Source organism: Amaranthus tricolor, chromosome 4 (assembly GCF_026212465.1).
Source record: "Amaranthus tricolor cultivar Red isolate AtriRed21 chromosome 4, ASM2621246v1, whole genome shotgun sequence".
NCBI classification, from domain to species: domain Eukaryota; kingdom Viridiplantae; phylum Streptophyta; class Magnoliopsida; order Caryophyllales; family Amaranthaceae; genus Amaranthus; species Amaranthus tricolor.
The window spans coordinates 26,624,278-26,685,225 of NC_080050.1; the positions used below are offsets into that span (position 1 = coordinate 26,624,278).

Consider the following 60,948-nt stretch of genomic DNA (forward strand, 5'->3'; position numbering starts at 1 on the left):
CATAAAAACACAAAACATGACAATATTGGGGTATAAATACAATATTCACAAACTACAATCAACTGTCTGTGTCTATAACATATTCTGGTGCGTTAATAATCAGCTTTTAATAGAGTTGGTATCAGAAGGTCACAGGTTAGAATCTCAAGTAGCCCTCAAATTCAAGTGGAATGTTTCACATCCAAAGCACCAATTAACTTCATTCCAGTAACCAAACACAAGAAATAGAAAATCAGTAGCGAATTTCTTCGGACAAATACGATTAACATGAAATCCATAACCAATAAAGCAGAGCAAAGAAAAGAAACAAACCGTCATCGCTTCGATGACAGCAGTTGAAGAAGCTCGGACTCTGAAGGTTGGAAAAGCAAGTCGGGAAGTTCGAATTGAAGTAGAATTGAATAACTTCAGAGAATTAGGATGATATTTGTGGAGTTGACTCCTGTAAACTACTGGAGAAAATGTGTTTATGATACTCCACATTTTCTTCACCTTTTTTTTTCTTGGAGAGGTGAGAACGACGATCTAATCAGACTGAAGTTCTATAAAAAAAAATGGAATTTTTGTTGTTAAATTTATACCTTAATTATTTTACGATAAATCATATTTCCGACTGTTAGACGTGTACAAATTTCTACCTGTAATTTTTTAAAGAAACATAAATAAAATACCTATATTTTAAAAATTGTTACTATTTACAAGTTGAGAAGACTTAATTAGTCATTCTTAAATTTTCAACTTTAATTAATTTTTTGTGATGAGGGTGAAATTTGTTCGAATTCAAATTTAAATTTTTTTAATTTGTCAAATACTAAATTTAAGTTTAATTCATATTTTCAAATGAACTCATAGTTCACTTAAAAAATTAACACAATTTAGATTTTAAGTTTACGTGTTTATTTATATTAGAAATATGAACAGAAAAAGTACATCAATATAAATAAATGGAGTTTCCTAACCAATCTATTCAATCAAGAAAGGAAAACAATTTTTATCCTAAAATAAACACAAGGAATAATTTAAATTTTGTAACTCGCCCACTCAAGTTGAGTAGTTGAATAGTAGAATCTTCAATACTCAACTTGAACGAGACATCTTCAAACAATTGAGTTGCAAGTGTTTTGGTTAAAATATTAGTCAATTGATCCTTTGATCGCACAAACACAAGACGCATTATTTTTTATTTCTAAGTTGTCTTTATTGAAATGTCTATCAATCTGCATAAGCTTGATCCAATCGTCATAATTACTTTATTATCACAATACAACTCACAACTTTTCCTTATTATAAAACCAAAGTTTAGATAGCAATTTTATGAATCATAAGACATTAGTGATTCCTTTTGCACAATACCTAAACTCTGCTTCAGTTGTTAAACCAGGGTGAAACATCATGAAGTAGATCTGAAGTCTAAAAAACAACCCCTCTTCTTGGGAATTCTAATCAAGTATGTGAACTTCCAACTATGCTTTTGAAGATCGCTTCAAACCATATAAAGCCTAACTTCAGTAAACTAAAAAAAAAAAAAAAAGTAATATGTACTCTAACTGAGACAACTCGGTTATAATAGAATCCCAAGAATATTTTACGGCTGAAAATATTAACACAGTCAAAAAGGCATTAGCACATCATTTAAGTCAACTTTAAAGATCCTATTGCTACAAATTGCAACCAATAGAAGCCCAATATATTGGACTTGCTAAACATCACTTGCAATACAAGCTTACCATCTAGAAAGTCAGGAAAAGATGAACAAAAATAAGGGTCTAGATTTAAATAAACTAAATAGCCCCAACCACTTGAAAGTTGAAACACCAACGTTTTTTATAAACATTACAACCCAATTAGCAAAAAGTCTGTAGCTCTGATCATCAAGTTAAACATCTAACCAAATATGGACCAAACCTCGCGGTTTCTAGGTCAAGTTATACAAGAACCATTACGCACAACGAAGATTGATGACACATACGAATCAATAATGTGAAGATTAAAAAAAAAAAAAAAGAAGCAATGTTAGATAGATTTCCAGCACGATTAAACGAGGGCAATGCTGCTTTCGCCACCAGGAGGCTTTCTGACCCCGCTATAGTAGTCTCGGGACTCTACTTTCCCATCAGCAAATATATTATTCCCGCTTATCTCTCGCAGTTTGGCGTTACTCAAGGGTTTCTCTGTTGAATTCGGAGGTGCATCTTCTTTGAAGATGTTGTTTCCGGACAAGTGCGCAAATTTCTGGTCGGAGATTTTCTTCGCCGTTTTAACTACTGGTTCGCTGTTGGTTTCTTGGAATGCAGGCGAACGTACAGTTGCCCGAGGCTTGATTTCGGGTGGCGGGGCGAATATGTCGTGCCCGCTAAGCTCCTTGCACTTGGCATCAGAGAGTTGTTTCTTCAACTTAGCTTCGGCTGCGCTATCGAGATTTCCGCTCAACTCGCGCTGTTTTGCGACTTCTGGTAAAGTGGTTGGTTTCTTTGGAGAAACACTCTCATCAGCACCAAATGAGATTTGACTCATTCCAGTAAGAGTTTGCTGGTACACCAAACCAGCATATAATATTACAAGAATGTCAAGATGTCAATATTGTAACCAACTAAAGAAGTAGTACTATAATCAGTTCTTACTTATACTCCAAAAACTAACTATTAAGGACCAACAACATAATAAGAAACATCTGTAAGACAGGTTACCAAACACATCATGAAAATAGGGGCATTTTCCTAGAAGCAGATACACTATTGTTTTGTGGTCCTGAAAGGCACTAGCTAAATTCATTGAGAAGAATTATATAGCACGCTCATCTAGCTAAAAATCTTCCATTTTACATTATTCTTACAGCACACTTGCATTTTGGTATTTGTATATACTTGACGATCATAAACAATGCACTCAGGGAAATTTCTGGCCATGTGCAACATGTTTGATTGCATAGGGACCCATAAATTAGGAGCCTCAAACATTAGTTTACATAGTTAACAGTCGTATTACTTTTGCTTTGGTTTAATTTACAAATTTTAAGCCCCAAAATTTCATTAAAAAATGTTATATAAACAAAGTCTAAACATTTTGTAGTGTAATTTTGCCCCACCGAGTGCTCTCAGACGTATTACATTTGAAAATAGAAATAGAATTTTAATACTTAGTTATTTTCTAAATCTAATACATGATATTACCTCCGTTCCATTATACTCCATTATACTTGTTACTGATAGTGACGTTTTCTCATACATGTTACAATCAGATGCGAGTATTTCAGAATGGAGGAAGTATATTTTATGATATATTTTAGTTAATCAAGAATATATATATATATATATATATATATATATATATATATATATATATATATATATATATATATATATATATATTATATAATAACTGAAATAAAATAAAAAAAATAAAATCTTATAAGTAATAATGGAGTATTAAATGAGGAGTGAAATTATCATTTAAAACTGAAAAAACGAAAAAAAAAAAAGAAAAAAAAAGCGATTAGAAGAAATGGACAAAATCAAAAATTAAGCTTATCATCCACAATTGAATTGAATGATAAGGTTTGTTTTATATTTTTAATTGAATTTTCTTTTCTTTATTTAATAATTTGTTTGAATAAATGAATACTTAATCACTGAAAACTCATAACAATAAAACAATCAATTATGAAGATAGTTTAGTAATATACATTTAGAGACAAATGGCAAAGAAATATATTCTCAATGAGATTATAGACAATTTGAAAGTGCTAAAAAATCGTCGAACTTTACTTTGATTCAAAATTTACGTGATAATTTTTTGTTGTATCGATTGGCTATATATTAGTTGAATTCAATTTTTATGATTAACTCTGTTGCCCCTAAAACTTTATTCAAGTTTCGCCAACATACATATATATATATATATGTACATATATATATATATATATATGTACATATATATATATATTAATAAAAGAAATCTTTTTCTAAAACTTGTTTTCTATGTCTTAACAAATTATACCAGCCAATACTCAAAATTTCCTATACAAAAGCCTTATACTAGGGGATATATTTATTTTATACCTGATACATACGTACACCAGTTTTGTTGCTTGGTGTTTGGGTGGCACCTTCAGCTTCTTCGTCATTGTCTTCCTGTTCAGCTGCAAAAATCCCGCTACCAGTCATCTCTTTAAGCTTGTTTTCAGAGCATGGTTTCCTGACACAACATATAGCATAAATGAGCATCATACATGCACCAGGTATACGAACATGGCGATAAGCTGCAGTTTGATCCTTACACTTCATCCCACAACACTCACAAGTCAGATCCCATCATTAAAAAAAACACTATAATTCTAGAAATTGAACTTCGAATCATAGTGCAGATAAATGGTTTCGGTTGAGCTAACAGTAACGAAACAGATTATGCGGTCAATGAGGCCTATATTTTGGTAGCGTCAAACTAAAACCCTTTATAATATTGTCGCAATACAAAAAAGCAGCCTAGTTAGTATTATGAGGCCTATGCTTGAAACATCATTGGTATCCTTTAAGTCAACATTAACAAAACATATTCTGCGGTCAATGAAGCCTATATTTTGGTGTCAGTAAACTCAAAAACTTTTATAATACCGCCGTGATACACTAATGCGGCCTTGTTAGTACATTATGCTTGAAACACCATTGATATCCTTTAAGTCAACAACAGTGAAATATAATTCATAATTCGCTAGTTAGTTCGCCTTTTGAATTCGCGATTCGCTCAAAATGGTTCAAAAGTAGCCTAAAACCGACCATAAATCACCTTTTTCGATTCACAATTCACGAGGCGATTAGCAAATCATGTGACATCGGTCAACAATATCTATCTTTTACCAATTCGTCAAATCTACACTAAGGAAAATTAAGTGTGATTCGCTAGTTAGTTCGTATTTTGAAATCACAATTCACTCAAAATGATTCAAAATAGCTTAAAACTGACTATGATCCGCTTGTTTTCAATTCACAATGTGTGAGGCGATTAACGAATCGGAAAATCAATCAGCGTTTGTAAAGAAAGCAAAATTACAAAAAAGAGTAACATCAAAGAGTAGAATTTGAACATGACGGCCATGTTCAATTAATTATTAAATACAACACCTTTTAAAATTATAGAAATCTTATACAAAAAGATCATTAAATGGAGCAACTAAAAACAGGAAATTCCCTTAAACTGCAAACAAAACTTTTAAAAAAACTATTAACACCGACTAATTCAGTAATTTCCTTGTATACTACCGAATCAATTAAACTAACAGATCATATTGCAAATTCCCTTTTTGATTCTACAAATTGAAGTTTAATGCAACATGGGAAGATTTAAGATCCAATAGGTTCAAATTTAATCACATATTCATCATTAATGCAGGATGAAATCAATCAATTTAGAAAATATTGAGCTAAATAAAGATGAGAAAAAGAATCAGTTTGGTAAATACTGAACTGAAAATCAGATCTTACCTTTTCAACAAGCTTTCAACCTCTTCATCTGTCACTTGCCCTCCAAATACCACCTTACTGATCCCATCTGATGGCTGCTCATTTCCCAACAAAATCAAATCAAAACCCACTATTAATCACAGTCAAACAATCAATTTTTTTGAATGAATAATACCCATTTGTTAAAAATAATACCCAATTAATTCAAATTCCATTAAAACCCACAAAAATAGTTTTATTATAACAAATCAAATTTAACCCAAGAATAATCTTTTTTTTTCATCAAACAAAACCCAAATTCAAATTTCAAAAAATAAAAACCCAAAAATATATTTTCAAAAATCAGAAAAAAAAATAAATAAAAAAGAAACAAGAAAGTGGGACCTGAACATTCCGAATAGGACGATTAGAAGAGAGAGAAGCAGAATCAGCAGAAGGATTTTCCGACCAAGTAAGTAGATCTGCAGTGGAAGTGTGCGGTTTCCTCACCGGAGTTCCACGGTGGTCCATTTTCTCTCTCAACCTAACAGCTTTAAAAATGTGAATACAAACCCAAATTCACTCAAACAACAAGATATATATAGAGAGAGAAAGTGGGTACCTTTATACTATATGAGTAATTCAAGTATTTGTCAAAAATCACAAGAAATCTTCAATATTTTCACAATTAGATCGTAAAAAAAATGTACCCGCAATTCACAAATCTGATTCTTTTTGAAATTTCACTGACAATGTGTTCTTTACACTAAATTAGCAGCTAGCTATACTACTGTTCTTTGTAATAAAGAAAAGAATAAAGAGAGAGAATTTATGATTTTTATGTTTTGATTATCTCTCCCGTCTTGAAACAAATAGGAAAAAAAGGATGGGGAAGTGGATGAAAATACGAAAATACCCTTTTGTGCCGTTTAAGTTTACAACTAGTATTATACTGATGCTTTAAGCTAACATACTCTGAGCTGCACACATGACTGATGGACACAACGTATAGAAGACGTATTCTCTACTCTTAATTTGCCTTTATTTTATATTTTAAATATTAGGTTTTGTCTTAAATCTTAAATAAGTATTTCATCTGTTTTATAATATTTGCTATTGAGCGTAACATGTTGCGTGGGAACACTATCAATAGCAAGTATTATGAAACAAAGGAAGTATGTTTTTTATTCTAAAATATTTGCTATATTACTGTCATGAATATTCCTTATTCATCGTTCAAACTTATTTAAGGTTATTTTTTATATTGCGGCTAATATATAAGAAAAAATATAGTCGAACGGGATCTCATTTGCATCGTCTAATCGGATGTTTTCATAAAATTAATTTTTTACAATTTTTAGTTAGTATGATTAATATATAATGATTATAATAACACATTGAATTGTGTAAAAAGTCAAATATAACGGGTATAATTAAAAATAGAAAGCATGCACCAGTTTCTTAGTTAGTCTTTGTGTTCCATCTTTGATGCTTCCTTTTCCTGTTGTTCTAACATGTGTCATTGACATTTTAATTCTTTTTTTAAGATAGAGATGAAGCAAAAATTATAAAGGCCTTATTATTTTGCAATTTCTTACGAAATAGAGCCCTTTTTGCAACTTCTTATGAAATGAGGCCCCTTATGCCTTTAAGAATGAAGTATTAAAGAAATTCCATCAAATATAAAAATACTTAACACAAAATGTATAATCACATTCTAAAATGAAATTGTTTATGCTTGAATATTTGCTCATAAATTGCAATAAAATCTCAACATTCATCTAATAATCAAACGAATCTTTAAAAGCCAAAAAATTAAGTATGAACTGCAAAATTTATTTTATAAAAAAAATGCATTTGAAAACAATTTTGGATCCAATAATTTTTGGGGCTCTAAGCAGTTGAGCACTCAAAATATGGTTAGAAGTAAGAACTACCCATATTTGTAGAATTCGATTTGTTTAATTACTCCTTCCAATTCTTTTAAGTTGCCCCATTTAATTTTGACACACCATCCAATTGACTAATGCAATTATAAATATCTTTGATTGTGCATAATTAAAACTTACAAAAATTTGATATTAGTAAAATTTTCATTGATACGAATCAAACAAGATTCCACTTGACTATATTTTAACGTTTGATTAAAATAAAATACAAATTAAGAATGAAAGATGAATAACGTCAAGAAACTAAATGGGACAACTTAAAAGAATTAAAAGGAGTACTATTTTTGTCCTCGTATTTTGCATTCATTAGAAAGGGAAATTATTGTGTAATTAAAATGAAGATAGTTGAAGATAAAAATAAGTAATTAAAATGAAAATAAAGTATAAGTTAATGGATAAGATTAAAAGAATGATAGTTGAATAATAAAAAAAAGAAAATGATGTAAAATTGAAGAGACAAATAAAATATAAAGTGATACAAAATAAAAAAGATAAATTAATAAAAAAATAATATTTTAGGGAGATGGTGGGGAGAATAAAAAAATAGATAATCAAGTAGTGTAGAAATCTTTATTGGTGAGGATTCAATTGGTGTGTATATTTGAATTTCAGTTGGTGGAAGCTGCCTTGTTGCTGCTGCGTGTATAACGGTTACTATCGCATTCAAGATTTTAACTTTTAAAAAATGATGGTATTGATTAATAATGTATTGTAAATATATTCTTCATTTCTTAAGTTGTTTCCTTAGATTCGTTTATAAATTTTTTTAAATATAGTTATGTTATTTTATTGAATAACAAATTTTTTTTAAGAAATAAGATGAGGCTTATGTTAATTAGATAAATTAGCAAATACAACATCCGAGAACCATGAGGGATCATCATCAAGCCAGTGGGGATCCTATTTAATGGAGAAAAAGTGAGAGTATAAGTATTAAAAAATATAAAATAAAGTTTTACAGAAAAAATATGAGTACCATAACTAGTATAAAAATGTTTAAATAAATTTAAATATGTAGGGACCATAATCAATATAAAAATATTAAAATAAAGTTAGTAGAAAATATGTGGAGAATGGAGATCATAAGAATTAATAAAATATAAAAAAGAAAATTAACAAGGTTAATTATATTCAAAATTTGTAATATAAATAGAAAGATTTTTTACAAAAATAACAGATAAAATTATTCAAAATGACAAATGAAAACAACTTTAAGGAACGGAGGGAGTATAATTGTTGTTATCTAAGATTTTAAATTCAATTTTGACTACTTTTCGTTTTTAATTCATGATTATCTTGACGAGAAATAGTCCTATCAATTACTCCCTCCGATCAAAATTATTGTTCCATTTGCTTTTAAAATATTATTCACTGGTCACTTTTAATTTATGTCTAATTTTTAATCTATAACTTAAAATATAAGCAACTGAAATCTTCTTTAATTCAGCACAAATTTTATTGATACTTAAGCAAAATTATGAGACTGATGAAAACACAAAGGAACTAAATTATTTTTTGACATAAAAGAAACTTTATTGAAATTAAAATGTCCTAATCTAAGATACCACAATTAATGTAAATCATGAGATATATTGCTAATATCAATATTACACTTAGTTTTTAGTATTACACACCAAAAGACAACTTAAAAAGATTACAACTTAAGTAAGCATGCCCAACAAACAAATTACTTTTAGAAATTATACATCTATCAGATTCAAACACAAGTTTGTAGCCTAATCGATTCAACAACAAACCCGAGACAAGATTCCTACTAATGTAGGGTACAAAAGTAAACATCCCTTAGGACTTATAATTTACTTACGTAAACAAGAATTTAATTTGCCCTTTTTCGTAAACCTTGATGGATGAATTGTTTCTCATATAGAGATACTCACCAAGTCACCATTAACCACCATATGTAAGATCTTGAACATTTGCTTGTTTTTACACACATGCCTCGTTGCCCCGATATCGATCCACCTAGACAAAGGGATCATATCTACATAACATTCAAGCTAGAATCTTTGAAAGAAAAATCCTAAACAATATATTTATTCAACCTTGCAAGATCACCCTTTGCCTTCTTTTGTTTTCTTTTGTACACGTAGCAATTTTTCTAGCAATGTCAGGGAACATTCCCAACATTCATTATCAATGGTCTTTTTGGTATAGTTGGATGTCCCCATAAAGAAGTATGTTTCTTTCTCTTATCTCCGCTAGATGATGCTTTCCCTTCGTCTTCAACCATATTAATGGTTGACAGTTGACACATTAGGATTTTCATCCTTTTGTCTTTCATGTGCCCTTATACTAGCCTTAACTATAGAGTGTTGAGCAAGATGGGATAGAGAGATCTCTTCCTTCTTATGTTTAAGGGCATGTCTAACATCCCTTCATGAAGATGATAAGTTTCTATTATGCTTGACACAATGTAAATCTCATCCATTTTAATGTCATGTATTTTTTTGTTAGAGTACATCCTTTGCAATTCATGACATTGATCATTTATAGGGCGGTTGTCTACCATTTATATGCATTGAAATTAATAACGAGAAAATACTTAGAATTTTCATCCTTGGCCATATATATACTTATCCTCTGGATTATCCCACAAAAAGTTTAGCGGATTCATGAAACTGATACACATCAAATAAAGAGTCTTTCATACCATAAAGTATATATCCTCGGCATATGAAGTTGTCGTTTTCCTACTTGTTCCTCCTCCTAGTTCCTTCAAAGTTTCGTCCACCTTCTCCTATGGTTTGGTGTACTAATCACATATGCAACGTTGAGTGAAGTTAAGAGTATGAGTATCTTCTTTTTCCACCTCTGGAATCATACACCCATGAACTTGTCTAACTTGATGAAGTTTAATGTTAGATTCTTAACACTTGCCATTGGTAGTAAGAAATATAAAAGATTATTAGTAATATAATATATATATATATATATATATATATATATATATATATATATATATATATATATATATATATATATATAATTTACAAAAGAACAAATTTGTATTTCCTTTGTAAATGGCAATGAATTTTCTTGTTTGCTTGATCACAATATTGTAGTTCACTTTGAATATATGTTTGCAACAATATGTGTCACTCGAAAACTCGATACTTTGTTGTTAGCAATTTTGCACTCATTTGTGTTAATTTCATACTCCTTATGTGATGTTTTAGTGAGTTTTAGGTAGTATTGTAGGTGATATTTGACATTTTCGTTTCATATGCTCAATAATGTATTTTATGTAACTTTTGAGGCGAAATCAAAGTTTTATTAGGTCCCAGGGGTGATAAGAGGGCGAAGGCCTGGAGAAATAACTTAAGACCCCTAAAAGAAGTGCAGAGATCGAGCCAAACAAGCTTTAAGGAGAAGAAACGAGTCGTAGCTAAACCATGCCAAAAAGCCACGACTCGTCGCTCAGCATTGCAATCCAGAACAAAAGCAAAGAGTCATCGCTCTAGATGCCACGACTCATCGCACACCTACTAATCTCAGCATTATAGTCCAGTGCCAAAGCCACGACTCGTCACTCTTGATGCCACGACTCGTCGCATACATTCTGATCTGAGCATTGAAGTCTAGAGACTTAGCGACGACTCGTCGCCAACTCACTGAAGTCACATAATCCAGGCAGTAGCAAAGCGACAACTTGTCGCTCCTGATGTCACGAGTCGTCGTCGTGTGCTCGAGTAGTTATTTTTGAAGCCATTATTAATAGCAGCAGTTATTTTTATTTTAAAAGGGAGTTTTTATCAGTTTTAGTAGTAGTTTTTAGTTAATTATCTGGAGAATTAATTTTGGTTTTTAAGCTTTTGTTGCAAAACTGCGTTGTTACATTAATTCCTCTTGCAATTTACATTCTCGTTCTTCATAATTAAGAAGTTTTCTTTGTTAGTTGCTTTATTATTTATCTCTTGCATTGAAATCATTCATCGTTTTATGTTTAGTATTTCTATTAAGTCATCATTTATTATGAATTACATATTTACCATCATGTTTAGTGAGTAATCTTCTTCTTTAGGGTTAGGCAAGGAAACACGGACACGCCACTTGACACACGTGTCGCGTGTCGGACACGGACACGCGACGGACATGCGAAAATCCGTGTCCGACACGCCAAATGAAGTGTCCAATATTTTAATATTTTTCCGGACACGTGGACACGGTAAGGACACGGAAGGGATACGGCAAGGACACGTTTTTTAAAAAAAATAAAAGAAGATGAAAAAGAAGAAGTTGCATAGCGAAGTTGGAAGAAGGAAAAACGGTGTGGAGAGGAAAGAGAAAGTGAAGAAGAAGACATGGGTTTTTTTGGATTTTTTTAAATGATTAAATTAAAGTGTTTTGATGAATTGGGTGAATTAAAATTTTGACATTAATTTGATTTGATCGAAGGAAGAAGAAGATGAAGAAAATGGCCCTTGGGGAGAAGAGAGTGAAAAGGGGTTGATGGAGCTGGAAGAAAGATTACTGAATTGATTTTCTTTCCTTTCTATTCTAATCTATTCTTCCTGTAGTCAGTAGTACTTCTCTTTTGGTTCTATCTTTTTCTTTAATTTTCTTTTCTTTATTTGAATAGACTGCTGTTTATTTGGTACTGATCCTAAGGGGGGAAGAGAACTTGACGCTGACGGTGAACCCATTTACACACCTGAGCCTGATTTGTATCCTGATCGTGAATATTTTTTCATTGATGTTGTTTTTTCGAATACTGATTGTGAAGAAGAGGATTGACTTGATAAGCTTGGTCCTTTCTCAAGTGAGTTTCTGTTCGTGTTGGTGCATGTTGATATTGACTGGTGATGATTTTTTATTTAAACGTTTTTTGATGCATTTTTTACCATTGCTCTGTTATCTTTAAGTGAAAGCAATTTTTAGCCACCATAAATCGAACAAACGGGGTTTGGATTGTTTTCCAACGTCTTAAGCGCAAAGATGTTTGATTTTCCACTCAATGATTTGAAAAAAATAAACAAGTGTACCTGAGAATACTAAAAACAACCAATTTTTTTGATTATGAATATATAAATACAAATGTTTCATTGGAAACAACATAAATTTTTTAATTTGTTGTTTACATCTGAAACATCCCATGTTTAAGATCCCAAAAGTATGTCTAAAATCAAAAGGATTTACACTTGAAACATGTTGGTGTGTTGGTTACTGTTGTGTTGGTTACTGTTCTTCATGATCTGCTGGTTTCTGTGCTGTTGTTGCTTAACTTGTTCATAAAAAGAAGTTGTTGTTTTGTAGTTGATATGCTGGTTTTTGTGTTGTTGTTGGTTTTGCTTTGATGCTTTTAAAAATATGGTGTTGTTGTTCAAATTGGTTGTTGCTATGTTTGTTAATTGTACATTCCCATGTCAACATTATCGTTCACTTGCATAGTCCCCTATTCAATACCCCCTGCATAACCAATCTGTTCCACCAACTGATTCATTGTTTCTGAACTTAGCTTTGTGAATAAATGTTGAAGTGAATCAACAACCAATTGTTTTTCAACACTTAGGTAATCTGCTAAAGTGTCTTCCCTTGCTGCCTTTGTTTTGTTCATGTGAGGAATGTGATAGTCAAATCCCCTTTGTCTTTTCATGACCTCTATCATGCATGCTTGTAAAGTGATGAATACAAACCTTAAACATTGTGGACTTAGATTCTAAAATGCATTATTCACAGCCCTAACTAACTGTGCTACATTGTAAGCAACTTTTTGATATTGCAAAGCTTGAATTGATATAAAAAAACCTAGATCTAGTACATTCGTGTCAGGGAAATTTGATGGTTGTTGCACTAGTTGTATGTAAAACTCATCTTTCATTGCCATTCTCCAAAAATTCTCTGTCATTATGTGCTATATGTGGTTTGGCATTATCTTGTTGAATATAAATGTGCTTTGACAATCCTTGAAGCCATTTTGCTCTTATTGTTGATAGCAGATTAGTTATAAGCATTACTCTAATGTGCTCTTTCGTTATTGACTGTATTGGCTTTGTTTCCAACTCCCCCCTCTTCCTGTTCTTGGAGCTTCTTTTTGCTGGCTCTTGTGTAATAAATGATCATATTCCTATCTTACCATCAAAAAAGACATCACCATTAGTTGTAACTATTGGCTTTGCAACAACAAAAATGAACGTGATTTCAGAAATGAACCTCTTAGATTGACACTCTCTATGTGGTTCTACTTCACCCGGAGCTAGATAATAAGTTTGTGTCTCCCGGGTTAAATAGAAATGTTTTTCATCTATGTGAACAACATTAGTATATGGCTTTAACTTGAATGCATCATTTTATTCATCATATTCACATTTTAAAATGCAAAACTTAACCTGTGTAGCTTGTTGTTTTCATTCAAAGTGGGTTTGATTGTGTTTGTGTGCTTTCTTATGACTTTGTTTTTCTTCCACCTACACACCGTTGTTTGTGACACCTCCATCTGCTTTGCTACTGAATGCTAAGTACACTTGAGTTTATATTTGATGGCCTTAAAATTTTCTTCATCGAATTGGATTTTTTTTGGTGCTTGTCTGCCCACTCTCTTGTTGTTGATGTTAATCACTGTGTTGTTATTCCTGATCTGCTTCTTCACTTCATTCCACAAACGTGTGATTTTTTTCCTACATACTTGAAACTCAATGGCAAGTGCATTGATTGTGCCTAGCACTGGTTTGCCTTTCTTATTTAATGCAGAAAACAGCTTTTGCATGATTTGAGTTCTTTGTTGAGTACTTAGATTTTTGAATGAGCCATTTTTTTAGATGGGTATGTAATTAATGAATTGTGTTTGGAGTATTTATTGCTTCTATTTTATATGCAATGATTGATACTGTTTGTAGAGTTTACATTTCAATTTTTGGCGCCTAATTTTAATTGATGGAATTTTTTGGCACTTCCATTTTGATGTTGTTGTGTGTTTTGTTTATCATGGTACTGTATTGGCGCCAGTCTTCAATTTTGGTTTTTCATCCCTTTAGGCAGTTTCTGATTTCCTTTGTTTTGGACATATATAATTTGGGTTTCAAAATGAATTTGGGTAATATGATGAAATTTTTTAAATTGAAATTTTGGTTGTTTACAATTCGGTAGCTATTTATGAAATTATTAATGCGTCATTTTTGGTAATTTGGAAATTTGAAGTCAATGATCACGAAAAAATCCACACTCACATGATCAGTAACGACTGGAACTACACCGAAGCTGTCAAATAATTGAGAAGGCTATCTGAGATACCGTAATGGCTCTATGTAATTTTCTTTAGTAGTAGGACAAATTTATGTAATTTCAAAAAATTATTGTACTTGTAGGACTTATTTTATGTACTTTCGGAGTTAAGTAGACGATCGATGTACTTTTGGTCTTGAACTGAAAAAAAGTTCAAACTTTTGGTGCCAAAAAAAATCAGCTTTTAAATTGGGCTACAAATTGCTTGAAATTGGTGGGAATCATTAATTCCTTAATCCTTACATTAGTAACCCATAATACCACTCTCTTTCCTACCCTTAGGAGGGAGTATGTGTTTTTTTGGGATGATTACTCTAATTTCTTGTGGAATACATACCCCTACTGCTAAAAAATCTCAAGTGTTTTCCTTGTTTCAAACTTTTCACACATATGTTCAGACACAATTTGGTTGTCGTATCAAAAGTTTTCAATGTGATGAATTTACAGCTTTGATTAAAAATGATACGTTGGAGTTGGTACCCCGTCCACCTGGTGTTATTATGATGGATCTTTTGCGAGGTATAAAGCTCGTCTTGTAGGTGATAGCAGTTCTCAGTAGATTGGGATAGATTGTCTGGAGACATTTAGTTCGGTCGTAAAACCGGCTATCATCCGAGTTGTCCTTAGACTGGCCTTATCTAGATCTTGGTCAATCCACCAGTTAGATGTCAAAAATGCTTTTTTACATGGTAATTTGTAGGAAATGGTATACATGTACTAGCCTATGGGTTTTCGAGATTTGTCTCGGCCAGATTATGTGTGTCGTTTTAAGAAGTCTCTCTATGGATTGAAACAGGCCCCTCGTGCATGGTACCAATGATTTGCTGACTATGTTTGTTTCATAGGTTTTGTCAAAAGTTTGTGTGATCATTCATTGTTAATCTACCGTCGTGGCCAAGACATTGCCTTCATATTATTATATGTGGATAATATCATCTTAACTGCTTTTTCTGATTCTCTTCGTCAACATATCATGTCTTTATTAGCTTCTGAATTTGCTATGAAAGACTTGGTGCTCCTACATTACTTTTTGGGTATTGCTGTAACTCGTTCTACAGATGGTCTATTTCTATCTCAAAGTAAATATGTTGTTGATATCATTGAACAAGCTGGAATGTCCTCATGTAAGCCTTCATCCCACACTCCGGTGGATACCGCCCAGAAACTTGGTCTCTCATCCAGTTCACCAGTCTCTAATCCGACACTATACCGGAGTCTAGCCGGTGTTCTTCAATATCTGACATTTACTCGTCCAGATATATCCTATGCAGTGCAGCAGATTTGTCTTCATATGCATGATCCTCGCGAGAGTCATTTTCTTTCCTTAAAACGCATTCTTTGGTATGTTCAGGGTACTTTATCGTTGGGTCTACATCTTAATGCTGCCCGGTCGTTTTCTTTAGTTTTTTATACAGATACTGATTGGGTTGGGTGTTCAGATATTAGGCGTTCTACGTCTAGCTATTGTGTTTATTTTGGGGATACTTTGATTTCTTGGTCAGCCAAGCGTCAGTCTACGTTATCTCGCTCAAGTACAAAAGCTGAGTATCGAGCCGTCGCAAATGTAGTAGCTAAAACTTGTTGGCTACGCAACCTTCTCCTAGAGCTTCATTGCTCTATTCCTAAGGCCTCTCTGGTCTATTGTGATAATGTTAGTGCGATTTATTTATCGGGTACCCCTATACAACATCAGCGCACTAAACATATTGAGCTTGACATTCACTTTGTTCGTGAAAAAGTTGCTCGCGGCCATGTTCGGGTGTAGGGATGCAAGCGGGGCGGGGCAGGTATTGGAATTACCATCCCCATCCCCATTTGTTAATGCAATCCCCATCCCCGCGGCGGGTATAATTTTTTTCCCCGTCCCCACCCCGATGGGTTTGTATCTAAAACCATCCCCGCCCCACCACCCATCTGGGTATCCATCCCCGTGTAATACCCATTTTCCCCGCCCCACCACCCGTCAAATCCCCGCTTAATACCCATCTGTGCCACATATTTATATTCAATCCTTGTCTCAAACAAACCCATAACCAAAGTCTCAAACAAATATACATGTCTAAAACAAAAGTATTTCAACATCAACTCAAAATCATCCAAAGTAATAAATCAATTCAGTATTTGAAAATAATTTTTTTTTAAAATATAAACCGGATACCGGGTACCCGGTTTTCCAAAATTTGTACATATTTTGAGGCGGGTATCTTGAGGCGGGGCGGGGATGGGGCGGGTATCACCTAAAACCCATCCTCATCCCCATCCCCACGGTGGGTATGAATTTTATACCCGTACCCGCCCCATGACCCATCAAACCGAAACCCATCCCCTCCCCGATAGGGCGGGGATGGGGCGGGTCTCCTATTAGACCCGCCCCGCCTGCATCCCTATTCGGGTGTTACATGTACCTTCCCATTTTAATATTGCTGATAACTTCACAAAGGGTCTACCCCGAGTGTTGTTTGATGAATTTCCATACAATCTTAGTGTTCGTGAACCTCCCGCTTCGATTGAGGGGATGTAATAGTGTATGTAAATATTATTTATGATAGGTTTTGTTAATATGGGTATTAATGTAATTATACGGCTCTAGGATTTCTTGTATCAGCCTTATATATACTCTTATCATTAATAAGAATAATCAAGGAATAAATTAATCTACGGTTAGTTAAACTTGCTATAATTGTAGCTATAGTTGTAGATAGTTATAGTGCGCTATACACAAATTAAAGATAGTGTGCACACGTTATAAAATATTAGAGATCTTCTTCTCACTGCCATATGGTTTTGGGATAATATAAGTCTCCTTGGCTTATGAAATGTGTGCACCTCGTGTCTATCCGTTAATGTACTGACATTCACAATAAGTCCAGCTTAATTTAACACTCTAAAAGTTGTAATGTTATTAAAAAAGGTTATTTACATCATCAAACACTTTTCAACCTACTACTTTAACCAAAGTGATATTTTTCTAATGTAATATTTTTAGCTTCATCAAACTACTAACAACTATCTAAATTAGTAAGAGTCCGATAAATCATATGTATTTGTATTAATTTAAAAAAAAATTATTTAGATTCAAGTATGCATTAAATAGGATCTCGAAAGAAAATGTAAAAAATAATGTGTGATAAAAAGTAATTTAGCACCCCTGGTCAAGCGTCGACCCGAATAATTTGGGGTACTATTTTGAACGTTGAAGAAGACTGATTTATTTGTGGACCCACTCTTGAGTCATGCGACAAAATTGGGCTATAAACCGTATTATATGCATTGCCTGAGTTGCTTTCTTTTACTATTAATAGAATTGGGCCAGCCCGGTCAACAACCCAGTATCGTAATTGGTTAAGTTTAAACTTGAAATTTTTGCGTTAGATCGAAATTGTTGAAGGGTACTCTTGTGAGAGATTTTACATTGGTGAGATAACCTTAAAATAAGGTGCAGGAGTCTTGTATGAGACCGTCTCACCGTGAGACGGGTTCATACAAATAGCTCAAAGTTAAACTTATATAGTACCATCATCATCATCTTACCCAGTGTATCCCACTCATAGAAAAACTATGGCAGGGTTTGGGAGGAAAGAACGGCGGCAACTCATACCCCATAAAGGAAAGCGCGGCCAATTGCCTAAAAAAATATTTTTTTTCCTTAAATTTTAAAAAATTAAAAATTAGGTCAGCCCATATTAAGTCATTTGATCGTGAGGTTGTCATAATAAAGAATTTGTCAATAAGGTGTACATATGCTAATGATTGTGTTAGTTAGGCTATTCAACCCATGTATAGAAGATATTTCATTGTGAGACTGTCTCACACAAGGATGTGTCATACATTATTGTATGAGACGGTCTCACTGTGGGACACACCTCATATATTTAGTTAAAAAGCCCAACTATAAAAAATTATTAGCATATGAGCTTTTTGTTTTAAGCTCGTCTCATCGAAAAACGGTCTTTTTCAAAATAACTCAAAAAAATAAGTTTAAAGTTTGCTCTTTTAAACAAATGGAGTTGGTGTTTTAATATTTAAAGTGTTAATTTTGACATTTAAAATATATTTGAACATTAAACAATTAAAAATGTGTCTTTAAAGTATAAGAGTGGATATTTCAATTTATTTATTTAGTTATTTAACTTAGATTTAAACTATCTCATTGTAAGACCGTTCTACAATATAATTTCACAATTTGTGTAAAAAAAATTGACTTGTTATGTTCTAATGAAATTTGCTCCCAACTTCGAGAGTTGAGCATTGAATACATCCTTTCATTCTATTTCTTTCTTTTATCGTTTAATTTTGTAAACATATATAGACCAATTATAAAATAATAAAAGTTGCTATTTTATATTTCCTTTGTTTCTTTTTGTTTTTTTCATTTATTTTTTTATAATTTTTGATGTAAATTTTAAACTTTAATATCTTTAATTATACATAATAAAAAATTATAAAAAATATATAATAAAAAAGTAAATATTAAGATGAATCTAACGAGATCTCACATGGATATATTTTATGGTCTAAATATGTGTCAAAAAAATTAATTAAATTTATCTCTTCTTAAGATGGAATATTCCAAATAGGTAGAACATAATAACAGAAAAAGTATTAATTTGTAGTATTTGACATTTTAAAGTGTTACAAACTGATTACTCTAAAAATTTGTTGCCAAATTGATACAAATTATGAGATTATAATTATGTCGAACTAACTAGATAGTATGGTGTCATGCACGAATTTAACATTTTTTTCTTGAAATATTTATATAATTCAAGAAATTAAACACAAATTCTTGTGAGAGTCTCTAATTGGGTCGGTCCATTATATAGTATTTAAAATATTGTAAGTAGACATTTAAAATATTGAAAGTGTAGGCATTAAGGTTACGGTAAGTAAGTATTAAGGATACTGTAAATAGACATTAAGAATACGATAAGTAGGCATTACTCTTTAATGGATTGGACTAAGGTTTCTCAAAAGACTAGTTGGAAATTAAATTAGTTAATCTCAAAATTAGATAGTATCCGAAAGAGTATATGAACTGTTGAAAGTTTAATCTACATCTACTTTTTTTCAACAAAATTGTAGTTTTGTAAATTTATTAAATGTATTGTTAGCTTAAGTTTTTTACAAAAATAATAAACTATTTATTATTAAAAGTCAAATAATACAACATTATCATAATAATTTGAAGGGGCAATTTTAACTGAAAGTGTGACACATGCTATTTTGAAAGTAGACAATATAAGTAGTATTTTATTTTAGTGTTAATTACTAGATAATACCCGTGCGATGCACGACTTTATTAATTTTTTTGACATATTTGTATAAATAAAAAAATTAAAAATTTACGGCTTTATGTTTTATCCATCTCAAAATATCCTATATTCATTTATTAAATAACATTATAAAGATTTTATAAATAATTGAAAAAAAATAAAATATATGAGTTTTTAATGCATAATATTAAATGATGTGACCTAAAAATATAAAATCAACCAATATGAATAATATTATAATCATAATTAAAAAGTAGAAAAGTCAAACAATGACATTATCATTGAGTTTTAGAGGAAAATTTTTTATTAAGAAAGTGACACGTAATTAAATTTTAAAAGTGATGACATCAGCTGTGTTTTGTTTTAGTAATAGTTATAGATAAATTATAAATAAATTATAGAATTATTATGGATTATAGAATATAGATAGATAGATAGATATAATATAGATTATTGATTATACTTCATATGTTCCACCGTTTTTCGTTTATAGATATAATATAGATTATAGATTATAGATTATAGATAGATATAATATAGATAGATGGATAGATATAATATAGATTATAGATTATACTTCATATGTTCCACCGTTTTTCGTTTATAGATATGATATAGATATAATATAGATAGATATAATATAGATTATACATTATAGATTATAGATAGATAGATAGATATAATATAGAATATAGAATATAGAATATAGGTTATAGATATAATATAAAAAATTTTATTAAGAAAGTGACACGTAATCAATGTTTCGTTTTATTAATTATTTTTTTGGAAAATTCCATGTGGTGACCTTGATGTTTTGAGTTTTTCGCGTGGTAACCAAAACTTTTAAAAAATTCACGCGGTAACTCTGAGGTTTACAAAATTGTTCCACCATGACCTTTTTGCACATAAAACGTTAGCAAACGTTAATTTCAAAGCTTTAAGGCTGTTGTACACCTATTTATGCGACTCACCATTTCAAATGCCATCAGTTTCAACTTTTTCCCCCAAAACATAAACCCTAACTCTACCATCTTTGAATTTTGGGGAAATAAATATGATTTGAATGAAAGATGGATAAGTTAGGATTAATGTTTTGGGGAAAAAGGCTAAAACTGATGTGCATTTGAAATGGTAAGTCACATAAATAGGCGTACCACCGCCTTAATTAAAACTTCGAAATTAACATTTGCTAACGTTTTATGTGCAAAAAGGTCACGGTGGAACAATTTTGGTAAACTTTAGGGTTACCGCGTGGATTTTTTAAAAGTTTTGATTACCACTTGGAAAGCCCAAAACCTCAGGGTTACTACGTGGAATTTTCCTTCTTTTTTTTTTGTAAATCTCAATGCAAACTTAAAAATCAAATAATTTAAATTGTGGGTTTGTAAAGTTATAAAAAGTATATTCAAAAATATTTATACTGAGACAAATCTACGTAAATATGTATTTCATATAAATTAATGAAAATTTGTAGTCAAAGTTTGACACAAAAATTCTATTTGAGGAGAAAAAAAATAAGAGAGTACATGATTATAATGGAAATTTTTCTCAAACTTTTGCTTTTGAAATGAGGAGCATTGTTTTTGGCTAGTGATTTACTATATTAATAGAGATGAGTTTTATTATTAAATTTTGTAAAAAATGTGAAATCATTTTAGTGGCGACGAAACGCTCTTACTCAAATAAGTGTTTTTCTTCATAATTTTCATTACTATCAAATATCACATTTTCAAGGCGAACAATAGAGACAATAGAGTGAGCTTCCTTCTTATTTCTCTCTCGATGTACGTTGAATCTCATGAGCTAATAACATGCGCGTTTTAAGGCTAAAAAGAGCATGAACCATAAAACACTACTTCTCACTTACTAAACTACAAGCTTATCACTTGTCTCGAAGAGATCAATCTTGTTGGGTGGTTGTTCTCAACACCTCTCTAATAAGCACAAAATAATGTGTAAATTTTATTTTACTAGAAGAGCACAATCTGCATGTAGCTAACAAATCGAACACAAGAAAGTTTGCATTAATATATTTCACTTTATTCTAAGTATTACACAACAAAAAAAATATATAAAGAAGATTATGTGTAAATCTTCTAATAGCAGAAACTTAATCTAACAAAAAAATGTTGATAAATTACTAAGGCAAATATAATGGTTGTAAATAGTAATAAAATGAGTCTAGGGTATTGAAACTCACACAATTGGCAATCAAAGGAAGGACTAAAGCCAAGGGGATGTATGAGCTAAAAAATTCCAAGTCTTTAGAAAGTTTAGAGAAGAAGTTGGCTCAATTACGTGTTGCATGTAGTGAAATCAAAATCATGACTCCCATCCTCAAGGAGACCGTAGTTACAATCAAAATGGAAATCAAGGGAGGTAGAATAATCAAGGTTACAACAATAAGCCTTACAAGCACCCAAATGTTAGAAATCAAGGTCCATTAAATTTCAATCAAAAGCCTAAGGGTGGTCATGTTCCATTCTCAAAGGAACAAGCTCAACTAGCCAATTCCGTACCACAAATTCTATTTCCAGGCAATTCCCAACCAAACGCAATCATCCACGGTTTGGGACTTCCTGCAAAGAACCAGAAATGCCTAAGGACGATGAGTACAATATTCCAGAGGTAAATGAGGAGAAAACTGAAAGTGGTGCCAGTTCCCTTTTCATACTAGATGGCGGAAATAACTTAATGTCCATTTCAAGAAGTTCCTTGAGAAGTTAAGGCAAATGGAAATGAAAATTCCATTCCTTGAAGTTATGGAGCAAACCCTCTTAAGGAGATCTTAATGGTATTAGTCTTTTTAAAGAGGCAAGGTTCTTTGAAGAAAAGCTGAGCCTGAACTTGTGAACTAGAAGAGGATTTCATTGAAAGCATACTTGAAGCTATGGAAGTGGACTCAGCAACGGAGAAGTGTCCTCCTCCCAAGTTATCATTAACACCCCTTCACCCAAGCATTGATCAATAATGAAATTGAGAAATCTCTAGAATTTGGCTATTTGATCCATAATTTTCTGAAGAATAGATCACCAAGACACCATAGAAGAAAACTAATCTTAGGGTGTATCAAAGAGGTTGTTTGATTATGAAATCAGAATCTTGCCTTAGGGTGGATGAGTTGAATATATATGTATGTTTGAGTTTGTGAGTTCCATGATAGGGAATCGAAAGCCCGTGTGCCTACTTTATTTCGATCTCTATCCATGGACAATTCATGTTGAATAAATGAGTAGCTCAGAAGCTAATTTTATTAGAATTTCTATAAGACCTAGCTCGTTCTTAGGATGATGAACCATGCCTCCCTTGTATGATTCTTTTTATTTCAATGTGTATTGGAAGTCATGTGCTTATGATGAAAAGTTACTAGTATGGTCGAGTTTACGCCCAAAATCGGAATTTGCTTAAGCACATTAGTAACTATATAGTTCCTATACCTGGATGTTGTGGTGCTAGTGTGGAAACACTTTACGCATCATAATAAACCTTGGTTAAAAACCCTATGTTCAAGACATTTGTAATCCCCTTAGCAATTCAAAGAGTTAATCCCTTAAACTTTAGTCCCTTATCATTTGAATTTGAATCCTAATCTGTTGTTCTCATAACTCATTAAACTAACCAAACAAAAACTTTCACTGTCATCAAAGCTAATTGTCGCATAATTCGTTTCCTAGTGGACTGACCGCTTTCTTACTATTAGTGTTAGACATTAGAAGTTATTTAAGGTGCATAAACTTATTTGCATAGAAAGGACCTAATTATCTTGAAAATGACCAAGGAAATCGACTTATCAGTTGTTATAAACAATTTGTATCAATTATTACATCTCATCACTAATATTATAATTTGACAACGATAATATGCAATTACATCTATTTTTTAAAGTTTGGTCTCCTGAGAGACCGTCTCTTTGAAAGACATCTCTTAAACCCATCCCATTAAACCTTAATGTCCACTTAATGTATCTTTAATGCCTACTTACATTATCTTAATGCCTATGTACAATATACTTAATGCCCATCGAAAAAGTACCTAGAATGCCTATTTATAATATTCTTAATGCCTACAAAAAACTTAGCGTACTAGCCTACTTACCATATCCTTAATGCCTATTTATAATATCTTTAATGCCTACTTACAATATACTTAATACCCACCGAGTAAATACTTAAGTACTTACAATATTCTAAATTCTTAATTACAATTCTCTTAACGCTTACCTTGAAACTTACTCTATATTTTCCTTTTTGGGCCAGCCCAATAGAGATTGTCTCTAAAAGACACCGTCTCTCAAAAGAATATGTGATCTTTAAAATTATATTTATATGTACTTCAATACTAACAAACTTTCATTGTACGAGTTTCTATACTAGTTTATCATATTTCATCCCTAGTAATTTTTACTTTTTTACCTTCACTTTATTTAGCTTAGTGATTAAAACTTTTTTCTTTTATCTTTATGTCAAGTGTTTGATTTTTTTTACCATTTAGGGGGTGTTTGGTATAAAGAGTGGAAAGGAAATGGAAAGGTTAGTCTTAAAGAAGGGTAACGGTAATGATAAGGATTATTGTAATTAATTGTTTGGTATAATTAGGTAAGGGAAACACATTGTTTTCCATTATTTTGCAATTTGCCTTTATAGTAATCAAAGTGATGAACAACAATTTACAACAAACAAAGTCAAATCTAAAAAATATAAAACAAAAATAAATTTTAATTTTTCACTACATTATTGGGTCAACTACTACTGACAACTAGATTTTAAAATATAAAATATATTATTTTAAATTATTCACATGGGTTGAAATTTGATTTTCATAAGTGCAGGTAATAAACACAAAATTATGACAGAAGTGTTTCGAAGTTTCTGAATTTCGCAAGATAGAAAGAGGGAAGAAAGGGAATTTGTTACCATTGTTAAATGAGAGGAAACAAATTGAGGTTATTTGTTACCCTTAAGTAACGGATTCGCTTAATCAAACTTAATACCAAACAAAAAGTAAGCTTATAAGTTAATTGAATCCCTTACCTACATAGAAAAAACCTATACCAAATACCCCCTTAGTGTATTCTCTTTTACCGGTGACTTAAAGTACAAATGTTATGCACTAGTCACATGTTTAAGAGTTGGTAGAGAAGAGAAAGATGAATTTTCTATTTCCTTTACGTGTTAGATTTTTTTTAGCCTACTCCGAATTAAAATAATATTAATTATAATTTATTTTTTGCGGAGGATAAGTATAACCCAAACTTATGGAACTTTTATTAATTTTTATTAATTATTATAGTCCAAATTAATTTTATTAAACAATCAAACTATAATTAAATTGTCCTAAATATTAACAACAACAATAACAATTACCATTTTAGTAAAAAAAATTGGTGTAGGATGGAGAATCAACCGTCCATAGTCCATACTCCATAGGTAGAATTATTTTATTAAAAAGAAAAAAAAAAAGGCCATATGTAGAAGATACGAAATTTTAAGGCAAGGTGAATATTACAAGGCGTTAAATCAAATAAATCAGAACAAGTAGATCAGAAAATTAATGGAAACATTGCGGTAAAAAGGAAATTTGGAAAGTTTTGAAAGGGTAAATAAGGTTTAGCAAATGTATGGTGACATTTTAGGAAACAAATCCCAAAAGTACTGTGTCAATCGTAAATTAACAAACTCTTAAAATAAAATGCAAAAATAAAAATAATTAATAAAATACTTTGTCAAATGTAGATTAACAAACTCTTTAAACCAGATCCGAAATAGTTTTTAAAAAAATCAAGATGCGAAAAAAAATAATTATGTCAACAAATACAAAATAAATACTTTGTCAAATCTAAAATTAACGGAATCATCTGAACTATTTTCTCGACAATAAGTCAGCAACTTCAACCAATTTTATCTAATAACCAAAAACAAATTAATACAACAAAATACATAAAAATAGCGACAATTTATGTTCAGCTTTCACTAACTCTAGCCTTTTTTAGCCTATCAAATCTTAGATATCTAATGAGTAAAAAAGGGAGGACCGGTTGCATTCAAATCAAAAGTATTTTATAAAATAGAAAAAGTAATTAAGGAAAGAATTATTCAATAATTTGTAACTGAAATCAATTTTTTATTTTTTAATGAAGATTTATTATAAATCAATAAATAGTAGTCCTTAAACCCTCATTTGTTACCTTTTCACACACAGTTCCTATTCAGTATTCAGTAATCAGAATTCACCTTTGTGAGTGCTCATTATATGTGTGAGCGTTTTGTATAAGTTTTTCCTATATTTAAATATCACTCTCAACTCTTCATTTTAATGGCGTGAGCGTGCACAGTAGTAACACCCATTTTATTACCATTCTTGGTTCAATCCTTGATTATCAAAAACCCTTTTTTTATTTCCTTTCTTTTTACCCTTTAATCCAAATCTTTTCTTTCCATAATTGAAAATTTTTCATGTTTTTGCATTGGTTTTTTGTTTTTCATATAAACTTTTTGTGTTCTTGGGTTTTATTTTGATCTGGGTTTTCTTTTTCTTTGAATTTTGTGTTGTTTTTCTTTAGATTACTTGTTTTTTTCCACTCTGGTGTTGTCTTAGGGTGAAATTTGGGTAGTTTGTTGATGATTAAAGAGGGGAAGATGAAGGGTGTAAGAGAAAATGAAAGGTTTCCAGATGAAATATCTCGTTCAACATCACATAGTAATAGTTTTTATCATAATGCTGCTGGTTTACCGTATCCTAGTGTGAGTGCTTGTTCTAATCTATATTCTTATACAAATGGGTATTGTATTCCAGATGTTGGTTCATCAAACGTGGGCCCACTTGATCATTCCAGGTATCCCATACCAAAATCCCATATGTTAGATCAAACATATGCGGGTTCTAATTTACCAGATTCTTACTATAGTAGAATGGATGAAAATGCTCTAGTCAGAGGGTTTAAGAAGATGAGTATGGCTGATGTTTCTTCTGGTATTGGACAATCTCATGAAAACCCAGATGTTTTTAGGATGAATGATTGTAATGTGGGTGAATTTGCTATCGCTGACAATTTTGGGGGTTTTGGGTTTTCATCCCCTGTGTGTAGAGATACAAGGAATGGCACTGTCAAGGATGAGAGAAACTATGGATTGGGTCAAAAAATGGCTAATCAAGGGTGTAATCCTTCTTTTTTTGTTCTTGATCATCAGAACTCTATGCTCAAATATCCTTTAAAAGGAACAACCCGTCAAAGAGATGAGTATCATGGTGATTCATTTGGGTATAATCCTCCTCCTTTTTTTATGCAAAATCATCAGAACTCTCTGTTCAATTTTCCTGTACGAAGGACAACCCATCAAGGAGAGGATTACAATGGGAATGATCGAATTCCAGTGCATGATGAAGTTGATTTTATGGGTTTCTTTTTGAGGGACTCACTGAATCCTTGTACCATGGATCCCTGCAAGGTTTTCTGGAATCCCGGGGCAGATTCTCAGAACATGTTCATGTACAGGACTCCTTATAATGAAGCTGTTGGTCTGAATTCTCAGCAGGCTATAAGTAGGAGAAATGCAGTCTGTAATCCAAAGAGGGGGAAAATGAGAGCTGTTGCACATAAGAGATTGAATGGTGCAATTAGAAATGGTTATCAGTTAAGCAATCGAAACGCGCTGCAAAGGCGTAGCCTAAGGGATGATGTGCTTGTTTTGGCTAGAGATCAGGAAGGTTCTCAGTATCTGCAGGATTTGTATGAAATAGGATCATTAGAGGAAAGGCAACTCATCTTCGATGATGTTTTTGACCAAATTATTGAGCTGATGATGGATACCTTTGCAAATTATCTTATCCAGAAAGTGTTGTGTTTTTGCACTGAAGAACAGAGAATTATGATTGTAAAGGAGGCGACTAAAGAGCGTGGACTACTTCTTAGAATAGCCATGAATTCACATGGGTACTTTTTGATCCTTGCTTGTGTTGCTTGTGTTTTGCCTTTTGTTTGATTGGAATTGGTTTTTCTGTTTCAGGACACGAGTGGTGCAGACAATGGTGGAGTGTATTAAAACAAGGGCGGAGATTTCGCTGGTTGTGCGTTCGCTTGAACCTGGATTTCTTGATCTTATGAAAGATTCCAATGGCAATCATGTCGGCCAGCGCTGCTTCGAAAAGCTTAGTAGTGAAGATAATAAGGTATCTTCACAACTCACTACCTTTAGGTTGCCTAAAAACTTTCTTCTGTTGCTTGTTAATATGTTTAGGCGTAAGTTGTCATCGCTTAAATTGGTTGATATGTGCTTAGCATGAAAGGCATTTGGTAACATTGGAAACACCCATGTATGCTACTAGGAGATTGATCATTTTGATGAGGCATGAGTGATATTCGCTTATCATCATTTGGTTGTAGTTCTTGCTTCATTTGATATCTGATTTGAGCATATATGCTTTAAACTTAAGTTTTACAAACAGTGTAATGATAGGCCGTGACAATTCATCACATGATCGCCCCATGAGCCTACTAGTGTGGACACACCCACAGGACATCTATGGGCTCGGACCCACAAACCCACCAGTAATGAGCGTTGACTTGCATAGAACATATATGGGTTTCACTCTTTCCCAAAAAGTAGGAGGATTACTCATCAAGTGTTATATTCAAGTCCACATCTTTACATGTGAAGTATTTCCAACATTTAATTGATTGCGTTTAGTCATTTGGTACATTTTTAGCATGAATGTATAATATATTTGTGCTCCTTGGTACTGAACCAACTTAAAAATGTGGCAGGTCTTCTCTGTTATTGCTCTCAATCACTGTATTGAGATTGCAACCCATCGGTTTGGTTGTGTTGTCTTTCAACGTTGCCTTTCTTATTCCAATAAGGAAATGCAGCAGAGGCTGATAGAAATAATTTGTGACAATGCTCTTGTGCTTGCTCGAGATCCTTTCGGGTAACAATCTTATTTGTCAATTCCTTTTAACTGCTTTTCTTGTACTGCCACCTTTTCGCATCGACATGCTCGTTCTGTTTATACACAGATAAACACGACTAGTTTTCCTTGTTGATCCAACAGACGTTAATCGAGTGTTGTTGATCCAATAAAACCTGTTTGTACTGGAATTAGATACACTTAGTATTAGGCCTAATGTATCTTCTTTGGGGATTGAGCATAGTTGTATCCGACCCTCCAAACTCCACATACGTGGGAGCCATCTTATGTCGTTGGGGACGGATAAGAACCACAAGGGTGTTTCAATGTCAGGAAATTAACCCTTTTGCAATGGTAGTGGCATACATTTTTGGATAGAGTTGCATTCATTGTTACCTATAAAACGACATTCAATTTGGAATGGGGAATGGAAACGGGAACAAGGAACGCAACCTACATTGACTTGGGAACGACGTGTTTTCCTTGTTTTTTCTTTTATTTGTAAATGAAGACCAAAATACCTTTTAATAAAAGTCCTTCTTTCACACTGGGATGTCACCTTGAGCAATTTAGGTCACGTTTCGTGGTGATCGGGGATGGACGTGTCATGTAACGATGGTTGCATTCTATTTGTAGGTTACTTATTCCAAGTATTGTGTTGTTTGTCAGAAATTATGCTGTTCAGTACATCATGGTGGAAAAGCTTCTTAAAGTGCCAGCAGATCTGCTGAATCACTTTCATGGGAAATATGTGAATCTGTCCACTCAGAAATTCAGCAGCCATGTTGTAGAAAAATGCTTGCTTTTTGTTCCTGAAAGCCATCAAAGAATTGTGTATGAATGGCTCTCAGTTCCTCGTTTTGAGCAAATTTTGCAGGATCCATATGCAAACTTTGTCATTCAGAAAGCACTTGAATCCATCCAGGTAAGATGTTCAACCGCACAGAGCCCTCAAAATTTAAAAGTTTTTAATATTAGTTGACATAAGTTTACATTGCTTTTGCTTAAAATAGATCCCTAAATCTTTACTTTATGAGTATAGTTAGTTTTCAAGTTTTGCACATCCTATTAATCGAAATAACCTAGTTAGAAACATAATTTCATATTATGTCGTTCATATACTGAATGATGTAATTTTTTGTGTGACAGGGTTCCCTTTACCGGTCGCTAGTTACAGCTATTCGTCCTCACCAAGCAAGACTACGTTACAATCCATATTGCAGGAATATATTCAGCAAAGGATTGCTAAACAAGTATTGATTATGTTTTTTTTGTTGTTTGTTTTTGCAGTTTAGATTGTTGTTGTTTTCTACGCTATGCAGACTCATTCGTGCTTCTTAAAAACTTTGTGAGTGTTATGATCTCCATATAAAAAATTGTTGTCGAGGGTAAACAAATTTTTGCTTGCTACATCAAACAGATATAAGTTGTATTTTTTTTTTTTTATAATTTCCAAGTACTGATAATTCAAGACGTTTTTAGGGTTGTAATAGTTGTGTTTTTGTGATACTGAAACTTTAAACGTAATGATAATTTTATATGTTTTTTGCATGGCGAACTACACAGAATAGTTTTTTATTGGGTACACATGAAAGCATATAATATTGCACCTGTTGTTGGTGTTGTGTCATAATCCTTATTCCTTGGCTATGCTGCTCAAACTCTGGAGTACTAATCAATTATCATGGTTGAGAATGGGCTCCATTAACTACCCTTGTTTTTTGTCATGTGGTGTCTAGGGGTTGTAAAATAGACGGATGGATGCGGTATGTCCTCTTCATATCTATATCCATTTAAAATTTTTATATCCTCTACCTACTCGTTATTTTTGGCGGATAAAATTTTCATACCCACGCCCACCCATTTGGTATGCACTCAAACTCATCCCAACCCACTATAACCAATTAAGTATATCAATTATGGGTGTACCCAACTTATACCCGTCTCACATTCACTCTAAATCCGTGTTATATATACTTCATAAATCCTTTCAAGGTTAATTGCATAATTTTCTTTAAACCATACAATGTAATAAAATAAAATTGACATTCTTAATATTTAATAAATAGTTTTGAATTAAAAAAATACAAAATTGATATAAACTAGTACATTACTTGATAGTGCATGTGCGAAGCATGGTTTTATTAAATTTTACTACATAAATTACATTAATTTATATAAAATATTTCAACTATTAATGACACATTTTAAAATCAAATTTAACACAAAAATATGTAAAATTATTTTATAAAAGTTTAAACAAAAAAATAGTTTTTGTCATGAAAAATATAATTGACTTACATAAAAATAGTCACAATCTGAATCATATTAGGATTAAATATTGCATTTAAGAAACCAATTGTTTAAATAACAAAAAAATCCTAATAAAAGTATATTATGTTTTAATGATCTCAAAATATCCAATACACTAAATAATTGAAGTAATCATTTAATAAATAAAATAAAAAAGATTTTATAAATAATTGAAAAAAATAATATATATAATTTTCTAATACATTAAATGATGACTGTAATAAAGTCAAAGATTAAAAAAGTAGTCATAATAACAATGACATCATCATTGAGTGTTAGAGGGAAAATTTTTATTAAGGTTGTGACACGTAAGCAATTTTAAATAATGATGATGTCAACAGTGTTTTATTTTAGTAATAGTTATATAGATAGATAGATAGATAAATATAGGGTGGGCAGGTATGGGGCGGGGCGGGGCGAGGCGAGTGGGTATGGGGCGAGTAAAACCTTGCCACCACCTACCCATTACCTATAGCGGGTAGAACTTTTTATACACATACCCACCCACTATCCATCAAAATCATTTCCAAATTTGCCTAAACTAGGACGTATGTGGTGCGAAACCTATTTAATTTTACCGTATATCATCTCTAATAGTGTGTTTTTGTAGGAAATAACTTATATTGGGAATATCCTTTATTATAGGGCAGAATTATTAAATCCTTGATTATAGGCATATATCGTGTGATTTGTTTCCATTTTAGTGAGTGGATTATAGCAAATAACTTATCTATCTAGCTCACACAAAACCAAACATATCTTATGTTGTAGGTGTAGTAAGTAGATTCATGCACCTCTCACAAGTACAACACATGACAGTAGTGATGAGAATTCTGAGGTACTTAAAGGGTACAAGCAATAGGAATTTACTTCGACAAAAATAATCACCTTGATCTAATTGCCTACATAGATGCAGACGGGAGAAAGTTTACTGCCGAGTACTTTACCTTGGTAGGTGCGAATTGGGTTACTTAGTGGAGTAAGAAACAAAAGGTTGTTGCCCTATCAAGTGCGGAAGCAGAGTTTAGAGAGATCGCTAAGGCATAACTGAGATCCTATGGATTCGAAAGCTCGTGAATGAACTTGACTTTCCACAAAGGACGACATGTGAACTATATTGTGACAACAAAGCAGCTATAAGTATCTCTGAAAATTCGGTTCAACATGACGGAACAAAACATGACGAGATAGATAGACACTTCATCAAAGAGAAACTGGAGAACAAAATAATCAAGCTTCCTTTTGTGAGATCAAAGGATCAGTTAGCTGATATTTTGACTAAGGCTGTTAACAGTGAAGCCTTCGATGAGACCTTGTGCAAGTTGGGCATTGGAACACCTACTGCCCAACTTAAAGGGGAGTGTAGGAAATAACTTATATAAGGAGTATTGATTTCTTTATTATAGGGCAAAATTATTACATCCTTGATTATAGGCATATATTGTGTGATTTGTATCTATTTTAATTAGTTAATTAGTTAATATTTGTATAAATATAGGGGCTGTACTATTTAATTAATAATATAAATCAAGTACTCAAAAACCCAAATCAACCTTATTTTCGCATTATTAATTTCTTCACTTTTATGTGACTTTTAAGAAAATTTTGCAAAGTTGTAATATTTTATGCTTTTGTATAATAACTGTGATATTAAATAAAGAAAAATTTAAAATTGTGTTGATATTAATATTTTACTTTCTCACCCCGTTTTGTGATGACCCATGTCCATCCCTTATCATGACCCAACACCACCACAACTTTGATCGAACTCCAATGCGCACAACCCACCATTCCCACTTATAACTGATTTGCAAATGGAAAAGAAAGGGAAGAGGAAGGGGAAAGGGAAAGAAGAGATGTAAGAGAAAGGAAAAAAAAGGAATGAACGCAAATATCAAACGCATGTAGCAAAACAAGACAAGACAAAGTATTAAGGCTAATAATATAATAAACCAACCGAAATAGAAAGAAAATTACATCTGTGTCGTGACCTTTTCACCCTTCTAATAGCTCATAGGTGCGTCGTGACCTTCCTTTGCACATGTACAAACCATCTCAATTTACTAACATACATCTGTGTAGAGATGAGTGCAACCCCTACCTTCTATCTCTAAACTTAGTTCTTAATCTATTTGTACAGGTGTGTCCCTCACATCTACTTTAACATTCGCATTTCTACTATTTCCATCTTGAGCTCATATATTCTTTTGATTTAGTTAGCCAACCTTTCGTCCCATACACCAAGCCAGGTCGCACTACAACTCGTTATAATTTACCTATTAACAAGTTTGAAAATTCCCATCACATAACATCCCATTTACTCACCACTTAAACCATCTAACTAGATTTTAGCGCATTACATCAACAAGCTCCCCATATCATTAAATAACTGGTTCTAAATATTTAAGCTTTGTCATTTGCGTGATAACATCTTCATCAATAATCACTTTAGGTTTTCCACTTGTTATTTCGACTAAAGTTGTATTATAGGTTTTCTGTATTGGTGGATCTATAGTCATATGATTGGGATTTAAACTCGATCATATCCTTAGGGAAGGGGAAAGGGTTTCACCTAGGAAAAGGTGAACTTAACATTCAATACACGGTTTTATGCGAAATACTAAGAACATACTTTAATCTAAATGACGGTAACATAAGAAGGTCAAAACAGACATTCCATGGCACAATGAAAATCTGAGAATTGTAATAAGCTCAAGGTATAAATAATAACCTTTGACATTAAATATCAGGTATATAATCTTCATTAGTGCTAGTACTTACTCTCTAATACTTATTCTACTTTAAGCAATATTTATTAAGAAGGAATTGTATTAACTAAAGACAATCATTTTTGCATTATTAATCACATTTATTCTATAAGACAAAGAAGGATTTGTTGACATAACTTAGGCATCACGCCACAAACAAGCCCTAGTGTTGATCCTCCAAGATAAGAGCCACTATGCAATTAGGCATGCAATTATTAGGCAAACATCTAGAACTCTAATTGACTTGAGTGTCAGAGAAGGTCTCTAGAAAACCATTTTGAGCCCTCATAACCCTTGTTACTTGTACATGTAAAGGGTATTAAAGTGATCTTATTGCAAGATTGGCGAGACAGTCAGAACAAACCTCAACACCCAGGTTGATCTATCTTAAGACGAACTTTTAACTGATCCAGACATAGTCCATAATTAATTGTTTCCAGTCCGATACAAGAACAATATGATATACTCAATCAATTCTTATATAATGTTTACATCAAATTAAATTAAACTGACATATTGATTAAAAACATAAAAATCAAAACTACTGCATTTCAAAACTAATATCCCATATAAGTCAACTAAATAGTCAAATGTACCTTAGCTAATAAATAATAATGTTGACATTGAAAATCATATATTAGTCTAGTGGTTGATAGTTTTGGTTTTACGCTTATAATAATAATTTTATTTTCACCCCTACAAAAAATTATTTTTTTATCACTTTATTGGAGGGATTCTCAATCTTTAGTCTAACTCAAATAAAAAAATGTTACATTGTTTCTCATTAACATTAAAAAACTAAAAGGGTAAAATAGTCATAATGAAACCTCACCCTTCATCAAACAACAAAGCCTAGTAGGAGTATATAGTTTTTAAATGTGTGTTGTGCAATGTGCACCTCGCCACATCCTCATCCTTTCAACAAATCTCTTTCCCTTTGTTGTCCTTTGCCCTACCCGAATCCGAACCCCAGGTTTCAGCAGACGTACTCCATTAACAATAACAATGTCGCATTTCGGAAGATCTGGTCCTCCTGACATTAGAGACACCTACTCTCTCCTCGTCCTCAACATCACTTTCCGTATTTTTCTCTCTTTCTTCCTTTTTTTTTTTTTTTTTGATTATTTTGTTGAAGTATTGATTATTTTTTTCAATTTATAGGAACCACAGCGGATGATTTGTACCCATTATTCGATAGGTATGGCAAAGTCGTCGATGTCTTCATCCCTCGTGATCGCAGGTAGGTTTCGGTTTTATCAATTTACTCAATTTTATTTTTTAGGGTTCAAATTTATTTTTAGGGTTTTTGGTTTTATTTGAGTATTTACTTTATGAATCATTTTTATTTCTTTTAGAACTGGTGAATCTCGGGGTTTTGCTTTTGTGCGTTATAAATATCAAGATGAAGCTGCTAAAGCTGTCGAAAAGCTTGATGGTTTCATTCTTTCCTTCTTTCTTCGAGTTTCTTATTTCAACTATTAGTTCTGAATTGAATAGGGTATTTTTTTTAATCACCCCCCCCAATTGGGTTTTGTTTTTCAGGAAGAGTTGTTGATGGTAGAGAGATTATGGTTCAATTTGCTAAGTATGGTCCTAATGCTGAGAGAATGTAAGTGATGATGAATATTTTATTAGTTTATAAGAATATTTTGTTGATTATTTTTTTTTACTTGAATTGCTCTATTTCTATACTATCTGCTGTTTATCTATATCCATAAGTTCAGAATTGGATATACTTGTGTTTATCTATGAATTGATGGAAGTTTGATTGACTGATCTGGAGTTTTGCGTCGATGTAGAATGTTGGTCTATTGGGTTTGGATGAGACTATTGTGATACATTAGCAGTTTTTATGATCATTGGATGCTCTATGCTCTTATTCTTGCTGGTTTTCTCGCAGACAGGTCGAAATAATTTATTGAGCCACATACATTTGTTTAATTAATGGGTTTTGTCTGCTTACAGGAAACTAATTGCCTAAGTAGAGCATGTTTTAAAAATATGGGTTGTGTAGTTGTGTCGCTTGCAAAGATTTGGTTCTCGTCTTATCTAAGTGTTTTGCCAACTGTGTTGGAAAAGTTGAATATCTATGCAATTTGTGTTCCTGCATCTTGATTCTTGATGCCATGCTAGTGCATAGTGCTATTGACCTCACCTGAAAAAAACATGAAATGGTTAGATAAGATTAGGTATTAGATGATATTGCGTTTCTTTAACTTGACATATTTTGGGGATATTGGAATGCGTTTTATATTCTTTAGTCTGTATGGCTACCTTGCATAGGAAAATAAGTCTTCGGACTATACATGTGGTGTGATAAGCATTAGCATGTAGAGCAAAAATGACATCTAGTGTGGTGCTAAAGATGCTCTTTAATCTTTGTTTTTTCAATCTTTGTTTTTTCAAAAGTCAAGTCTTTTAAGTTTGATAATTAATATGTGTGCCTTGCTGTCCGCTTTATTTGGTTTTCTACAAGCTTCTCGATCACATAATTGTATGAGGTGTGTTTGTTTGTGAAGGCAGTGAAAAAGTTAGCGTAGATGTTTACATCTGGCTTGTCAAATTGGATGTGTTTGAAACAAGTTGTTCATTTTTGTTTTTTGTTTTCTCCTTTTAGTCACAAAGGAAAAATAATGGAGCCAGTTAAGTCAAAAGGAAGATCAAGAAGCCCTCGTCCTAGGTGAGTATCAAAGTTCTCTCTAATTCACTTGCTTTTGTTTGTACTCTTTAGTAGTGCTTGTTTCTGATTTTATTTTTTTTTTTTTAAGTTGTGACGTGTGATTTTTTTTTTTTTCTAGTTCTAGACATCGGGATGATTATAGGGACAGAGAGTACAGGAGGAGAAGCCGCAGTCGGAGCAGAGATAGATCTGATAGGTACCGTGGGAGAGACAGAGACTACCATCGTCGAAGCAGGAGCTATAGCAGAAGCCCTAACGACCGCAAAGATGATGGTAAAGGAAGGTATGATGATGAGAGGCGGAGCCGAAGCCGTAGCCGTAGCAGAAGCCGCAGCCGCAGCCGCAGCCGATCACTTGGAAGGTATTATATTTGTTCTGTTTTCGCCGAGCTGAGTTCTGTTAAATCCTTGTAGAGGTTCTGATAATTTTTCCTGTTTATTATGCTAGTGCTTCACCTCGTAGACGCAGTCCCAGTCCCAAGAGAAGCCCGTCACCAAGAGCAAGTCCTAGGGGTGAGAGTCCTGGTGGACGTATTCGTGAGGACCGATCTCCAGCTCCAAGGAGTGCATCACCACGCGTGAAGCCAGCTGACTCGCGTAGTCAATCTCCTCGCAAGTCTGATGTAGATGTGAGTTTTCAGCTATTTCTCTGCTTTCTAAATCAGTTCAAGAATATTTATGGTAGTTGTGACGATACTTTTGTATTTTCAGGAGTAATCAGCTAATTCTTGCAGTACGTGGCTGTTGTTTTGATCAGAATGCATCTGGTTCTTTGCGTGCATTCTGCTGAAGAACTTATGCATGTCCATGTTATTGTTCCGTGCTTGGCTTGAATTAAAGCTTTGGTCGAAAGCTAAAAACTTTCTTTAGTTGAAATCCATGCTCCATTGAACTTTGGTATGGCCCTGTTGTTATTGCCAGTTTGTTGTAGAACTTAAGATTGTTGGATATCCTTTCAGTCTTGAAAATATCTTGTGTTATTTTGCACTATTGTTTTGGTAGTTAGTATTCGTCGTGCCTATTATGATAATTATTTATCCTTTACTGTTCTTTCTTATGTGTTTTTATCATAAGATACGTTACCGGCTTTTCTCTTGTTGACATAAATGATGATTCTGAGTTCTGGTCTCATTTTTTTATTAGCCTTGGCTCTAGCGCCCTAGCTTAGAGTGATTTTGGAAGTCTGCTCTTGTCTGTTTTCTTGATATCATGATTTTGTTCTTGGGCTACTCGATCAGTGAAGGTGTTTAGCATTCATTTTCACACTGGATGTTATAAGATTTTTTGACTTTGACCTTAGCATCTTTCCTACTGTATGTATGCCAGGGAAGGTTAGAAAAATACACGATCTTGTTTATTTGGTGTGTTCATAGTCGATACATATCACATTGCATGTCCTCAGTAGCTTTGTTCTGGGAACATCTAGTTGGTAAAAGTTTCCAAGGTCTAAGTATGATCTAATCCTTTTCACTATATCTCAGCATGTATGGTTGCGGCTGTAGCTGAGCACATGAGCTCGTTGCTGTGGCTGTGCGCCTGATTTGTTGCTTGTATTTTTGGTGTCCATGAACTTGGGTAGCTGAACACGGCTGCTTTCTTTGATTACCCGCTCTACGCTACAGTACCTGTGGCTGTGAACCTGAGCTCGTTGCTCTGGCCGCAGTTGAGGGATAGGAATACACTCATTAGACAATTATGCCTGCTAATGCTGCTGTTGGTTCCTGATTTACTGCTTAAATCTTTCTCCTGATTATGAGTAAGTCTTAATGGGTTTTCTGTTGGCTCTGCTTGCAACAATCTACATCAGTTTAAACTTGTTTTGCATTTTTGTTATTGGGTCTGAGCTCTTGACAGTAGTGGTTCGTGTGATCTCGACGTGGCTGTAGATGACAAATGATAGGCAATTCATATGTAGGTCGTGTAATGCTGCAGTTGCTGCTGGTAGCACCAGATTTGTAGGTTATCATTCGCTGCCGATGACTAAATTGCTTCTTTTGACCTGCTTGCTGATTTTTGCTATCTACTTGGGACTTAAATTGTTTGCTGAGAAAATGCTAGTTTACAAGTTTACAAGTTTTTGGTTTGGCTGCTGTGATCGAGCAAAACCACTTCAAATTCTGATCTTTTTGGGAGGTCTGAATCTAAAGCTTTCATTATATTTGTTATATATTCTTTCAAATCATGATTTCATTGTTCTTTTTTTCAGTAGCAATTTTTCTATAACACCATGTTTGAATAGCAAATTAGAAAGTAGAAGTGAGGGAAGGGGAAGGGAAGGAATGGGTATGGACTAAGCGAAGAGTGTATCATCCTTTCAAATTCATTTCCTTGATTCCCTTCTATTTCTCTCTTTCCAAATATAATGTAAGATTTTACTTGTTAGTGATGCGTTTTGATGCTGATCATTATGAATCTGCTAATAAACAAGTCATTAAGGGGCTGTTTGGGTAGTGGCTTTTTGCCTGTCTTTTTTGGTTGACTTTACCAAACATCTCCCTAAATAGTTGGTTTAGTTGGCTTTTTAAGAAAAACAGCTAATGTTTTCAGCTGTTTGAACAAGCTAACTAAAATAGCCAATACATCAACATTCAATTGTCAAACACCCTTTAAATTTCTTGAAACAAAAACTTAACTTGAGGCGTGATGCTTTGCTTTTTGTCCATGTATTTGCAAGTGGAAAAATCACTGTGAATAATGCAACTTTTCGTTAATTTGTCTATAATAATACCAATTTTAGATTAACCATGAACAACGTGAATTTAGGTGGGTTTTTTCCTATCATAATACTTTACTTTATTAGCTGATTTAGCAATTGATTTTGTCATATAATTTGCAAGTTATATATATTTTGGAGAGACACTCGGATTGGATAACGGATATTCGATTCTTAAATTTTTTTAATTTTTTTTTTTTTTAAAAATAATTTTACTTATTTTTTCACATAAATATTTAATCTCAGTTCGCTTTATTTCTTTAATTAAGCTTAGTTTTTAAACATTAAAAAAAAGCATGTTTTTTAACTTAGAATACAAATCATTTTGGAAATATGAATGGATTTTCAAAAGCTTAAATTAATTAACAATAAATTTGTTATACAAGTTAGTTATAATTGAGAATTGTACAGTGTAGTAAATTTAACAACCAAAACAAAAAATTTTATGGAAAAATATTTATATATTTAAAAAAATAAAATAAAATAAGTAGAAAATTGGACATCTGGTTACTCGGTTTTGCTAATACGTTGATGTGGATTTGGTATTTGGTATAGTTTGAATTAGTCGGTTTTCAGAAATCTTTATCCGATTTTTTTAAATAGGATATCAAATATACTGGATCGACTAATTTGGATTGGATATTTTTGAGCACCCTTAATTAAGCTTAATAAGAAATAAGCAAACTGGAGATGATATAAAACTACATCTGGGACTCTTTCAAAAAAAAAAATACATCTGGGACATAACTACAATTTCTCCAAATTGTCTTATTCTTAGTCAAATCTTCAAAGAGTTGCAACTCGGTCATGTCATTTCTGACTTTCTCTACCCATATTTTGTTATGCCTACCACATGTTCTCTTTTCATCAGCCGTAACTTATTTTACCCTTATCACACAGATGCGTTGTGACCTTTCTTTGCACATGTACAAACCATTTCAATCTGCTAACATACATATGTAGAGATAAGTGCAACCCCTACCTTCTATCTCTAAACTTAGTTCTTAATCTATCTGTACAAGTGTGTCCTTACATCCACTTTAACATTTGTATTTCTACTACTTCCATCTCGAGCTCATATATTCTTTTGATTTAGTTAGCCAATCTTCGTCCCATACACCAAGCCAGGTTAGACTGCAGCTCGTTATAATTTACCTTTTAATCAAGTTTGAAAATTCCTATCACATAACATCCCATTTAGTCACCACTTAAACCATCTAACTAGATTTTAGCGCATTACATCAACAAGCTCCTAAATTACTGGTTCTAAATATTTAAGTTTGGTCATTTGCGTGACAACATCTTTACCAATAATCACTTAAGGTTTTTCACTTGTTCTTTCGACTAAAATTGTATTATAGGTCTCTGTATTGGTTATCCTTCTAAGGATAAGATAAAATTAGACATGTTAATATTTAATCTAATCCAAATTTGACCTAAATTTATCCAAAAATAATTAGTTTGTAATATGGCAAAATTGATCGGTATTTAAAAATTTCTTAACCCAAAAATTGGATTGCAATATTATAACCTAACTGTCTGATTGATATTTTATGTTATATCTCTTAAATTTATTACTCCCTTATATTTATAGGGAATGGGACATTTTCTGTTTGGGCTAATTCACTGAAAATGTCTTATTTTTATTTTTGTTATTCTTTTTTATCCTTTTACCCTTACTACAAGAACACAATAATACATAAATAGCAATGCACTTTATGAAAAAGAGAGTTTTCCATTCACTTTTAAGTGGTTCTCCATCCGTCATTGATTTTGGTGCAAAACTCGAATGTCTCATTCTCCATTAATAGGAAGGAGTACTATTTAAGTTTCCCACAATTTTAAGTTGTAATTTAGTTGTTGGGTAAATTTCCATACTATCTGAATCGACATAGAATTCTCGCCTAATCAATAATTGGAGGAAAAGTACTCCAACTGAAAGTTGCCAGAACAGGTCTTGACTGAAAGCTCAAAAGCCATAACTTGAAGAAAAGGATAAAGCACCATAAAAGATTTACAAGGGTCGGAACCATTTAATACAAAGTAGAGACATATCAGTGACATTACAATGTCTCACCCACAATTATGATATAATAGACATATACAGTGATAGGGAAGGGGAAAGGGTTTCACCTTTTTTTGGAAAAGGTTAACTTAACCTTCAATACACGGTTTTATATGAAATACTAAGAACGTACGTTAATCTAAATAACGGTAACAATAAGAAGGTCAAAACAGACATTCCATGGGACAATAGAAGGGTGATAATTGCAATAAGCTCAAGGTATAAATGGTAACCTTTGACATCAAATATCAGGTATATAATCTTCATCAGTGCAAGTATTTACTCTGTAATACTTATTGTACTTTAAGCAATATTTATTAAGAAGGAATTTGTATTAACTGAAGACAATTATTTTTTCATTATTAATCACATTTATTCTATAAGACAAAGAAGGATTTATTGACATAACTTAGGCATCAGGCCACAAACAAGCCCTAGTGTTGATCCTCCAAAAAAGGTCTCAAGAAAATCATTTCGGACTTCATAACCCTTGTTACTTGTACAGGTAAAGGGTATTAAAGTGATCTTAATGCAAGATTGGTGAAGCAATAAGAACAAACTTTAACACCCAGGTTGATTTATCTTATAAGAAACTTTTGACTAATCTAGACTTAGTCAATAATTAATTATTCAATCTAACACAGGAATAGTATGATATACTCGATTCAAATCTTATATAATGTTTACGTCAAATTAAATTGAACTGGCATATTAATTAAACAGATAAAATCATCACTACTACATTCTAGTGCTATTACTCCACATAATTCAACTAAATAGCCAAATGTACCTTTAGCCAAAAAGCATTGGATATTGAGAAATATATATTGGTCTAGTGATTGAGAGCTTTCGCTTTACACTGGTAATAGTAGTTTGATTTTCACGACCTACAAGACAAATGAATTATCATTTGTTGCAATGATTCTCATTCTTTAGTCTAACTTGAATAAAAAAAGAAAATTCCATGTGTTAACCTTGAACTTTCGGGTTTTTCAAGTGGTAAACAAACAATTTTTTTAATCCACGTGGTGACCTTGTCCTTCCAACTTTTCCACATGGTAGACAAAAGACAAGAATTTTTGTTAACTTTTCGATATTTTTAACCAACGTAATGTCATTTTTTTCAAAAAACAAACGCCGTGATCACCCTAATTTCACATATTTCAAAATTCGATCGAAATAAGTATATAATTTAACAAAAATTGAATATTTTATCTATAAATAGAAAACTTAAAGATCACCATGAGAATTTTAAAATTATTTGTAAGAAGGCCAACCCTTATACTATTGAAAAATTACAATGATACCCAACTGCATTTCAGTGGTACCCTCCAATTATATGCTAATTACAACCGTGACACTATTAATCAATTTTTCGTTAAGTTGCCGTTAAATCTCGAATGACTTAACCATGGTTAGGTTCTTCTTCTTCTTCCTCCCTTTTCCTGCTCTCCTTCCATGGCAGCTTAGTATGGAATCTAAGAGACGGATACTCCATTCTTCAAACCTTTAAGATGAGCTTCCAGTATTAAACCCCCAATTATCTCACCCAAAAACTTCATAGTTCAAGAAAAAATTAAGAAAAAGCTTCCAAATTACAAGACGAGACAACTCCAGCATAAATTGAAAAATTCAATAATCTAACTGGGTATATTATAACATCAAGACAATTTGACAACAGGACAATACCAGCATTCTTAACTTTAACAGCAACAATTTGAACTCTGAAATCAACACAATCAATTCTTTATTACAAAAATGTACGAATTGAGAGTAAAATCAAACAAAATGCAACATTGATTCCTAAAACAAACCTTGATGAAACTAATTTCGAACGAGTAAAGAGAGATGAAGAAGAAGAGAGAGAAGATGAGGCTGTTAAGTGGTAATTGGAGACCGCCATCGTTGATTAACAAGAAAAAATGTGGAACTCGAATCAAAAATGTGAAAAAATACAGATTAAAAGAGAGACAAAGAATTTACCCAAAAATGGCATGAACTAAATTAGGGTTCATGTTTTACAATTTCACATTTTTTTTGAGGAATTAGCAACCCCAATTTACACAACCCCAACCTTAATTGTGATAAATATTTTCTTTTTTATACACAAATGGAGTCTGCGATCAGGTTGAATTTGTAATTGAGGCATTGTTCTGTTTGTTTTTTTTTTTTAATTTTTTTTTTGGGAAATATTATTATTGTGGTTTTACTGTTTAGTGTTGTTGTTTGAGTGGAATTAGTCCTGAATTGATTGCTGATTATTGGGTGTGTTTCTATATGCAGCAGCATGAAGCTAATTTCCAGAAATTTAATGCCGAGAAAGAGCTTGTACTGGAATTAGGATTACACTGAATTAGAAGGAATTGTGGGGTTTTGTAAGTGTATTTCTAATGCAAAGATTCAAAGACTAATTCCATACTAACCATGGAAGAAGAGCTGCCATGGAAGAAGAGCAGCCATGAAAGAGAAAAGGGAAGAAGAAGAAGAAACTAACCATGGTTAGGTTTTAACGGCAACTTAACGGAAAATTGATTAATAGTGTCACGGTGTAATTAGCATATACTTGGGGGGTACCACTGTAATGCAGTGGGGTACAATTGTAATTTTTCAATAGTACAAGGGTACCATTGATAATAACCCTAAAAAAAATTTGTTCCATATTTACATTGTTTCATCGACATTAAAAACTAAAAGGGTAAAATAGTCATAATGAAACCTCACCCTTCATCAAACAACAAAGCCTAGTAGGAGTATATAGTTTTTAAATGTGTGTTGTGCAATGTGCACCTCGCCACATCCTCATCCTTTCAACAAATCTCTTTCCCTTTGTTGTCCTTTGCCCTACCCGAATCCGAACCCCAGGTTTCAGCAGACGTACTCCATTAACAATAACAATGTCGCATTTCGGAAGATCTGGTCCTCCTGACATTAGAGACACCTACTCTCTCCTCGTCCTCAACATCACTTTCCGTATTTTTCTCTCTTTCTTCCTTTTTTTTTTTTTTTTGATTATTTTGTTGAAGTATTGATTATTTTTTTCAATTTATAGGAACCACAGCGGATGATTTGTACCCATTATTCGATAGGTATGGCAAAGTCGTCGATGTCTTCATCCCTCGTGATCGCAGGTTGGTTTCGGTTTTATCAATTTACTCAATTTTATTTTTTAGGGTTCAAATTTATTTTTAGGGTTTTTGGTTTTATTTGAGTATTTACTTTATGAATCATTTTTATTTCTTTTAGAACTGGTGAATCTCGGGGTTTTGCTTTTGTGCGTTATAAATATCAAGATGAAGCTGCTAAAGCTGTCGAAAAGCTTGATGGTTTCATTCTTTCCTTCTTTCTTCGAGTTTCTTATTTCAACTATTAGTTCTGAATTGAATAGGGTATTTTTTTTAATCACCCCCCCCAATTGGGTTTTGTTTTTCAGGAAGAGTTGTTGATGGTAGAGAGATTATGGTTCAATTTGCTAAGTATGGTCCTAATGCTGAGAGAATGTAAGTGATGATGAATATTTTATTAGTTTATAAGAATATTTTGTTGATTATTTTTTTTACTTGAATTGCTCTATTTCTATACTATCTGCTGTTTATCTATATCCATAAGTTCAGAATTGGATATACTTGTGTTTATCTATGAATTGATGGAAGTTTGATTGACTGATCTGGAGTTTTGCGTCGATGTAGAATGTTGGTCTATTGGGTTTGGATGAGACTATTGTGATACATTAGCAGTTTTTATGATTCATTGGATGCTCTATGCTCTTATTCTTGCTGGTTTTCTCGCAGACAGGTCGAAATAATTTATTGAGCCACATGCATTTGTTTAATTAATGGGTTTTGTCTGCTTACAGGAAACTAATTGCCTAAGTAGAGCATGTTTTAAAAATATGGGTTGTGTAGTTGTGTCGCTTGCAAAGATTTGGTTCTCGTCTTATCTAAGTGTTTTGCCAACTGTGTTGGAAAAGTTGATTATCTATGCAATTTGTGTTCCTGCATCTTGATTCTTGATGCCATGCTAGTGCATAGTGCTATTGACCTCACCTGAAAAAAACATGAAATGGTTAGATAAGATTAGGTATTAGATGATATTGCGTTTCTTTAACTTGACATATTTTGGGGATATTGGAATGCGTTTTATATTCTTTAGTCTGTATGGCTACCTTGCATAGGAAAATAAGTCTTCGGACTATACATGTGGTGTGATAAGCATTAGCATGGAGAGCAAAAATGACATCTAGTGTGGTGCTAAAGATGCTCTTTAATCTTTGTTTTTTCAAAAGTCAAGTCTTTTAAGTTTGATAATTAATATGTGTGCCTTGCTGTCCGCTTTATTTGGTTTTCTACAAGCTTCTCGATCACATAATTGTATGAGGTGTGTTTGTTTGTGAAGGCAGTGAAAAAGTTAGCGTAGATGTTTACATCTGGCTTGTCAAATTGGATGTGTTTGAAACAAGTTGTTCATTTTTGTTTTTTGTTTTCTCCTTTTAGTCACAAAGGAAAAATAATGGAGCCAGTTAAGTCAAAAGGAAGATCAAGAAGCCCTCGTCCTAGGTGAGTATCAAAGTTCTCTCTAATTCACTTGCTTTTGTTTGTACTCTTTAGTAGTGCTTGTTTCTGATTTTATTTTTTTTTTTTTAAGTTGTGACGTGTGATTTTTTTTTTTTTTCTAGTTCTAGACATCGGGATGATTATAGGGACAGAGAGTACAGGAGGAGAAGCCGCAGTCGGAGCAGAGATAGATCTGATAGGTACCGTGGGAGAGACAGAGACTACCATCGTCGAAGCAGGAGCTATAGCAGAAGCCCTAACGACCGCAAAGATGATGCTAAAGGAAGGTATGATGATGAGAGGCGGAGCCGAAGCCGTAGCCGTAGCAGAAGCCGCAGCCGCAGCCGCAGCCGATCACTTGGAAGGTATTATATTTGTTCTGTTTTCGCCGAGCTGAGTTCTGTTAAATCCTTGTAGAGGTTCTGATAATTTTTCCTGTTTATTATGCTAGTGCTTCACCTCGTAGACGCAGTCCCAGTCCCAAGAGAAGCCCGTCACCAAGAGCAAGTCCTAGGGGTGAGAGTCCTGGTGGACGTATTCGTGAGGACCGATCTCCAGCTCCAAGGAGTGCATCACCACGCGTGAAGCCAGCTGACTCGCGTAGTCAATCTCCTCGCAAGTCTGATGTAGATGTGAGTTTTCAGCTATTTCTCTGCTTTCTAAATCAGTTCAAGAATATTTATGGTAGTTGTGACGATACTTTTGTATTTTCAGGAGTAATCAGCTAATTCTTGCAGTACGTGGCTGTTTTGATCAGAATGCATCTGGTTCTTTGCGTGCATTCTGCTGAAGAACTTTTGCATGTCCATGTTATTGTTCCGTGCTTGGCTTGAATTAAAACTTTGGTCGAAAGCTAAAAACTTTCTTTAGTTGAAATCCATGCTCCATTGAACTTTGGTATGGCCCTGTTGTTATTGCCAGTTTGTTGTAGAACTTAAGATTGTTGGATATCCTTTCAGTCTTGAAAATATCTTGTGTTATTTTGCACTATTGTTTTGGTAGTTAGTATTCGTCGTGCCTATTATGATAATTATTTATCCTTTACTGTTCTTTCTTATGTGTTTTTATCATAAGATACGTTACCGGCTTTTCTCTTGTTGACATAAATGATGATTCTGAGTTCTGGTCTCATTTTTTTATTAGCCTTGGCTCTAGCGCCCTAGCTTAGAGTGATTTTGGAAGTCTGCTCTTGTCTGTTTTCTTGATATCATGATTTTGTTCTTGGGCTACTCGATCAGTGAAGGTGTTTAGCATTCATTTTCACACTGGATGTTATAAGATTTTTTGACTTTGACCTTAGCATCTTTCCTACTGTATGTATGCCAGGGAAGGTTAGAAAAATACACGATCTTGTTTATTTGGTGTGTTCATAGTCGATACATATCACATTGCATGTCCTCAGTAGCTTTGTTCTGGGAACATCTAGTTGCTAAAAGTTTCTAAGGTCTAAGTATGATCTAATCCTTTTCACTATATCTCAGCATGTATGGTTGCGGCTGTAGCTGAGCACATGAGCTCGTTGCTGTGGCTGTGCGCCTGATTTGTTGCTTGTATTTTTGGTGTCCATGAACTTGGGTAGCTGAACATGGCTGCTTTCTTTGATTACCCGCTCTACGCTACAGTACCTGTGGCTGTGAACCTGAGCTCGTTGCTCTGGCCGCAGTTGAGGGATAGGAATACACTCATTAGACAATTATGCCTGCTAATGCTGCTGTTGGTTCCTGATTTACTGCTTAAATCTTTCTCCTGATTATGAGTAAGTCTTAATGGGTTTTCTGTTAGCTCTGCTTGCAACATACTACATCAGTTTAAACTTGTTTTGCATTTTTGTTATTGGGTCTGAGCTCTTGACAGTAGTGGTTCGTGTGATCTCGACGTGGCTGTAGATGACAAATGATAGGCAATTCATATGTAGGTCGTGTAATGCTGCAGTTGCTGCTGGTAGCACCAGATTTGTAGGTTATCATTCGCTGCCGATGACTAAATTCCTTCTTTTGACCTGCTTGCTGGTTTTTGCTATCTACTTGGAACTTAAATTGTTTGCTGACAAAATGCTAGTTTACAAGTTTTTGGTTTGGCTGCTATGATTGACATGCCGAGCAAAACCACTTCGAATTCTGATCTTTTTGGGAGGTCTGAACCTAAAGCTTTCATTATATTTGTTATATATTCTTTCAAATCATGATTTCATTGTTCTTTTTTTCAATAGCAATTTTTCTATAACACCATGTTTGAATAGCAAATTAGAAAGTAGAAGTGAAGGAAGGGGAAGGGAAGGAATGGGTATGGACTAAGCGAAGAGTGCATCATCCTTTCAAATTCATTTCCTTGATTTCCTTTTATTTCTCTCTGTCCAAACATAATGTAAGATTTTATTTGTTAGTGATGCGTTTTGAAGCTGATCATTATGAATCTGCTAATAAACAAGTCATTAGGGGGTGTTTGGGTAGTGGCTTTTTGCCTGGCTTTTTTAGTTTACTTTACCAAATATCTCCGTATACTGTTGGCTTTTTTTTGATAATGTAAAAGCCAAGAAAAACAGCTAATGTTTTCAGCTGTTTGAACAAGCTAACTAAAAAAGCCATTACGTCAACATTTAATTGCCAAACACCCTTTAAATTTCTTGAAACAAAAACTTAACTTGAGGCGTGATGCTTGCTTTTTGTCCATGTATTTGCAAGTGGATTTTTATTTCGGAAGTACAGTTATTTTATCTTATATAGATAGATAGCTTCTTTTGGTAACCTCTTTTCTCAACCATAACATGAATTGAATTGAAGCTTTAATTGCTTCTTCTAAGTTTCTAAAGTATTGGATTCATGTATAAATTTGGAATTCTAAGTTTCCAAAATTCATGAAATTTTATTGTATTATGTGCATCAAATCTACTTAATTATGAACAAACCAACATATATAAACAAATTTTGATGGATCGACTCTTACTCGAACGTGCAAATTTGTTCTAAGGGATTTTAAATTTTAAGTTTCGCCGAAGTCCAATATGCTTAAAAAGCATTCTTCATGAATACACGAGGAATCAATTTTCATTTAATTTTATTTCCATTTATATTTATTTTTATAAATTAATCAAATTACCATTAATTTGATTATCAATCCAATAACTTTCTTCTAATATGAGATGTAGGAAGATAAAAAAGGAAGGAGCATGAGATTTCTTAAGTATTGAACCAATGTTTGTTAATAAACTGGAGAATGTTAATAATTAGGGTGAATATAAGGAGAACAGTAGTAGAAAATTTAATATAGTATTGTTATAGTGATCTTAACTCTTCAATAATTATGTAGGAGTATCACATTTATAGTGCAATTCTTACGTACTATTCCTACTATTTTCATTACTATACATAGAGCTGTTCAAAAGTAACCCGACTTGAAAATTCGAACCTAAATCGAAACAGAAAGTAAACCGATCCGAAAATGTACCCGAATTGGTTGACAACCGAAAATGGGAAAGTTGAACCCAAGCTGTAACTGACACATAACCGTTGACTGAGATTACCCGAACCTAATAATGACTAACCCGAGTCTCATATCCGACCCGAATCATGCTCGAAATTGAATTCTATCCGACTAAAATCGACTTAACCCGAACGAATTTCAGATCGAACTGCTGTAAACCTGAACTAATTTTTAACATAGAAGTATGATAGACTCATATTCAATCATCTTATTTGTTAAGCTAATAAAGTGTTAGATATTTTAATAAATTAAATTTTATAAATACATGGTTTCCTATATTCAGAGTTAATAATCAATGGTCAATGTTTATTTAACTACTTTTAATCGAATTAGATGAATATTGAAAGAACTTTATTATTTAATTTCCGGTCAGACAAGTAAAAGTAACAAAATAATAATGATTATTAATTAATTTGCATTTTAACTATTTTGCTTTAAATAAAGGGAATCTTGTCATCAATTAAAAATTGACTAACAACTTAATTTGATATTGATTCGATCGATAGTAATTAGTAATACGTAGCTGAATTTTGCTTTTAAAAAAAACTCGAACCCGATCTGTAGCCGACAAAATCGAACCAATTAGTAATCGATGACAACCCGAGTCCGATCGACACTCGACACAAACTTCAACCGACACCGAACTGATGCTAACCCGATAGCTTGAATAACTGATCTCCAACCTAATCGTGATTAACCAACTTGACCCGAGTGTGACCTGTTGTAACACACAGCCGAAAAATAACCGATTCGAAATGCAACCGAGTCGAATGACACCCGTCTGAAACCGACCTGATCACCCAAATGAACACCTCTAACTAATACATGTTGATCATATTTTCCTCTTTTCAAGGAATTTACAAATCTTTCTTAACACACCCCTTCGAATGCCTTACATACATATAAAGAATTTATTACTCCCTCCTATTCAGCTGAACTGTCCCATTTGACTTTTCACACTTGCCGAGGCAACATTTTAACTCTTAATATCTCAAATTATGCTTAATTAAAAATTATAAAAAGTTGATATTAATAATCCTTGTATTGAGACGAATCAAACAAGATCCCATATGACTATGTTTTAACTTATAGATTAAGAGTAAAATACAAATTAAGAGTGATAAGTGAATAGTGCCAAAAAAAAATGGGACAATTCAGCTGAATAGGAGGTAGTATAATATTCATAGCTTTTATTAACCTCGTTAAAGACTTTCATCATGATGAAAAAATCAGTGGTGAATATATTTTTATTCAATACTGTCAATTGATAATATTTAATTATATTAAAGGATAGTGTTGGATGGATTGGTAAAAACACCATACAACTGATACGAGCTCGATGGTTTATCTAGTTAGGACTTAGGAAGCAAATGGTCTTCCTCTATTATTATTTCCGAATTCAAACTATTTTCCTCCGTAACAAAATATTTACTACATAGAAAATTTACATTATTCATTAATAAATTTTATTTAATTATTTTTAATTTATAAGTTAAAACACAATTACGTAACATTTTGTTTAATTTGACTCAATATAAATTTTATTAATATCAATTTTTAATAAATTTTGTTTACACACAAATAAAGACAACAAAAATTAAATTAGTTCATCGAATTCATGGACAATTTTCACAGGTTAGTTTGACATTTCAAAAGTGAAATTGAAGACTATTAAGATCGAGTTCTGCAGCATTATGAAACTCAAGCATGGACAATTGTCTTGGTAAAAATGTTGTTCAATGAGCTATTTTTTTAACTGATTGACATTTTTTTTTCAGGATAAGCCATCACCGTTGAAAATAAATGTCGTAAACATTAGAATTTGTGCCAAAAATTTAATGTTTTACGAAAATTTATAAATTACATGCGCACATATCATAAGTTATATCCAGCATAAAAAAGTCATTATAAATTATACATTTATACTCGTTCAAATAAATTGATAAATGTCACTAATCACTATATATAGCTGTGCACTAGTTTCAATTTTAGATACTCTTTTATGTTAGTTATATGTTAAGCGGGTTCAATATTACGTTTTTATTTTATTTTTCTTTATTATATATAGCCACTTTAAAAATATTTTCAAGATCGGAAAGAGTCAAGTAGGGTCAAATAACCCAAAGAGGCCTATTTGCCTTTAGTCCTAGCATTTATATTGATTTTTACATTATTTTAAAATTATTTTTAAAGTCAAATTCAAGCAATGTAATTTTGAAAAATTCATCCTGAATTTCAGTTACTACAATATTTTATTGGTTAAAGAGTAAGTTCGGAAATAGTAATTTTTACTAGCTCTCCTCGTACGTACATGGCAAAGAAAATAATTAGGAGCCATTCTTTCCTACTTTTTTTATTATTTTCTTTTCTTAGTACAAAGCTAAACAACGTGGATGCTATTTTATTTCCCTTTTTATGGTTAGAGAATAAATCAATTTGGCAAAAGACAAAAAATGGTCCATAATTAAAGTAATTTAGTGACTATGGAGCTAATCACACAGCAACCACTATTACTAAAAAAAACAAATATGCTTTGCTAATTATTACTAGAGCTCTTTAAAAGTAGGTCCAACCTTTATTTTTGCTAATCAAACTTAATTTTATGATTATTTCTTAATTAATTTGGTTCATGTATTAATACGTCACAAGATCTATTCATTATATAGTCATGTTATAATGTTACATAATATAATTTCATTGAAGTCTTGATTAAAATAATAATTTGTAATTATAATTAAATTTAGTTGATTTTATGAGAATCGAGTTTTGTCTCAGTTAGAGCATATACTACTTTCCTATGATAATATTCTAGGTACGATTCTTGTTTCTACCTCCCCTAGACCTTAGCTTCCTTCCACCTATGTACAAAAAAAAAAAATAATAAAATATAAAAATTAATCGTTTATGAGAATCGAGTTTTGTTTCATTTGAAACATATATTCTGGGTATATTTTTTTATTGCCTATTTTCCTGGCCTCAACTTTTTTCAACTTATCCGATAACAAAAAATAAAAAAATAAAAAAATAAAAAAAATTAATCGATTATTATAAAAGGCTCTAGTATAGTAGTTTAAGAGTCACTTTGATAGGGAGTAGGAGAGTATGACACTAATCACATTCCGTTGCGCCTCTTGTTCTTTGTCCTTTGATCGTGTATAAACTTAGAGTACGCATTTACATTTCGCTAGGATTATATTCATAGAAATTGTTCTTGAATATTGTTTTGAGGTGTATGTGCAATCTACTCGAAGAAGTGTTCTTTGTGGCGCTCCTATAGCCTTCAGATCATCTATAATACAAAGAATTGTGGCGAAACAGGTACATACGACCATCTAATTTCTTCTATGCAATTCATTGTTAGGTATTCTTGTGATAGATCTTTGTGACACAATCTTAAAATATATTTGGGACGGATCTCATACACAAGTTTGTGATTCATTATATTTGATTATTTAGATCTTGAGTAAATGATTTAGTTTAGACAAATAAATCATTACTAGATCCAAAATCTTACAAATGAGAGTTTATATATATGTATGAAAATGATTTAGTTTCTACAATTATCTATATATGTATGAATTGCCATCTTTTATTCCTCCCCGGCATATTCTGATTATAGCTTTCTATTAACAAAATACATTGACTAAGAAGATGATTGTATATCATAATATGATCATTTGTTACCCCTTCTTTGTCTAACGTCTATTATCTTTATGCTTTACATTTTAACCATATTTTTTACTTACCCATATTACAAAACTATTTTAACAATCAAGAGAAATTACAATAAAGTTCATTTTCATATAAAGAAACTTCTCATTTTGTAAATAAAAACCATTTAGTCCAAGTTTTCTATTTAAATGCGCTAATTATATACTCTTGAGAGTTTATAAAATAAGAAGTTTTGAGTAATCATGTATGGATGAGTCACAAAATATCATAATGATGAGATGTTCAAATAAAATTGTGAAGCAACGGGTGATATAAATATGTAACCACTCGTAGTAAGTAGCAACTACTCTTCATATTGTGGATTGGCACCATACAAAAATTAATACTCTCCTTCAATTCTTATTTTGTACTGGTTCTAATATGGATGAAATTTAATATGGTGGAAAATTAAATAGAAAAATAAAATAAATAACAAAATAAAAATAAATAATTAAGATAAAGAGTTGTGACTGAAATTAAGAAAAAGAGAGATTCAGACCATTGTTAAATAAAAAAGAGTGCAAAATTAATAAGACGTATTAAAATATAAAATAATTCAAATAAAAGTTAAAGTGAAATACAACGTAACTCTTGTGCATTCCTTACTTTTTATTAAGGTCCAAAGTACTCTTTACATGCTTTTTTCGGCAAGTGTTGTATGAGACTGTTTTACCGTGAAACAAGCTCATACAAGTAACTCAAAGTTAAACTTACAAGTTAATTAGATAAAAACAGTTTTTTTCATTAAATTTTAAATTTAAAATTAGGCCAGTTCATATTAGGCCGTACGGTCTTAATAAAGAATTTGTCAGCCTTTATATTAATCCAAATATCTAACCCTTTATTCTTATTCTTCTTGGTGAGTAGCTGATCACAACAACAACAAGAAGAAAATGGCTGGAAGTTTAGTTGGAGAAGGAGAAGCGAGAGGTCACTTTAGTGGTCGGATAACTGTTGCAGTCGTCATAACATGCATCGTTGCTGCCTCTGGTGGCCTCATTTTTGGCTATGATATTGGCATTTCAGGTACACTTTTAGTCTTATCATCACTCCAATTACCAATAAGATACCGGAAAGGTTTGGGGTTTAATCCCTACTGGCCGCATGTATTAGATAAGGAGTTTCTTAACTTTGTGCATTCTCTTTACTCCCTCCTTGAAGGGAACAAGTATAGTTTGTCCGTATCTTTCAGAAAAAATCTCCACCCGAACCTTATCTTGTGCGGGATGCTGGGAGTGTCCTTTACCTTTACGTATAATAGAGAGGTTAAAATTAATCCAACTAAAATAATTCATATTTTTAAGTATTATTTTCTTATTGTAATGAAAAAATTAACATTAATAATTGAACTTTTCATTCATCACTTGTAATAATTCCACGTTTGAATAATATTTTAATAATTTAACTTTTATCATACATTTGTCCACAACATATTGTATAGGTAATAATATGACGCTGCCAGCAAATTAAGATAAATGTTTAATTATTCACAACGAACTAAAGATAAATATTGGATTAATAGAAAATAATCTAAAAGTGAAATTATTTACAACATACAAGTAAAAGGTTGAATTATTAATGTTAATTTTTTCTATTTTAATATTTTTCCACCTATCAAAATAATCATATAAAAGAAAAAGAAAAAGAAAAAGAAAAATATTAAAAAAGGGGTAAAAATAATTAACTATTATTTAATGATTGGCAAGTAATGGCATCATTATCATCATCATATTCGGTTTATCCCGCTCATAGAAAACTATGGTCAGGGTCTGGGGAGGGAAGAAAGACGACAGCTTATACCCATAGAGGAGAGTGCGGTCAAAGAGTCCCTCGGTTCGAGAAAGGTTTTCAAAGATAGAGAAACCTGCAACTTACAAATAAATAAATGGAATACATATAAATAACTAAAAATAAAGATAAAAGTAAAGAAGGAGGTAAAGAGCGATAATTAAAGGCAACGAACAATAATAAATGATGGGTAAAAAGGACGGGTTTAGTAATTTAAAACGTAGATACGGCACCGACAACCGCTTCTATCCTTGATCGGGTCCTTAGACAGCAAGTAATGTGTGAAAGAATACTGTGCAAACAAAGTAGACAAAAAAAAAAAAATAGTGACCAAATCATAATATCACTATAGTTGCGTTGGTTGTAAATTTCAGTTTGAGTTGCAATCTACTCATTTATCGTTGTTAGTTGTGTTACATGGTTTACACGTAATGGAGATCTATATATAATTTGGATTTTGTTAATAGACGCCTCAAGAACGTTTATTAATAAGAATAAAATAAATTTTAAATAGTAGATTAGAATATATTCTAAATTTATATATATATATATATATATATATATATATATATATATATATATATATATATATATATATATATATATATATATATATATATATATATAAGTATTTGTTATAATATCTGATATAATATAAAATTTGAATTTATTACTAAATTACACGTTAAAATATATTATATACTTCTTTTTATTCTTTATATGTGTCCTATTTATTTTTGGGGACACTATTTAATTATCACTTTTTAATTATATTTTATTATTAATTTATAAGTTAAAATATAGTCATGTGAGATTTCATTTGATTCGTTTTAATGTAAAATTTATTAAGATTAATTTTTTATAATTTTTAATTATACATAATTAGATATATTAAGAATAAAATAAGTGTATTGGATAGAATGTATAAATTAAATGAAACACTTAAAATAAATATGAGGGAGTCTTATTTTATCAATTTATTTTGTTTACTAATTTACTATTTCAGATATACTATAATTCTTGCATTTAGCAACCACTTTTCATTCATTAGACTTTTTGTGTAAAGGAGCACTGCATCTTATTGGTTATGAGCATATCATTATACTAAAGTAGAACATCATTTAATTGAAAGTTAAATGCAATCTAGTTGCAAATACCAACTATTCACTTCCTTGATTGACTCTTAATCATCACTTGTATATTGAAAGTTATACTGTATTATTTTTCAAATGTTCTTCTCATTTAAAATATTTTACTTTAAGGAGAGAAAAGTTTGACTATGATTTTGAGAGATATATAAAACATATAATATATCCATGTAAAATCTTGTTAGATTTGTCTTAATGTATCCTTTATACAATAAGTATATGATAATATTTTTTAAAATCATACATTTTTCTGTCTCGTTGAATTTGCTACATATCCATCATATAGCTCTCACAACAAAAATTTAAAGGTGTATTTGAATGGAAAGAAATAGAGGGAAGGAAGGGGAGAGTTTAATGGGGATGATAGATCTTTAGATAACAAAATGAGGGTGATGGGATTTGGATGGGGAGTACTTTCTTCTCTATTTCTTTTCCTTTTCTTACCTCCTAAACAAAGAAGAGTTGATTTCCTTTTCCTTCCCCTTCATTTTTATTCTTTTCTCTTTAAAATTGTTAACCAAACATAGTGTAAATGTTACAAATTCAATGAGACGAAGAGAGTTATACTGTTTAACTCGAATATGTTTGGTTGGACATACAACATGTTCATGGAAAACATTTTTCCATGAAAACTATTCCTATAGCAAATGATAATTAACTCTTAAAGAGCTTTAGAATCTGTGTTATAAATAGTAGTAGTATCTTTGCGGTTCCTTTGGTAGGTGGTAATAAACGGTGGTAATGAGAATGAAAAACTAGAGTAATTTTGGTTGAAAAATCTTTGGCTATCTTGATGGCCATGCTTATCCGACTTCAATCATCTCATTTTCTTCATAAAATTCATTCCAATACATTACCATTGGGAGATGTGGTATTAGGTGGTAATGAAAATTTGTAAATAAAAAAAACTTTATGCATCACCATGGGAAGAAATCCAAATGATACAATGTTTATTAGATTGTTATAAATTTTCCTAAATAAAACATCACTTAGTCAACTTGCCTTGTATGAGATCGTATCGCCACAAAACGAGTCCATATAATTATCCAAATTTCATAATTAATCACTTTAAATTATAAATAATCACTTTAACTACTAAATGTATATGAATCAGCCTAATAAAGATGATTTCATTTAAGAATTTGTGTTACTAAATTATGTTCCTATATGTGTACATCAGGGGGAGTAACCACAATGGTGCCATTCTTAAAGAAGTTTTTCCCATCTGTACTTAAGAAGTCAGGAGATGTCAACACAAATATGTACTGCATGTATCATAGCCAATTGTTGACATCCTTCACATCTTCCCTCTACATTGCTGGTTTAATGGCTTCACTTGTAGCCAGCCGTATTACCTCCAAGTTCGGGCGTAAGTTCACCATGGTGCTTGGTGGCTGGACCTTCCTTCTTGGCTCTGTACTCAATGGTGCTGCCCAAAATGTTGCTATGCTCATCATTGGTCGCATTTTGTTGGGATTTGGAGTTGGGTTTACAAATCAGGTTTGCACTATCTATGTTTTCCATGTTCTTTTTATATATTTGGATCCTGCCAAAATATGTAACATCTCCTACACCACGTATTCGTAATCTGACATGTATAGGGGTGTTAAATAGTTTGGCGTAGACGAGCTGCCATGCCAAGAAACCAAAAGCTTAAGCTGATGGTTGAGGCTTCAGGATAAGTTATATATCCTAACATGTCCCCGCACACGAGAGTCTATTAGACTCGAAGTGTGGACGCAATACATACCCTCCTCATATACCTAACGTTAAATATTCCACTTTAAGTAAGGGGAAGTTAAGATTTGAACTCATGACCTCTTGTCATGTTAGCTCTGGTAAAATGTCAAGAAACCAACTCAACTAAAAGCTTACGCTGATAGTGAAGGCCCTAGGATATGTTATACATACACTCTAACAAGACAAACATCCTTTTTTTTATAAGATTACATGGTTGTACTGGGTCTGTTTGACAAATGACTATTAGCTTGAGTTATTGGCTGGTTTGACGAGGTGAAAGTATTGATTGATTAGCTAGCATAAACCAACTATTTAAGCCAACTATTACAAAAGGTGTTTGGTAAAAATAATTGTTAACAATTGTTATTTAATATAGATTAAGTAAATATAAAGCAAAAGATAATAAGAAAAGCTACTCCTAATAGATATTTGGTTATGGCTTAAAAGCTAGCTAAAAAGCTGACTTGAAATCATTTATCAAACACTATTTTTGAGCGTTTCACCAACCAAACAACCCAAAATCAAAAACTAAAAGCCAACTAAAACGCCAATAAAAGTCATCTACCAAACACAACCAACAATTATCTAATGGGCAACAATACTTTTATGACACAGGCAACACCAGTATACCTATCAGAAGTAGCACCCTCAAAGTGGAGAGGAGCATTCACAAGTGGGTTTCAGTTCTTTATAGGCATAGGAGTACTTCTAGCCAACTGCATAAACTACGCTGCAGCAAGGAAACCCTGGGGTTGGCGTCTATCCTTAGGCCTTGCAATAGTCCCTGCACTCATAATGACTGTCGGAGCTCTGATCATCCGCGACACTCCTAGCAGTTTGGTTGAACGAGGTAAGCTCGAAGAAGCTGAGAAATCGTTAGTGAAGGCACGAGGTGATAATGTAGATGTGAAAGCTGAATTCGATGAGCTCGTCAGGGCTACACAGCTCGCTCAATCAGCTAACCAAGAGCCGTTTAAGAGCATATTTGAAAGGAAATATAGGCCACATTTAGTGATGGCTATGTCGATCCCTTTCTTTCAGCAGATAACCGGGATTCATGTGATTGCGTTTTATGCACCCGTGTTGTTTCAATCTGTCGGGTTTGGAAGTGATTCGGCTTTGATTGCTGCAATCATTTTGGGTGCGGTTAATATCAGTTCGATTATGGTGTCTACGTTTTTGGTTGATCGATTTGGTCGAAGATTCTTGTTTCTTGAAGGAGGTGTTCAAATGTTTGTTTGTCAGGTAATTTTATTTAGAAAAAATTATCTAGAATAATCTAATTTTTTCATGATTTTCTTACAATAATCTCACTTATTGATTAATTATGAATAATTCCAATTTGAGGGTATTTTCCTAAAGTAAATCCGATAACCTAATAACTTGCTATAGCAAGTTTTAGTTTTTCAAAAATAAAAGATAAATTAAAATAAATTTTTTTTTAAAAAAAAAGTTAAAAAATGTAAAAAAAAATTCTGATTTTATTAATTATTCAAAATTTTTTATGTAAATTGTTTAAATTTTTCTCAAATTTTATATTAATTTTCAGTTTACTTTTCTGGTAATTACAGTAACAAGTCATCGGTTTATCTAAATTTACTCTAGAAAAATACCCTAAAGCTGGGATTATTCATGTTAATCAATTGGTAGGACTATTGTAGGAAAATCATGAAATTGTTAGATTATTATAGGTAATTTTTGCCTTTTATTTAACCTTAGAAAAATTGATATTAATTATCTAACGTTTCACCCATCCGCTATGAATAATCTCAACTTTAGATTATTTTTTAATAATTCAACCTTTGCCCTTAGTTTGCTGACAACATAACATTTTATTTTATAATAATTCAACCTTTACTCTTAGTTTGCTATTAGCATACCCTATTAGTATGCTGACAGCAAACTAAGGGAAAGGTTGGATTATTAAAAAAAGAAAAATTAATTTAAAATTGGGATTATTCACGGCGGATGGGTGAAAGATTGGATTATTAATATTAATTTTTCCTTTAACCTTTTAGCTGAGTTGGTTTTTCGACATATACATATGATCATCGTAAATCCTCACTTACGAGTCCTGTTGCAGATAGCGGTGGCAGTGGTCCTAATAGTGGCAACGGGTGTATCAGGAACGGAGCACATATCGAAAGGAAACGCAGCGTTAGTATTAGTGCTAATGTGCATATACGCAGCTGGTTTCGGTTGGTCATGGGGTCCCTTAAGTTGGCTAGTACCAAGTGAAATCTTCCCACTAAAGATAAGGCCAACAGGACAAAGCATAAGTGTTGCAATGAATTTTGCAATAAGTTTTACACTTTCACAAACATTTTTGACCATGCTTTGCCACTTCAAATATGGTGTGTTCTTCTTCCATGCAGGGTGGATCGCTATAATGACCATATTTGTAGCCCTTTTTGTTCCGGAAACCAAAGGTATTCCTTTGGATTCCATGCATATTGTTTGGAAACAACATTGGTATTGGCACTCATTTGTTAAAGAGGAGCTCTAAGTTTTTTTTTTTTTTTTTTTTTTTTTTTTTTTTTTTTCATTTTTTTTAGAATTTATTTTGTTTAAGAATCATGCTTATCAATTCCAAAAAGTGTTAAAAATACAATACTTTCTCTTTTCCTTTTTAATATATAATTTTTTAGTCTGATATGACATTTCTCGATTATATATATAATTTTAGTCTTGAATTAAAAATAGAGAGTATTTTTTTCTTTTTATTATATTCACCATCTTAGTCCTTTTTTATCGCAATATGTGACTTACCATTGGTCACATAAGCATAATATTAGAATTATCTCCGTTATCAATTAAAACTAATGATATTTTTCATATGTAATTTTAATTTTTATTAAAGTATCAAGATATTATCTTAATGCTATTATAAGCAAGGTTAATATTTGAATTTTACACCATTTTGAGGACTTTGTCTATGAATTATGTGTAACTATTATACAAGTACTTTTCTTCTTTTTAAATACATGGTACATTAAGGTTGCTGACACTATTTATCGTTGAAGCTTATTTTATATATTATAACTAATGTGTAAGAAAAAACATAGTCGATTGGGATTTTGTTTGCATTGTTTAATCGCATACTTTCATGATATTAACTTTTCATAATTTTATGTGCATAGCTCAATATATAATTAATTAAAATTATACATTAAATTGCGTAAAAGTCAAATAT

At 32.3% G+C, this 60,948-nt stretch overlaps 6 protein-coding genes across 13 annotated transcripts in view; 4 read left to right on the forward strand and 2 right to left on the reverse strand.

The window, feature by feature from the left end:
* Positions 1 to 553, reverse strand: part of LOC130811209 (uncharacterized methyltransferase At1g78140, chloroplastic) — a 6,120-nt gene extending 5,567 nt beyond the window's left edge. Inside the window, exon 1 of the mRNA XM_057677411.1 lies at positions 313 to 553. Coding sequence (XP_057533394.1) covers positions 313 to 483 — 171 coding nt within the window. The 5' untranslated portion in view covers positions 484 to 553. The remainder of the gene's footprint in view (positions 1 to 312) is intronic.
* A 1,025-nt stretch (positions 554 to 1,578) lies between these two features.
* LOC130811219 (uncharacterized) lies at positions 1,579 to 6,404 on the reverse strand. Of its 2 annotated transcripts, none has more exons than XM_057677423.1 (5): positions 6,058 to 6,287; positions 5,841 to 5,986; positions 5,478 to 5,551; positions 4,059 to 4,194; positions 1,579 to 2,529 (listed from the first exon to the last, which is right to left on the reverse strand). In XM_057677423.1, exons 2-5 carry the CDS (start codon positions 5,964 to 5,966, stop codon positions 2,035 to 2,037), a joined length of 831 nt encoding a protein of 276 aa, XP_057533406.1. In that variant the 5' UTR covers positions 5,967 to 5,986; positions 6,058 to 6,287; the 3' UTR covers positions 1,579 to 2,034. The 2 variants fall into 2 exon arrangements, with proteins under 2 accessions (XP_057533406.1, XP_057533405.1); XM_057677422.1 differs by having other exon boundaries at positions 1,581 to 2,529; positions 5,841 to 5,979; positions 6,058 to 6,404.
* A 20,109-nt stretch (positions 6,405 to 26,513) lies between these two features.
* LOC130810900 (putative pumilio homolog 8, chloroplastic) lies at positions 26,514 to 30,106 on the forward strand. The gene is made up of 5 exons (XM_057677023.1): positions 26,514 to 27,826; positions 27,900 to 28,062; positions 28,658 to 28,821; positions 29,470 to 29,725; positions 29,950 to 30,106. The coding sequence occupies exons 1-5, from the start codon at positions 26,514 to 26,516 to the stop codon at positions 30,058 to 30,060; spliced, it is 2,007 nt and encodes a 668-aa protein (XP_057533006.1). The 3' UTR covers positions 30,061 to 30,106.
* Positions 30,107 to 34,742: 4,636 nt separating this feature from the next.
* Positions 34,743 to 38,739, forward strand: LOC130811212 (serine/arginine-rich splicing factor SC35-like). Of its 4 annotated transcripts, none has more exons than XR_009041139.1 (10): positions 34,743 to 34,962; positions 35,043 to 35,121; positions 35,237 to 35,316; positions 35,424 to 35,490; positions 36,499 to 36,561; positions 36,680 to 36,922; positions 37,009 to 37,189; positions 37,272 to 37,457; positions 38,042 to 38,316; positions 38,415 to 38,739. XR_009041139.1 is itself a non-coding variant. In XM_057677415.1 (8 exons), exons 1-8 carry the CDS (start codon positions 34,758 to 34,760, stop codon positions 37,275 to 37,277), a joined length of 924 nt encoding a protein of 307 aa, XP_057533398.1. In that variant the 5' UTR covers positions 34,743 to 34,757; the 3' UTR covers positions 37,278 to 38,739. The 4 variants fall into 4 exon arrangements, 1 of the variants encoding a protein (XP_057533398.1); XR_009041140.1 differs by having other exon boundaries at positions 38,476 to 38,739; XR_009041138.1 differs by having other exon boundaries at positions 38,042 to 38,739.
* A 5,114-nt stretch (positions 38,740 to 43,853) lies between these two features.
* LOC130811214 (serine/arginine-rich splicing factor SC35-like) lies at positions 43,854 to 48,293 on the forward strand. Of its 4 annotated transcripts, none has more exons than XR_009041142.1 (10): positions 43,854 to 44,308; positions 44,388 to 44,466; positions 44,582 to 44,661; positions 44,769 to 44,835; positions 45,829 to 45,891; positions 46,011 to 46,253; positions 46,340 to 46,520; positions 46,603 to 46,785; positions 47,370 to 47,644; positions 47,743 to 48,293. XR_009041142.1 is itself a non-coding variant. In XM_057677416.1 (8 exons), the coding sequence occupies exons 1-8, from the start codon at positions 44,104 to 44,106 to the stop codon at positions 46,606 to 46,608; spliced, it is 924 nt and encodes a 307-aa protein (XP_057533399.1). In that variant the 5' UTR covers positions 43,854 to 44,103; the 3' UTR covers positions 46,609 to 48,293. The 4 variants fall into 4 exon arrangements, 1 of the variants encoding a protein (XP_057533399.1); XR_009041143.1 differs by having other exon boundaries at positions 47,804 to 48,293; XR_009041141.1 differs by having other exon boundaries at positions 47,370 to 48,293.
* A 4,132-nt stretch (positions 48,294 to 52,425) lies between these two features.
* On the forward strand, positions 52,426 to 60,261 carry LOC130810901 (sugar transport protein 5). The gene is made up of 5 exons (XM_057677024.1): positions 52,426 to 52,686; positions 53,947 to 54,105; positions 57,196 to 57,515; positions 58,371 to 59,000; positions 59,839 to 60,261. The coding sequence occupies exons 2-5, from the start codon at positions 53,973 to 53,975 to the stop codon at positions 60,259 to 60,261; spliced, it is 1,506 nt and encodes a 501-aa protein (XP_057533007.1). The 5' UTR covers positions 52,426 to 52,686; positions 53,947 to 53,972.
* Positions 60,262 to 60,948: the final 687 nt, after the last annotated feature.

What these genes read in the sequence shown, in the direction of transcription:
- LOC130811214 (XM_057677416.1), top strand. Translation starts at nt 44,104, where the DNA reads ATGTGTGTTGTGCAATGTGCACCTCGCCACATCCTCATCCTTTCAACA. An exon ending in CGTCCTCAACATCACTTTCC is followed by an intron (nt 44,309 to 44,387) that starts GTATTTTTCTCT and finishes TTCAATTTATAG; the next exon opens with GAACCACAGCGGATGATTTG. An exon ending in CGCAGCCGATCACTTGGAAG is followed by an intron (nt 46,254 to 46,339) that starts GTATTATATTTG and finishes TTATTATGCTAG; the next exon opens with TGCTTCACCTCGTAGACGCA.
- LOC130811219 (XM_057677423.1), bottom strand. Translation starts at nt 5,966, where the DNA reads ATGGACCACCGTGGAACTCCGGTGAGGAAACCGCACACTTCCACTGCA. An exon ending in GTCCTATTCGGAATGTTCAG is followed by an intron (nt 5,552 to 5,840) that starts GTCCCACTTTCT and finishes GGAAATGAGCAG; the next exon opens with CCATCAGATGGGATCAGTAA. An exon ending in GTTGAAAGCTTGTTGAAAAG is followed by an intron (nt 4,195 to 5,477) that starts GTAAGATCTGAT and finishes ATGTTGTGTCAG; the next exon opens with GAAACCATGCTCTGAAAACA.
- LOC130810901 (XM_057677024.1), top strand. Translation starts at nt 53,973, where the DNA reads ATGGCTGGAAGTTTAGTTGGAGAAGGAGAAGCGAGAGGTCACTTTAGT. An exon ending in CTATGATATTGGCATTTCAG is followed by an intron (nt 54,106 to 57,195) that starts GTACACTTTTAG and finishes TGTGTACATCAG; the next exon opens with GGGGAGTAACCACAATGGTG. An exon ending in TTCAAATGTTTGTTTGTCAG is followed by an intron (nt 59,001 to 59,838) that starts GTAATTTTATTT and finishes GTCCTGTTGCAG; the next exon opens with ATAGCGGTGGCAGTGGTCCT.
- LOC130810900 (XM_057677023.1), top strand. Translation starts at nt 26,514, where the DNA reads ATGATTAAAGAGGGGAAGATGAAGGGTGTAAGAGAAAATGAAAGGTTT. An exon ending in CTTGCTCGAGATCCTTTCGG is followed by an intron (nt 28,822 to 29,469) that starts GTAACAATCTTA and finishes GTTGTTTGTCAG; the next exon opens with AAATTATGCTGTTCAGTACA. An exon ending in AAGCACTTGAATCCATCCAG is followed by an intron (nt 29,726 to 29,949) that starts GTAAGATGTTCA and finishes TTTGTGTGACAG; the next exon opens with GGTTCCCTTTACCGGTCGCT.
- LOC130811212 (XM_057677415.1), top strand. Translation starts at nt 34,758, where the DNA reads ATGTGTGTTGTGCAATGTGCACCTCGCCACATCCTCATCCTTTCAACA. An exon ending in TCAAGAAGCCCTCGTCCTAG is followed by an intron (nt 36,562 to 36,679) that starts GTGAGTATCAAA and finishes TTTTTTTTCTAG; the next exon opens with TTCTAGACATCGGGATGATT. An exon ending in CGCAGCCGATCACTTGGAAG is followed by an intron (nt 36,923 to 37,008) that starts GTATTATATTTG and finishes TTATTATGCTAG; the next exon opens with TGCTTCACCTCGTAGACGCA.